The following is a 53,820-nucleotide window of genomic DNA, read 5'->3' on the forward strand; positions in this document are numbered from 1 at the left end:
AGGGGTACCCTAAGCTAAAAGTGAAACAAACATGGACAAATAAAGTATAATTGGTTTGCATTAAAGCACTTTCGCACATGGTCGGCGCGCCAGTTTTCACAACTCTATTACTAATAGACAAAATCTTTTTCTTCTTAGGGTATATTCACACTAAATATTTATATAATGTATTTTGTGTGTGTCTGTGTGTGTGTGTGTGTGTGTGTGTGTGTGTGTGAACACACCCTTCATTGAATAAATAGCTTCAACTCAGAAGTACATACATCAGATCACAAAGCTAAAACATGTATGAGCCATGTTCTAAAATAACACACAACACGGTCATCAATTCCTCGCCTAGTAATCACACAGCTGGAAAGCCTGCTGAGAAATCTGATATACAACTAGCGAAAGAAAGCTATGTATTATAGGTATTTGGAGTCCTTTTGTGTTCTTGAAGGTGGCTCAAAAACACTTTATACAGACGCAGAAAACTCTTTGAATCTCAATCGCTGCCTCATCTGACAGAACGAAGATGAGCACTCAAACTCACAGTTAGGATGATCAGGGTCTAACACACATCAAGCACACACCAGCCTGCTTTTTCTTACAAATAATGTCTGTTTTTAAAGCACTTCTCACAAAACCACACACCAACATTTTCTCATTAGAGGAACACACACCTGACCTCCACGTGGCTGCTGCAGCCGAGAGACATTCACCACCACACTCTCAACAGCCTTTAGCTCAAAACAAAACGCGCTTACTTAAAAAAAGCATATTGTGATGCCATATGCAGATATATATATATTAATAGATGATATCTTATACTAATATATATATATATATATAGTGAAATCCCTACCCCGGATCCCGTATATATAATAGAATATCCGTGCTGTGGCAAACAATGATTAATTGCGATTAATTGACATCCAGCCCAAATAAAAGTTTTTGTTTACATAATATATGATGTGTGTACTGTGTATATTTATTTGTTGTGATAAGCACAGTTTCTAAAGAAACTAGTCACTATGCAATTACTCATAATGGAAGAAATAATATAAGACATGCAATATCAAAGCCCTATATTGAGTATTATGCTTTAATATGTTAATTGTAAGGCCATAATGTGTAACGTATAAGGCCCAATTTTAACATAGTCACATAAGTTTATAATGTATGCACAATTTTACTTATGTGAATTTTATAGAATATATTTTATATAATTATGTACATACTTTTAGGTATTTTTGATGCATGCCGCCAACATATTTGTGCCAACAATATGTATTTTATATATGCAACTTTCAATTGAAAACAACATAGCAGTATATACAAAAATCTGTATGTTTATGCATATCATGATTCCTTTTTTGCACAGTCTATTAAATACATTTACAGATTGATCAAAATTCAAGACATGTGCAGGCAGAAAATGGGATATTTTTTATAGCATTTCAAATAGTTATTCAATTTCACACGAAGAGTGCCGGTTTTTTCTCCAAAAATGGCCCATGATTACAAATGTGATGGTCGATTTTTAAAGAAGTTAGTTAATTAAAGATAGGTAATTTAGACACTATATTGCGTTTGCTTGCACTATTTCGACTACAAAAATCAATCCAAACACAGTCACAAGCACTGTTTTGTGTCTCTCTGATCTTTGTAACATGACGCGTGACATTCGTTCATGAATGAATCAACTGTTTACAAATGAACTCGGTTCAATCGTCAATGAATCTCACTTCTTAACAGTGACTTGCTGCCACCTACTGGCGGTTTTAATTTCACATTTAAAGTATGCTATAGTGCAGTTGTTTTATTGTTGTAAACACGTATCTAAATGCCTCTTCAGACGCAGCTTCTGTGTTTCCTCTGCATTGTGAAGATGAATTTTGTTGATATTGATTTATTCAGTAACAGCCCGAATGTCATTATCTATTCTAATTCACAGATTAAATGTAAGAATTTCACTCAAAACAATGCACACCTTTAGAAAAAAAAGGCTTTATAAAAGTAAAAATGCCCATAAAAGATAAAAAATCAATTAAATCATTTCTAACAGTGTGAACTGAGCAGCACACAGAATATATAAAGAATATCAGAAACTGTAGGAGTTAGTTTAAGATACCAGCACACTAACACACTCAGCAAAATATCGTCTAATTACCATTATCGATAAAATCCCATTCATGTTTTTGGCAGTATGTCACACCGCGAGGTCTGTGCACGTACCAGTTTGTTCTCCTGCATGTAGATCCGCTGTAGTTTGCTGCGCATCCCTGCGCCAGCGCCACCAGACTGCCTCGTGTCACTGATGCTGTAGCACTGGCCAAAAATGCACATCCACTTCAGCTCTTTGCAGTGTTCACCCAGCTGCACAAAACACACAAACATGCATCCCATTGTCAGTACAGCCATGTGACTGCATACAGAAGAGATTCTCAAAGTTATTCTGTCAGCTGAACCCCTTCAAGCTTCAGGACTAGATAAAATAATTTAATAGATCAAACAAGTCCCCTCAAGATTCGAAACTAGTGCTGTCAATCCCTTCATCGCATTCCAAAATAAAAGTTTTTGTTTATATTATACGTGTACTGTGTATATTTATTATGTATATATAAATACACCACACATACAGAATATATTTTGCAAAATATTTACATGCATATATTTTTTATTTGTATAATTTTAATGGATATAACATTCTTCTTAAATATATACATGCATGTGTGTGCATTTATATATTCATAATACATATACACAGTACACACACACATGACCGTGGAGCACAAAACCAGTCTTAAGTGTCTGGTTTTTTGGAAATTGAGTTGGTAACATACACCTGAAAGCTGAATAAATAATCTCTGCATTGATGTAATGCTTTGTTAGGAGGACAATATTTGTCAGAGATACAACTATTTGAAAATCTGGGAATCTGAGGGAGTCAAAAAAATCTAAAATATGAGAAAATCAACATCTTTAAAGTTGTTCAAAAATGAAGTTTCTTAGCAATGCATATTACTAATCAACAATTAAGTGTTTTGATATATTTACAGTAGGAGATTTACTAAATATCTTCTATGAAAACATGATCTTTACTAACATCCTAATCTTCCTATAAGATGTTTTGGCATAAAAGAAAAATCTATAATTTTGACCCATACAATGTATTGTTGGCTTTTAACTTTATTTTAATAACTTAGCAACACATAGGTATGTTGATGGTTCTCTTACACCTTTGCCAAAGTCAAAAGTCAAATTCAAGCATTTTTACAGTGCACTTTCATGCAACTAACAGTTGTGTTGAATTAGGTATTAGCATGAATACATATTCTTGTCCACATTAAATCAGATGTTGCATATGCAGATCTGAACAGTTTTGCTCAGATATTTTTTTTAAATACAATTATGCCATATTAATTACTAATGCTATAACATAAGTAAAAATAATTAAAAGATCTAATCTGAGTAAGTCTATTGCAAGCTATTTCTGTAATTAGAGCCAAGCTATATAAAGATGCAAGAATCCTAACCCTATTATACCTATGTTATCTACTAACACACACTGTTTAGTCAGAGAATTGAACTTTTTAGTATGAAAGCAATGCAATCACTTTTCAACACCTTGAATATATGGAAATCCAAGCATTTTTCAGAAGAATTTCCAGCACCTGTATGCAACCCTGCAGTCAGGCAGTTAATAAGTACATGTGGGTAAAACAAAATAAAATATATTATTTTTGAGTGATTTATTTTGTTTTAGATTTTGTAATATTTGTAAACATATTTTTATAACTACTTTTTATATTTGAAAACTATCCATTTTATTTTAAATATTTTTGTATTTTATTTTCCATCTTGTACTCCATTTTAAAAATATTTTTTACTCTTATTTCAAATATTTTTATTTTCCTTCCATTTTGCAAATATTTTTAAATTTAATTTTTTATTATTTTTTAATTTTGTGTTTTTATTTTTTTTTTAAATAATTTAAAATATCTGTTAAATAAATAGAATTAATATATATATTTTTTTACAGTTATTAATTGAATTAAATTATACATACATGATTTGATATTGGTCATAAATCAAAAAAAACTTTGGAATGTTGATATAAAACATGGACGGAAGCGGTGGTGCTTTATTCGCAAATGTGTGTTCAGGAGAACAAAATCTCACTTCCTAGGAAAAGCAAAAATCAATAACTATAATAACATCAAAACAATTAAAAGTTGGCTGCAACCAAAGGAAGCATGTGACTCTTTTTCCCACATGTTAAGATTTAATTTGCATCTCAGCGTTTCCATCTAGTGCTTTTATCGCAATATCCCAAAATTTCCAATTGGGTCAAGTGATTTTTATATCCACAGAAAGCACATTAAATGTAAATATGCGAATTGTTCTACAAAATAAGTTTTTGCGCAGAATAAAATTTCAAAATTTGGGTTGAAATAATGTTATATTCATTGTCTTTATCAGTGTAACACAATATTTATGTGTAAAAATTCAAACAACATCGTTATTAATTATTGTAACATATCAAAATATTAATAAAAGAATAAGCGGAGCAGCTACATTTTAAAACATTTTAAAAATGTAAAATTACAAATAATTAGTATTTGGGGTGGTATTTTTTAGTATTTTATTATTTGATTTTTGTTTTTTTTTTGTATGTAAGGATTGAAATTTTTGTGTCTCTTCTGTAAATCAGGGAAAAATGTATCATATTTATTTTTTGCACGGAAAAACTAAAACAAAATTGCAATTAAATTAAAAGGAAAACTTTTTCATTTTGGGGGGGAAAACAACAAGAATTTAAAGCAGTATTTCACTTATTTTTTTATGCTTAAACCCACACATTTATCCCATGCATCCATCAAGTGAGTTTGGAGCAGCTCACCAGTTTGAGAGTATGTGGTCAGTGAGTTTGTCCTGGTTGCCGGCGTGCACTTTCTGCAGGAGCGGGCAGTGGATGGCCACGGTGCACAGAGACACGTCACTGAGCTGCTTACAGCGGTACGCCGTTTTTTTGATCAGACCGGGACAGTGAGACGCCAGAGAGCAAACACCCTGATCCTGAACGTTACGGCAGTCGGAGATGTTGATCTCAGTGACGTTCTGCCTCCGGGACGCGATCTTCACCAGGAGATCGTCTTTAACCTGACAACACATCAATCTCACTTTAATATTATTACACACTGTTCAATCCCACCAGTCACAAGGCTTTCACTTATAAAGCTCTGATATAAAATGTTACTGGCTGGTGTTTTAGAGCATTTTCTGCAAATATGAAGGGTCTCTATTTATTTTATGTTCAGTTTGTCATGTTTTGTGCAAACGGTGACCAGGGCAGTTTATTATATTCCTGTTTGCATCATGAGATGATGATGGATGCATCAAAGCTCCAAAACAAAAGGCTAGTAATATATGTTAAAGATTTTTGGTATGTTATCTTTAAGGTGCCATGTGAATCTACATATATTGAGTTTTGTTGAGTGTGGTCATAGAATGAGTAAACATGTTGATGGTCACAATAGTGACCGCTGGGATAATATTTATTTATTTTTTTGTGTCTTAGTATACCTATTCAGTGTCGTATAAGGTTTAATGTAGTGATAGTAACCTTAGAATGTTTTGAAACAGTTAACAATGGGTTAATAACTGGGCTGAGATATATAAAAATGTTGATGATTGCAGAAATAATTTAATTTCCGTATACACATTATCCCACCGGTCACAATTGTGACCAACCATAAAACACAACACTTTTCCATAAAAAATATAATAATACGGAATAAAATAATTGATTATTTCAACAGGTGGACAATATAAAATAAATAAATAATTGATTATTTCAAGGTGTTACTAATGAGTGATCATTTTTTATATTTTCAATTTTTGATTTTTTTTTAGTTTTTGTTTTGTTTTGTGATTGTGATGTTTAGTGATTTTTGCTTTTGTCATTTTTATTAGCTTTTTTATACATTTCTATTCAGCTTAGGTTTTTATTTCAGTTTTAGTAATATTTATACTTGCACTTACCGTAAATTTCAGTTAGCTGCCAAGGCAACATTAGTAATTTTTAGCTAATATTTTTTATTTTATTTCAGCTTTAATTAAAACCTGAAAATTATTGTATTCGTTTTAGCAAACAATAACTTAAAACTTAAAATAAAATTGCTGCCATTATACAAAAATGTATAAAAATGCAACAATATTTTCAGCTACAGTTCAGTTAAACAATACAAATAAAAAACATGCACAAGAAAAATTATTGGTAAAATCGTTATTAGGCTGCATGACTTGGTGGGGGGGGGGCGGTTGCTATCAATTGCATTAATTTCTGATGCAAGTTTCTTTCTCTTTTTTTGCGATTTTGTGAATTTTTGCGATTTAAATTGCTTTTTTCTTTCTTTTTTTTGGATCCAGGTTTGCTAAACTAGGGCTGCACAATTTGGCAAAAATTATAATTATTTCTTATAATAATAATATCTAAATAAACAAAACTAAAAAAATACTATTGTAATATTTCAGTGTAAAATACAAACTAATTGAGTATTTAAGAAATTATAATACTAATAAAAAATAATGGGTATTTACATTACAACTGTAAAATTACTACTTTCTAATATTTTTTCAAATATTAAACCACACTGGACCCTTTTAGGCGTTTGACTCTGAACACGGGCAGGGAAAGCCTATGAAACTTTTTTTTTTTTTGTTTTTTTTTTTTAATAAGTGCTTTGTTTTTTTAGTTTGGGGAACACGGTCGGACACAGGGTCGGGGGAACACGGTCGATTAGATGGCCGCTAACTTTACTGATCTGGGTCAGCAATCGGGTGGTGCCGATTTTGCCACAAGACCTCCTCTTTGATGTACCTCTGGCCTTTAGCTCTGCAAGCAGCCTAACAGTCACGCACAACAAATCACATAATTCTATAACTGAGAGTAGTTTTATAGATGAATTAGAATAAGCACAACCTGCTGGAGGCCGCCTGAGATCGATCTGTTTCCAGAACTGGAAGTCTAAGCAGAGATCGCAGCCAGTATTTTACAGACCAGAGACGCACCCAGACATCTCTCCTTCACCGACAGATGAGAAAACACCCTGAGAACACATGACACAATTTCACGCGTTCATCGACTCTTCATCACTTCAAATACGTGAATGAATCAAGAGCTGTACTGAAATTAGACAGTCATTTTAATTAAACAATATTTAATCTCAGTATTCAAGCTGCAGGTTTGATATGATGCTCAATGCAGATCATTTGGTATCGAGTTGGTCACCAGTCCATAATCCATAATAACACTTCCTCCAGTGAAAAAGAGCATCTCCTGTTGTCTCTCACATCAGAATTCACACATATATTTGTTTAGAGCTGTTTAAACGGTGCTTGATCTGTGCAGATTTCTCTCCTGATTCAGACCAGAACATTTTTTTTTCACTGGAGGAAGTGTTATTATGGATTATAGACTCTATGTATTTGAGTTAAAAAACATCTTAATGCTGGATGTGTTTCAGCTTTTGTCTTCTCCCGGATGTTCACTGATGGACTGGAGTGCTGTGGATTACTTGTGGATTATTGTGATGTTTTTATCAGCTGTTTGGACTCTCATTCTGACGGCACCCATTCACATCCATTGCTGAGACACTGATGCAGTGCTACATTTCTACAAACCTGATGAAGAAACACACTCATCCTAATGTTGGATGGCATGAGTTAAACAGACCTTGAGCAGTATAGAGGAGGGCAGCTGGTTAATGTCTGTATTTTTAGCGCTCTTCGTCTCCTCCGAGCTCTCGTTTTGAGACGGCTGACAGCAGCAGGAGGAGGAAGAAGTCGAGGCACTGCCTGCATCTGTATGCCGCCCCACGGCAGAGCCGTCCTCCTCCGAAGGAGAGGAAGAGGAGGAGGATGAAGGCAGCGAAGAGAGGAGGCACCGGCTGTCTCCTCGCTCCTCTCCGTTCTCCATGGCCTCCTGGAAGGCACAGCGAGGCTGCTTGCGGGGAGTACACCGCTGCAGCTCAGCACATTTACGCTTGCACACCATTTCCGAATAGTCAGGGACGACGGCAGAGAACAGCGCCGGGGGCCCGATCAGCTTGGAGAGCAGACTCCGACCCTGGCCCTCCCAAACGGCCAGCTCTCCCGGAGAGAGGAGGAACCTGGCGCACTCCTCGGGCGAGTTCAACGAAACGCAGCGCTCGGCGAGTTTGGACACCGCCGCGCTCTCGAAGGGCCAATCGTCCTCGACGCTCCCGCTGGGGCCGTGCACGATGAAGCACAGCATACAGGGACCCTGAAGGAAGCAGTTCCTCCTTTTCTTCTTCTTGCGCAGCTTCCGTGATTTCTTCTTCAGACCGTAACCATTTTTGGAGAGAAAATGGCCCATATAGATGATTCACGGTGACTCTGGGAACGAGAGAGCAGCAAAGGAAAATGAGACCGTATACAAGCATATTCACAAGTTTTCACTGCATTTTTGTTATGTAAAACAATTCAAATAGCAGCAGCTTTAACAGTAAAAGATCTGGTACTAGCGTAACATGACATGCAGACAAAAATCTGTGTCCCTGCAGCACAGAAGCAGTCATAAGTAGCACAGGTATATTTGTAGCAATAGACAACAACACATTGTATGAGTCACAATTATACATTTCTCTTTTATGACAAAAATCATTAGGATATTAAGATTAAGATCATGTTCCATGAAGATATTTAGTAAATGTCCTACAGTAAATATCAAAACCTAATTGTTGATTAGTAATATGCATTGCTAAGAACTTCATTTGAACAACTTTAAAGATGATTTTCTCAATATTTAGATTTTTTTTGCTCCCTCAGATTCAGATTTTCAAATAGTTGTATCTCAGACAAATATTTGTCCTCCTAACAAACCACATTCAATACATCAATGGACCTAACAAACCACACATCAATGGAGAGATTATTTATTCAGCTTTTAGACGATGCATAAATCTCAATTTTAAAAATATTGACCCTTATGACTGGTTTTGTGCTCCAAAGCCACATATTTATTGTTTTGTTGTATCGTTATAGTAAATCATGGCTAGGTTGCACTAATTTGATTTATTTGAAACATAGCCATAATTTACTAGAACAAGCGAACAAATTAGCATGATGAGGCCTCGATTTATTAAAATGAGTGAACAAATTAGCACAAACAAGGGAATTAATTAGTACAACACAACCTAAATTTACTAAAAACGAAGGAACAAATTAGTACAATGTCACTGCAATTTATTAAAAGTACAACAAGGCCATAATTTACTAAAAGAGGGAAGAAGTTAGTACAACGTGGCCACGGTTTACTGAAACAACATAAATTACTAAAGCAAGGGAACAAATCTGTATAACATACAATATTTAAAAACTTTCCTATAACGTTTAATGTTCAGAATCACTATAAGTGTTAATAGGTTCACAGAACGTAACATTGTAACATTTAAAACATTGATCAGCACAAAGTGTCAACTTCTGACTCGATCATCCAGTGGAGTGAGTTGGGGGCGGGGCTATCTGTTTGAGCGACCAATGGCAGACAGGAGGCGTGTTTGGGAAACATGTTTGACAACAGTCATTATTTTTGCAGATCAGTCTGATATATTTAGGGTATTACTATGTCATATGTATTCATATTATATGTAGGTAGCGCTGATAGTATTTGTTTCTTTTCTCTGTTTTGTTTGGCTCTGGTTTATTTTTTGTGTTGTTGTTTAAACTAACTAGACACTTGATCCAGTGGTGTCTTTCCAATTATTTTATAAACTGCACCAGCATGAGGCATAGCAAGATCAATACTATGGTCTATATATCTATACCATAACTGTGCCGTGTTTTCACCACAGCACTTTTTGCATTAGAAACTGAGTATTTAGGATAGCATGGCTGCATTATATGTCTCAGATATGATGTGTAATGTGTTAGTGAAGCTCTGTGCTACTGTTAAGTCTCAGCAGGAACCGTACAAACATCCACAAACACTGCTGTCACTGTTTACACACGAGCCGCTGAGTGTTGTTGTGTTTCATTGAGTGAGAGCGGCGGACGACGCCATTAAAGTCCCTCGTGAGAAAAGAAGCAACAGCGAATATCTGTCATAATAAAACCTGCCAATCCTCACCAGCTCACGCGACCCTCAGCACCTCCTTCTCGCGCTCGCATAATCCGCGCGACACACAAACAGAAGCGAACGCACCGCAAACGCGCGCTCGCCGTGTCAAGCTGCTACAATGTTTCAAAACACTTCCGGATTTCAAATAACAGCGGAAATCCCGCCCACGGCTCGAGATGAGAGCGGGCGTTCATTGGCCAGATTATCTGTCTGTGAGGACACGATAGCCAATTATTTGTGATTTAAAGGGAACTCTTTAAATAGGGCTTTAACAGGACGGACTGTAAACCACACGTTCCTTTTTAACATCAACACTTAAGAATTCTGAAAGCGGGTTTGTTTTGGACATCGGCAAACTTTCGTAAAAGAGTGTTTATGAATCTGTCCAAATCATCTACACCCCTTCCAGCCAAAAAAAAAAAAAAAAAAACACGCGTTCTTGAGCGTCGTGAGTTAAGATTCATTTTAGCGAGTCGGTTCGGATGATTCATTCCAATGAAGCGCGATACAATGTGCATGAAGTATCATATAAATTGTTCCTAATATTGTTATCACCCCTCAGTTGTACTTGTGAGAAATCCATCAGTTTACAAGTCAAATCAGAATTAATTCTATGGTGTTTTTTTTTTCTTGTGCGTTCAGCGAGTCGGTTCAGAAGCTTAATTTCAATGAATCACGATCCAATTATTTTATGACGTCAGTCAAGCGTAAAGATAACATTTTTTTTTCTTTTACAGGTGTAATAATTTTAATTATTCACAATATTGTTTTTACAAGTAAAGTTCATTTTTTGAATGGTGCTTTCTTTTCCTTTTTTATTTATTTATTGAACAGTAACATTAAAGCAAAAAGCAGAGACAAGAAAGAAAAGAAAGGGAAAAAATATAAAAATACATAGAGACAGATAGGCCTTTATTGCCGGGGTAACAAAAAACAACAACAAAGTAAAAAAATACATCTCAAAAGGACACAAATGTTGAATAAAGAGATACAGTTATTATTGCTTTTGGATTAATAGAATGTTGAATAGTTTTCATATATAAATCAACTTTGTATAAAGAAAAGAGAGGTTTGGAGAAAGGAATGGAGCTTTCTTGCGCGTTTCTTTTAGCGAGTCGGTTCGAATGATTCATTCCAATGAACTACGATACAGTTCTTTCAAGACGTCGCTCAAACATAAAGATTACATTTTATTATGTTACCAGTGTCAGTAATAATAAGCTTAATTAGTTCTCATTATTGTTACCACCTCGCAACTATACTTGTGGAAAAATCTTTAGCTGCCTAAAGTCAAGTCAAATTCGCTTTTTGTGTGTGTGCGCGGTCTTTTTAGAGTCGGTTCGTATGATTCATTCGTTCCAATAAACCGCGAAACAATTGTCATTATCCAAAAATAGCCTAATAATTGTTATTATTACCACCTAGCAATTTTACTTGCGAAAAAAGGAAATGATTCAGAAAGTCATAATTATTTATATAGCGTTCATTTTAACGAATCGGTTCGGATGATTCATTCCGGCAGTGAACCACGACATAATTATTTTTAAACGAATATACATAACAGATATGAGAATTTGTTATTACTATGTTCCCAGTGTCCAGGAATAATATTATTACCTATTCTCAAGCAGAAATAAAGTCATAAATCCCTGTCTATGGGCGGATCGGATCCAGCAGGAATGGGCGGAAACTTCCTAAAATAACTCTTGGAAGAGTGAACGCAATGGCTGCCGTTCTCCCGATAACGCGACAGATCGCGCGCTCCGTTCAGGAGAACAGACGCGCCTCACACGATCTCTGCATCGCTGAGGTCAGGGACTGTCTGATATTTGATCGACACGGTGTCTCTAAAACCTTCAGCAGTTTGTTTCAACACAACAAAGCCATCATTGTGTTCGTGAGGGTAAGAGAGGCTTTGAAACGCTTTCTGGTGCACACTACAGTTCCAGCAGATCATCTGGACTTTGCGTGACCTTTTGCCATAAAGTTTGCCTTTTCTTTTTATTATGTGATGTGATATGTTATTTTCTGTGTGTGATCTCATATTCAAGTTTGTGATCAGCATGCATGATTTTATTTTGACCTTTAGTGTAAAAAGTATCAAAAAGATTAAAAAAAAAAAAAAAAACAGACACTGTGACCTTTTTATATCTAATGCTTCATGATTTTTAATATGTTTTGGTTTAATTATGTTTTGTTTTTCATCCAGTGTTTGGTCAGCTATGCTTTTCTTGTACACTGCAAGCGATATTCTTCAAAACAAGACGCCTATATTATGTCTATTCCAGATAATAATATTGTTTTCTCTTCTTATACTTATTTTTTAGTTTTATTTTATTCTATTCCTATTCTATCGCATGCTGCATACAATATTTTGTGTGTGTGTGGTTTATTTATATTTATGCATGTGTATTTTCTTCACATCTTATTTTTATTATCTGTGTGTTGTTGTTGTTGTGCACAGGAAGCTTGTGACACTAAAACAAATTCCTTGTATGTGTAAACATACTTGGCAATAAAGCTCTTTCTAACTTATGATATTTCACAGAACTTCTTGTGCTACACATGCAAAGAATATGTGGAGGATTTGGGCAAAATACCTCGGCAAATGTTGCAGGTGAAGGGATGATATTAGGAAATGTTATTAAACAGTTTTGTCAGTAATATTTGGTTGAATATTTTAATATGAAGTCAGAATATGTTCAATGTATGTGAAAAGAACAACATCTTTTTTCCCCTTCTCTCACAAATGTAGGAATCGAATGTCAGATTAGTAGTGATTGGACAGTCCTCGTGGGGTCATATAGAGGTAGGATGGGTTTATTAATATACAGTTCAAATATGAAAGGCTTGAAAACTTCGTTTTTTTTAATTTTTTGTTTAAATGTTAATACTTTTTTTCCTCACAGTTATTGATTTTATTTTTTCTTACAGTTTTGTTTTTTTCTTGATGAATCAAAAATTGAAAAAAAAAAAGGTAACTGCAAATGTTTACACAAAGTTTCAGTGGTTCATAGTCTTTATATTTAATATAAGGTATATAATGTTTTTTTTTTTTTAAATGCATTTAATGTATAATTTCAAAAAGGCATTTGCAGTGGGTTTGTAAAAGCTTCTGTCATTGCATGTTTGAGCTGAGTTTGTGTTGTAGTAACACAGTTTTGACAGCAGGCGTTCCGAATGATTCAAAACAGTGAATCGTGTTGATTCAATTGATTCGAAGCTTCGAAAAGATTCATTTCTGCAATGTATCACTACTTTTTTATCTCGCAATTCCTGTTTTACATCTCACAAATTTTTGCTTTTTATTTCAGAATTCTGAGTTTGCACCTTGCATGGTCACATCTGTGAGATGTAAACTAAGAATTGCGAGGAAAAATCTCCATAATTGTGAGAAAAAAAATGCTATTACCTTTTCCATTTTTTGTAAATCTAATTGCAGAAATGAGCTTCCATAGTTAGCTTTTACCAGTTTGAAAGACATATGAGCAAGATAAATATAACATGCAATCAACAGTGAAGTCTGAGCAACTAAATTTGCGTTGTTCCAGACATTTTAGTAAAAGTGGTATTGCTTGGGGGGGAAAATTAGACAAATTTATATTTTAGGCCATGCATTTGACTCAGTTTTCTAATCCAGTCTAGCACTAGAATGAATTGGAGTTGCACTAAAGTTGAGTGAGAACATTTTCAATGTTTAATTTCAGTAATGATTGTTTAATGATACAAAACTACTCACGATTGTCTTGTACTTTGTGATCTCTTTATGTTGTAGGCTTTCTGCTCCCTGACAGGCTATTCTCACGAAATATATGTTGATCCCGAGAGACAAATCTACAAAAAACTTGGAATGAGAAGAGGAGAGACGTACATGGAGACACGTAAGCGGCTTGATTTTGTCAGTACTTGTGTTTTAAATGTCAACTATAGCTGCTCTGGAGCAAGAGTGCGATTTTTGTAGAATTCAGTAATGTTTTTAGACATTAAATGACAGCTTAAATTGACTGCTTTAAATAGATGCATGAAAATAAAAGCTTATTTTGTCATTGTATACACTTCTCCCTGCTTTTGTTTGGAAGTGAATGCCAAAGAATGGTGTGTTTGATTGAATGTGCGTTTGCAGCTTCCAGCAGTCCTCATGTGAAATCCGGAGTACTGGTCGGGAGTCTGAGGAGCATGTGGCGAGCCATGACCAGCCCTGCGTTTGACTTCCAGGGAGATCCGCTGCAGCAAGGCGGAGCTCTGATCGTAGGCCCAGGTCACACGCTTTCTGATTCTGCTTTCGTTTCTATATCCTCACTTGATCTAAACATTCTGTGTTTTATTCTTCAGCTCCACAGGTTCATTTTGCCCATTTTGACATGAACCGGCTGGACCACATGCCCATCAACTGGTTGCTTCAGTTAGCAGGCCTCCAAACGCTGGACTTCAGCGAGTCGCACAAAATCATTGATATCTGAAGGGAAAGGGAGCTGTTAAGACATGACGGAGCTGCGCTCGATGCTTGTAGCTGTTATAATGCAATGCTTTGTTTGAACTCTATAATAGCGAACTATTGTTGTTGTATATAGTTTTTATATATTATTTATTTTTAATAGGAGCAAGCCATTCCACTGCTAGGGACCATTGATTATATTTGTTACATTACAAAAAAAAAAAAAAAAGATATATTATAATGTTTTTTTTTTTTTTTTTTTTTTTTTAAATCCTCCAAAAACACATCATATTGAGTGGAGTATAAAACACTTGTTTTGGTGTAAATCTCATATAAACATGTCCAAGTTTTTTTTTTTTTACATTGTGCATTGTTTTAATTAGTCTCATTATCATAATAGTCTGCAAAACAGTAAAAAAAAGTTTTATAATAAATATTTATATAAATTAAAGACTATACAACAAGTGGTGTAAATACTTTACAATTATTTTTATATTTTATTTATTTATTATTTATTTATTGGTCTTTTTTTGCATTACAGCCATTAGAATTAGTGTTGAAAACATTATCATTGTTGAGATATACTAGTACACGTTTGGTTGTGAATCTTATATATTCATTTATATAATTTAATCAGTTAATTTAAATGATAGAATCATTTATTTATAAAAAAAATACACAAATAAATAAAAATAAATCAAGAAATAAGGCATTTCGCAAAGAAAATAAACAATATTTTAGCACCATTAAGTTTTCTTTTTACGTTGTTTAAATGATTCTTATTAATGAAATAGTTATTTTTACTGCAAAACAGTACATCTGCATAAATTATTACATTTAGTCATTAGCACTATTGCGATAATGCAGAAACACTTTACGATTTAAATTAATATATTTTACATCACAGTAAAGTAAAACAGATGTGTTTTAAACATGAAAACATGATGCAAATAATCTTAAAAACAATTAGTTTCTCGTTTTTTTGGATTTCGCGAGCATGATTAAAAAAATGTGCAGGTGCCCGGATGTAGTGGCGCAGTGACGTCACTCGCAAGGCTTTTAGAAACTTACGTCACTGGCAGGACAACTGGCTCAAAGATACTTTGGTCTGCAGCGCATGGAGCCGTTAAAAGCCGGACTATGCGAACTAAAGCGCAAATCCTTTTTCTATCGCACGTTCGCGTCTGAAACGCCATTTTTTCGTGCGTAAGGAAGCATGAAGCGCAAGAGCGAGCGACGGAGCGAGTCGAGGAAGAGACTCCGCGCGTCTCTGAGGGAGCAGACGGAGTCCAAGAGCGACATTTACCTTCGTGTCACAGGTAAACAAACTACAGACGCGTCCGGAACGAGCTTAACGAGTTGAACCGCCGTGAAGAACCGCCATACAAGTCCTGTCAGGGGGAGTTTGGCGGGTTATAGAGCACTGGACGGTCACTTTAACACGAAACATGAGATCACATCACAAACTAAGTGCTGTTTATGTCGAGATTAGACTCTTGAATGGTATTATTAACTACTAATGGTGATTGTGTCTGTGTGGAGACGGAACGGGTTTCTTTGTTCTGTTCGCTGGATGTAAATCACTGAAAATGGATCAAAGCGTTCAGTCAGAGCAAAAAGAGATTCTATTGGCTGATCGGCGCTTCTCTCTTAGCAACGGCTTGGGCAGCGTGCCAATAAGAGTCGAATACTGCCTGCTGCCCGATTTAAATCCTGAAGGGAGGGGCTTAGTGTGATTGACGTGTCAGTGTTGTGACCGTCAGCCAATCAGAGGGCGGGAAAGAGTTTAACGTCGCGTTGGATTTAAACTCCGCTGAACTTAAATCCTGAAGGGAGGGGCTTAGTGTGATTGACGTGTCAGTGTTGTGACCGTCAGCCAATCAGGCGGCGGGAAAGAGTTTAACGTCGCGTTTGATTTAAACTGTGCTGCTGAACTTTCTTCAGACTTCAGGCGAGAGAAACATCACCTGTGTCGTTATTTTATTTACGCAATTTAAACGGATGTATAGTTCTAATTTACATTTGTTTTTAAATACAGGTTTTATTGTATAAAACAGGTTCGGCAAACAAAAAATACTTTTATTATTATTATTATTTAGTAGTAGTTCGATGAATTTTTTGAACTTGATTTCTTCGTAAATTGTCGACGGAAGTTAAATAGTTTTGTGTTGACTTTAGATTAGTGTTAAGTCTTTTAATTATCAAGCTAACTTAAACCAAGATCAAATAATGCTCCGGAACAACGCTACAATAGAAACGTGCGATCTGTCGAACTGCATCGAGTTCATTAAAGGTGAGTGTCATATTTCTGCGTTTTCTTCTTAATAGTGCACATGTTTTGTTGTCTCGCGGTTGGTCGGAGCACTCACTTCCGGTGCGCGGATTCAAATGCATGCACTCATACGTGTTAACATTCATATGAAGTACGTTCATTGTGAGAGATCACCGTGTAGTGTGTCTTCTTGTGTTTTGCAGATCAGCTGTATTTTGCTCTTCTTCATCAGAAGGTGAAGAGCACTCCTGACAGACACTGTTTCTGCATCGATGAAGAGCTTTCCTATGAGAAGTGAGAGTCTAACTGTGCTTTACTTCTGAAATACTGTCATTATGGCTCATGATTGGGGACATTAATACACTAAACACTATAAAGTGTCATATATGATGTATGAAAGGCCTCTAAATGATCAACATCAAGCATCATTGGATTGCATTGCATTATATGTTTGGATCATTTCAATCTAGTCTTACTAAGTCACATTATTGGAGAGATAGAGTTGCATTTATATATATATATAGCCTAAATGTTCAGTATTAAGTGTTTTCTTCCCTATAGGACAGTCTTTTAAATATGCATATGTTTTTATGGATCGTTCCAGACCTTTATCAATAACCTCTTTGATTTTTATATTTGAACAGCTTCTATGCGGACTTCGGCCCGCTCAACCTGGCCATGTTTTATCGCTTCTGTTGCAAACTCAACAAGAAGCTGAAGGTAATGACGCTTCGTTACACTGTTTTAATAAATACAGTCTTTGCATGCAAGCGCCGTATGTTTATGTTTTTTATTATTTAACCCCTTAACTGTCACCGTCCCGTCTGTGGGACGCTTGGCACTCTTTTTTTGTCCTTTTTCTCTATAAAATCTTTTAGTAATCATCATAAATTATATATCATTTGAAAGCTTAGAAGCCCAAGATTCATTTTGAAATCGGACATTGCGTTACCATGGAAATGGTACTTTAAAATCTTATGGCGGTCTCCTCCCCCTTAGTGGGCGGAGTCAAGTGTCTTATTACAAAATGCATTACGGTCTTTTAGAATCAAAACTTTTTATAATCTTGGCAGCAAACATCATTGGAAAGGTCTGAGTCTCAGGATTCCATATTTGGTTGTTATTTTAAAGTATTGAAGTAAAATTGACAGAGAAATCTAGAGAAAAATTAATTAAGCAAAATTCAAAGGAGTTTTGGTGGCTGTTTGTGGTATGACGCCCTAAATACAATCTCACAGGAACCTCAGTTTTTTTTTTCATATCAACTTCAAATTTGGAAAATAACTTATTTAGACACAAGGCTTTAATTTTTTACCAATTTTTGAGTAAAACCTGTTATGTAAAATATTTATAATAAATAAATAAATATAGCACATTTTATTTACAGTACATTTAAACTTCTATAACTTTTTGGTACTTTAATTAAAAAAAATAAAAATCCACTTTTGCCAGAATCTGCTAATTTTCTTTTTTAAAAAGAGACCAACCTTAGGTTTATATTCCAAAGTGTTCATAAATTACAACAATTTAAGTTTGGATAGTGCACTTTAATGACTATTTTAAAAAAATGGGGGTGACACTTAAAGGGTTAAATGTTTGGTTTTGTATGCAAGATGTGTTTAATTGTTTGTGCTCTTCTTTCTTCTAACAGTCTTGTGCTCTTGCAAAGAAGACGATTGTGTTTTATACCTGCGGTGACAGAAAGAAACAAGCCAATGCTGCGTATTTGATCGGCTCTTATGCTGTGAGTTTTCCCCTCCAGCTTTTTTTTAGCCTAAAGACGTCGCTTTCATGAAAGTGCATGAACCATTTCTAATGGTTCTGCATGTATATGCATGAGCTTTGCATCTAGTTAGGTGTGAAAAGAGTCACTCTTGCTTGTCCTCTTTTGTAGGTAATGCATCTACAGAAAACGCCAGAAGAAGCGTACAGCCTTCTGGTCTCCCAAAATGCGTCGTATCTTCCTTTTCGGTAATTGAAATGTATCCCCTACATGCATTTAATTACTTTTTTAAATGTTTAAATCAGAAGCAATCTCATTTTCCTGTTCATCTTTGATTTAATCTGTCATTGCATTCAACAGAGATGCATCTTTTGGAGCATGCATGTTCAATCTGAATATCCTCGACTGTCTGCTGGCCGTCCACAAGGTACTCCGGAGTCTCTCTGAAGGTTTATCTGGTGTGTTTGCAGATCCACTATTGCTTCTGATCGCTTGTTGTGTGTTTCAGGCTCTTCAGTTCGGCTGGCTGGATTTCTCAAAGTTTAACGTGGAGGAATATGAACATTATGAGGTGAGTTTTCCATGATATATACTTTTTTCTTGCTATTAAATGGACGTGGCCATTTGTAAACTCTATATATTATATATTTTAAGATATGCCAGAGCAAGATATTTTCAGTTGAGACATGCATTTAAGTCTGGGACTAGCTTTAAGCCTTTTTTTTGAAACCGGGGGAAGAGTTTAGCCACACACTGACAGACCCGATACTTTAATATCGTTTCCAGCGGGCCGAAAATGGAGATTTCAACTGGATAATTCCAGGGAAGTTTTTGGCTTTCAGCGGCCCTCATCCAAAGAGCAAGATTGAGAACGGTGCGTATGGTTTGGCTTGTTCACCCAATGCTCTCCAAAGCTGGAATTAAGGACAGATTTATATACACTCCTCCTTTTTTTTCCATCAGGATACCCTCTTCATGCCCCTGAAGCGTATTTCCCCTACTTCAGGAAGCACAACATCACCACCATCATCCGGCTCAACAAGAAGATGTACGACGCCAAGCGTTTCACAGACATGGGCTTCAAGCACCACGACCTGTTCTTTGTAGATGGCAGTACGCCCAACGACGCCATCGTCACCAAGTTCCTGAACATCTGCGAGAATGCTGACGGAGGCATTGCTGTCCACTGCAAAGGTTCGGGTTTTTCAAGCCTAAAATACTCACGTGACGAGCACAAAACCAGTCATAAGGGTCAGTCTTTTGATATTGAGATTTATACATCATCAATAAATCATCTCTCCATTGATGTGTGGTTTGTTAGGAGGACAATATTTGTCTGAGATACAACTATTTGAAAATCTGGAATCTGAGGGAGCAAAAATACTAATTTTGAGAAAATCATCTTTAAAGTTGTTCAAATGAAGTTCTTAGCAATGCATATTACTAATCAAAAATTAAGTTTTGATATATTTACGGTAGGAAATTTACAAAATATCTTCATGGAACATGATCTTTACTTAATATCCTAATGATTTCTGGCATAAAAGAGAAATGTATAATTATGACCCATACAATGTATTGTTGTCTATTGCTACAAATATACCTGTGCTACTGACGACTGCTTTTGTGCTGCAGGGACACATTTATCCAGCAAGCGATTCATCTACATGTGTTCTTGTAATCAATACAAATAATACAAAGTGCAACTAATATGCTCTTAGCAGGGTTTCCGCGGGGTCATAAAAAGTCATAAATTTAACAATAAGAATTTAAGGCCATAAAAAGTCATAAAAACGTGCGGATTTTCCATACAAGGTCATAAAAAACATTTAGCCACGTCTTAAATTGATATGCTCGTCCATTAATTTGTTCTCCCATCAAAATGCGCTCGCGGCGGCAATGGCATTCATTTGTTTCGCTTGTTGTAGTTTTGTATGAGGAATCTGGGTGGTATCACAGCGTTCCAGAACTACAAGGTCCATGCGGCAGCATACAGACTTGTCAGAAGGACTTTCACAGAAACTCGCGCGAACTCCGAACATACTGTATCATACTGAGTCACTGCTTAGTTTAATTAAAATCATCCTGGCTATCACAATGGGAAAATGTACCTTTAACGATCTATGGCTCGATGACGGTGCGTTTAGTAGCCGGCTCAAGCCCGTCGCTAACAATCTGTATCACGCCTATTGCACTCTGTGTAAGACGTTGGAGCTGTCTAGTTTAGGCATAAAAGCCTTGAAGTCGCATGCAAAGTTGGAAAAGCATATCGTTGCTGTAAAAGGCCTGCAGCAATTGCAGGCGATCCGTCAGTTTTGTTCGGCTCCGTCACTAACGTTACCCGGTCCAAGTACAGCACAGGATTCTGTTCTGTCGCATCCAGTGCAACACACAGTGGTTTCGGATCAACCTCCACACTGAAAGCGAAGGTCGTGTGGGTGTTGAATACTGTGACCAAACACCAGTCGTACAACGGGAACGAAGATATTATTGCCGAACTTTTCCGAACAATGTTCCCAGACTCTGACATAAGCAAAATATTTACGTGCAGGAAAGATAAGACCTCATACATCACTCGGTTTGGCTTGGCAGATTATATTAAAAAAGTCCTCATCTCCAAGGTCTCGGGGCCTTATGTTCTCATGTTTGATGAAAGCTTAAATCACACAAGCAAGAAGAAACAGCTGGACATACACGTTCGGTTCTGGAATGACGACAAGGTGACTTGTTATTTTGGAAAGTAATGCCATAAAATAATTGTTAATTTACAATGTTACTTTACAATGTTACAATTGTTAAGTGTTCCTGTGTTCTTGATACTCAAGAAAAAGAAGGCGAAGGCTTCAGTTTCTTAATCTTAAGTAAGAAATAATAGAATTACTCTTTAAATAATAAAACTGGTTACTTTTAATGAAAGTCAATAATAAAAAAAGACTTTTGAAAGGAATTTTAATGACTAAAGTTATTTATCGTAATTCGTGTAGGTCATAAATTCAAATCATAATGGTCATAAAAAGGTCTTAAAAAGTCTTAAATTTAACTGATTAAACCCTGCAGAAACCCTGAAAGTCTTAAATTTAACTGACATGTTAATTCAAACTAGGGCTGTCAAGCAATTTAAATGTTTATTCTAATTAATTACATGATTAAGCTAATTAAACACACATCAATTTTGTCTGAGAAATTAATTACCGCCAAAAGATCGTTTAAAGTCATTGTGTTGGATGAGAAAACATTCAATAGACATTACAAAAGCGTCAGAAAGAAATATTTTGATTCTACATTGTGTATATATATAATATTAAATGGATTTTAACTAAGAGTACTGAAATATGAAAATAATATTTTAAAAAATAAAAAGCGTTGAATAATTAATTCAACAGATTCATTCAGAAGCAAATGACTCTTTATGAATGAGTCACTGAATCATTGACTCACTTGATTCATTCAGTTACAACTCACCGCTGTTTTGTTTTTTTGTTTGATCAGAGATGCTCAGCAGTTCTGCTGTTGCTTTGATTGAAACCATTTACGTTTGCAAAATTAAGCAGAAACGGACAATGTTGACTATTGTCTAAAATTTAACAGCATTAACTAATCACAGTATAATCACAACTGCATTCGTGCAGATATTGGGGATAAACGGCACTCTTGCTGGTGTGATATTGCTAAACTATATCATACGATATAAATATCAGAGGCTTATTTATGTTTTGCGCTCATATCTTGAATTTTAGGCTTATATAACTGCATTCTAATAGGCTTTATCCTGCATGATCAGAAACTGCATGACAGACATCCCCTTATAATTGTTGCATTAATTTTATTGCCTGATCCAGCAAATCCACCTCAGTTCATCAGTGGACGTGAGTCTTCCAGGTCTGGTTTTCGAGTGTCATGAAGTATTAACAGATCAAACCACGGTGTGTTTCAGCCGGTCTGGGCCGGACAGGGACACTGATTGGCTGTTACATGATGAAACACTTCAGACTGACTGCAGCCGAAGCCATCGCGTGGATCAGGATCTGCAGACCCGGTTCAGTCATCGGACCTCAGCAGAACTTCATCGACGAGTGAGTCTTATTCAGAGCGATGCTTCCGTGTGCAAATCTGCGTTAGTGACGGCCGATGTGGGCTTAAACATATATCACGATAAAATAATAAATGATATCGTAGGCTCGTACACATGCAAAAGTTGTTTCACACACGTGCTACTGTAGTGTATTTATTCAGACTGAGACCGTACAGTCCTAACCAAACCAGTTCCAGAGCGAAAACATCAGCATGGGATTTTCAGGTTTTTAGAAGCCCTGATGGTAATTAATGCATGCCTTGATGTAACAGAAAGCAGGCGAGTCTGTGGGAGGAAGGTGATGTGTACCGGCAACAAATAACTGAGCAGGAAAACGGCTCGAGTAAAGCGGCAGTGGCTGGGATCCTCTCTGGAGTGGAAGATATTTCCATTAATGGTACAAACAAGAACATTTCACAGAGGAAAACTCCTTCTGAAATGGTAAGTAAATCTATTTATTCTGGCACATCTTAGTTTGTGTGTCTGTTTTGCATAACAGTGTAAAGTTTAGTGCACTTTGCTGAATTATATGACCCAGTGAGATAAGAAAAGATGCAAAGCGGATGCTGTTGTTACGGTTGTTAACCAGGGTGTGTGTTTCATTGGTTAGCACACTGAGGAAGAGGAAGAGGAGTGCGGAGGACTCACACAAGGTGATAAACTAAGAGCGCTGAAGAGTAAGAGGCAGTCCAGAGCATCCACAGGCTCAATATCGTAAGTTCTTCTCCGTTTCCTGTCCATCTTTATACATGTAGCCATCGGTACAAGTGCACTAGTGTGGAAGAAATCTGCTCCTGACTCTTAATATCAGTCTGTGATTGATTTCAGGACACAGTCAATAAAGTCACATTTTTATCATGATTTCAGAATTTTATTTTTGCAATGATTTCAGAAAAATGCTTACTAACTTTTATTTCACCTTCCCAAGTTTAAATAGTAATTCATTAGACTTTTTAACCCAATTTTAAGCATATTAAAATAAACATTACAACAGTCTGCACCCCTGGTAGTAAAGTGCTGCAGTCTGCTGGGCTCGCTGTGGCCCGGCTGGTGTGTGTAATGGTAGCAGAATGACGGGGCGTGAGAGAGTCCTGTGACGCCATCGTGTGCGGATACGAGGCTGCCGCAATGCTTCTTTTCATCTCAAGCCTTTTGTTTTCAACTTTTAGACTCATTGTGCTTCCCCAGCCAAGCCAAGACTCTTTCTGGAAAGTGCATAGATTCAGACTCCTCACCTTTTAGTGTCAAATCACTTTTTGGAGATCTAAATAGGTCACCTGTGAGATTTGCTTGGATCCAATGAGAAGTTTTTATTTGGGAGGGTCTTACGAGGGTAAATAAAGAACTGGAGCCGGTCGCATAAGCGGTTTAGACTAGTATTAAAAAGTTAGTCATCTAATAATATAAAAATAATTTTTTTTTTTTTTTTTTTTTTTTTTCTTCGACTGGTCATAACTTTTTAAATTCAGTTATGAAAATTGTATTGGAAAAGTAAGACAGATTTTTCTCTTGGCAACTGCTAGTTGGTCAAACTAGTTCTTTACTTTAAAAATTACGTCTAAAAAGGGTTATATTTGATGTATTTGAGATCTGAGATGTGGGACCGGTGAAGAGAGAGAGAGAGGACAAACATTTTAGCTCAGCATTGCCGTCTAATCAGCTAATATTGTCTTAAACAGCCTGCATAGCACTTCATCTTTTATAACATGGGATTTTGACCAAATCTTGATTTTTGTGAAATGTTGCAACAAGATGGTAAATGTTGTGGGTAATTTTTTTTTTTTTTTTTTTTTTTTTTTAATGTGACCCTGGACCACAAACCAGTCTTAAGGGTTAAAGTGTTTGAAACTGAGATTTATGCATCATCTGAAAGCTGAATAAATAATCTCTCCATTGATGTGTGGTTTGTTAGGAGGACAATATTTGAAAATCTGGAATCTGAGGGAGCAAAAAAATCTAAATATTGAGAAAATCATCTTTAAAGTTGTTCAAATGAAGTTCTTAGCAATGCATATTACTTATCAAAAATTAAGTTTTGATATATTTATGGTAGGAAATTTACTAAATATCTTCATGGAACATGATCTTTACTTAATATCCTAATGATTTTTGGCATAAAAGAGAAATCGATAATTTTGACCCATACAAATTTTTGGCTTTTGCTACAAATATACCTGTGCGACTTAAGACTGCTTTTGTGCTGCAGGGTCACATATAAGATAAAAAATCTTTTTAAAAATACCTTGAAGTAGCTACAAATGAACGAGTAAAGCAAATATCAATTCCATGTGGGGCATGCTCCCAATCTGTGCAGTGTGTTCTGATTTTTTTTTTTTTCCTCCTCACCTGTTTGCATCTCTGAAGGTGTGTTTATAGGCTCACAACAAAAGTCTCACCAAAACTGTTTTTTTTTTCCAGTCAGATGCATGTAGAAATCCACCTTCATGTATGGTTTTCAGCCTTTTTTGTCTAAGAAACATGCATGATCTTGATCTCAAAGTAGATGTTCTTTTTTCACACAGTCTTTGCTTTGCACGGTGTTGTTGGGTGGTGTGTGTGCTTGATTTGTCATGCATGAAGTGTATTAACTGCTCTGTGTTGTTGTAACACACTGTGGTCATTTTGCTTTGATCGTCTTTTTCAGTTGCACCGCACACTGGATCTGATCTCAGACGGCGAATAGAGATTCAGTTTATAATTGGAAACCGTTTCTATCTAGTAGGCTTAAGCATTTACTCCCTATTTTGCACTATTGCAGCACAGAGTCATGATCAAAAACCTGAGAAAGGTCCTTGAACCCTTACAATGCATTCAAATCTGATTTGACCTGGAAAAAATATCTTTAAAAAAAAAAAAAAATTAAGAAGGAATGCAACTTTGCAGATACTTTAAGACGCTAAAAGTACACATGTATTTTTTTCTGATTTTTTACCATTATTTTGTATGGAGATATAACCTTTAAAATAAAAATAAAAAAGTTACATATTTCATGTTCAGGTCATTTTGATCTGGGTATGTATGGAGTACCATTAGGTGTCAAAAATTATTTATGATGTTATGTTTCTAACACTTTTGTAAAATATATTTAGCTTTTACCCTAATATCTCTAATACTTCTGGGACTGAATTTTGTTGATAAGCATGAATATATACCTCTGTTGACGAATCATTTGCAGCTTGAAAAACTGATCACTTTCTTTTTTATATATAAGTAAAAGTTTATGTAAAATTAATTAATTTTGTTTGAAAGCAAAGTTTGAGTACTATTTGTTGTTTTGATATTTTGTTAGTAAGGTTTAAAAAAAAAATAGACTGTTTTTGAGCAATCATGAGTTTTAAATTTTAAAGATTTAATTAAATTCCACTCTTAATAAAAATTTTTTTTATAATAATAATAATAATAAATTCCATTCTTTGCAGTGGTGTTAATTCTGGTAATTCTCAGATTATATGTTCTTATAAATTTCACACAATGATATATTTACATAAAATTTCTCATCAATACTGAAAAGATAATAGATAATAATCTCGGTGTGAACAGGCAGAAGTGGAGTGAATGTGGATTTACACGCGCTACAGATCCATCCAGTGTGCGGCGGGAAAAGACGAGTCTCCTGTCTTCTTTCTTTGTTTTTGTTCTGAATTTCGCCCCTGTGTCTAGACGGCCGCTGGCCATGCTGCTCTCTGCTCTCTGTAGCGTTGTCTTCTGCTGGATGTTGTTTGGCTTCCCTTCCGTCCGTTACTGTATAGACGGGGTGGGATTGTAAATGCTTTCTCTTAACCCCGTCTCTGGACTGGAACGCTGTAAGTGTCTCCACGGATCATCCTTTATAATTATCACAGGCTTCTGAGATCAAGCAGCGTTTGATTCGTTTAAGACAATTTCAGGAAAGATGTGCTCTATTTACAGCATGATGTTGATTACCACAGAAAATAATTGACCCATAGTTTTCACAATTATAATAAAAGACTTGAAATAGAAGTGAATGTGGCCTTGCACTTTAAGGGTTTAAAAGCAGAAATGTCAAACTGTTTTTGTTAAAGCACTTAATAATTCTTCAGTTTAATGTACATACAGATGAGCTAGTTGGATATTAGCAAATTAATAAATTAATAGTTGTTTTTCACTATATATATATATATATATATATATATATATATATATATATATTATATATATATATATATATATATATATATATATATATATATATATACACACACACACACATTTTCAATTTAAAAAATATATATTTTGTTTATATTGGTTTTGCTTGTTTTTTGTTACTTTGCATTTATACTTTTTCTTTTATATTTAGAAATTATAAAATAACAATTATAAAAGCACTATTATAAAATATAAAATCATTAAGAAATCCGTTTTAGTCAGTGTCGCCCTATTTTATTTATTTATTTATTTTATTTTTTTTATGAAGTAAAAAACACCATAAAGTGCTTTGCAAAAAAAAAAAAAAAAATGTTCTTCAATTTGCGACTAAATCAAACAATCACTGAAGCTGTTGGTCAGTTTCATATAAGAATAATCATACATTTAATAAGAGTGCAATATATATATATTTTCTAAATGCTGTAAAGATATATTGTTTGTTGTTAGTTTAATGCATTAACTGATGTTAAAAAATGAGATCTTATTGTGTTACCAAATATTTGCATAAAATGAATGAATATAAATTTAGTTTGTGTTGTGTCTTTTTTAATTTCTGCTTTAAAGTTTTGTCTTCAAGTAATCGGTGTTTGAGTCGATTGTTTCCTGTGGAGATGAACATTACGACTCACACGCAGCTGTTAATATAATGTGTATTAAACCCAGAATATCCTTTAACTTCAGATCAGATTCATTTGTGAAGCACTTCAGTTTGGATGTGTAGAGTTTAATCAGGGTGAACATGATTTGATCTCTCAGTCTCTCGGTGCATTAACCGCATTTTGCTCAAGCACTTGAGAATATGTTGTGTGTGTCATGCATTGATAATTGTATTTCGCTCTCCTTATCCGTCCTCGCTTTATAACACTGCACACAATCCAATTATTAATTCAGTAAACAGATGCAGAGTATCTTGCACGTTACGTAACTGGATGATTTTCGATGTATGTTCATGTGTTTGCTGTCAGAGGACGATGATCAAGCTTTTTCTCTCTCCATCCAATCGTCTTATAAAGTTTGTCTGCTTCGTGTGGCTCATTTGAGGCTTTAAAGGATGATTTTGAATCTAATGCTACGCGTGTGAACAGACGTGATTGTAGTATCATGTGTAACGGGAGGGATGGCGAATCATTCTGCAGCTTCATGTGTGACGCAGAGACACCAACGCATCTCATGCATCAAAGGTTTTTTTTGTCCTTTTGCATGTTTTCATCACACTGAACTTTTATTTTTTTCTTTATCTGCAGGTTAGAAGAAAATGCAATACACTCCAAATCAACATCAAGAGCGTTAAGGTAACTATTCTTTTTTTTTTTTATATATATATATATATATATAATATATAATATATTTTTTTTTTTTTTTTTTTAATGCACAAAGGTAACTTAAGAATTTTTTTTTTTCATGCACTTTTTTTTATTTTGTCATATTTTGTATATTTTTCATAAAATGCATTATTTATATAACGTGGTGTGTGTGTGTGCATATGTGTATATATACGGTATAATTGATATAGTAATGATTTTATTTTATCATGCATGTTTATTTTATATTATAATATATTGCTTACTCATTTTAGTATAAAATTTTGTATATTTTTCAAATAAATTTTGTAATTTTATTTTAAAATGTATTTAATATTTTATGTATAATGTATATTAATGTGATTTTTTTATGATTTTATCTACATTAAATATTTTTCATTAATAATTTATATATTTTTTATTACATTTAATTTGTTTGATACAAGATAGATAGATAAATATTAATGATTATCATTATTTTATTTTTTATTGTTTAACAGAATTATTCTGCAGTTATTTGTGTGGGATTGTAAGTCTATCAACAGTAAATCTGTCATATAATCTGTAAAATATCTTCTGTGTAGCTCAGACAAAAGGAAAAGAACTCGGGCTTCCCTCGGATCCATCAGGACCAGTAGGTAGGTGTTCCACAGAGTCTTTCAGCCTTTTGCATTAAAATCGCTAAAGCGACTTGAGCAAGTCTGACGTTCATGTTCACGGCTGACGTTTTCCTTTCACAGCCCTTTACATTCAAGGCTCGCTAAATCTTTAGGCAGCTTGCACGTAACGGCCTGTGAAAAGGATCAGGTGTTTTCTGGCTCAGTGGCCAACAGTAATTTCATCAAGCAGTTCGAACTTAAAGCATTAAGCCCAGTGAACAGTCAGCCGCACGCGGTCCCAGAGATCACTGCAGCTCTATGGCCTCGGCTCAGTAAGTGTACAGCGGCCCTCGTGACCCGGGCTCTTTCCTGCATGACTCTGACGGGGAGAGCGGGCGTCTCTCGTCTTTGCTTGCACACTGTCCTCTGCTGATGGATGATTCACGTTAAAGACTCTTACAAGATCCCAGTCGCTCTCGGTCTGTGAGCGCGACTCTGAGCCGTTTACACCTGGTTGTAACGTGCGTCTCGTATGCATCAGATTTATCTGTGAATATAGTTAGGATTTGCATAGAAGTTTGGAATGATGCATGTTCACCAAAGCTGCATTTATTTGATTAAAAATACTGTAAAAATGTGAAAAATTATTAGAATTTAAAATAAGTGTTTTATGTGTGAATCTCGGTTAAAGTGTAATTAAGTTGGCTTGAGAAAGCCAACTTACTGATCTACTATTTAAACTTATTATTATTATTATTTTTCTTTTTCTGAGACTAAAATTTCTGACTCTAACTCCTCCTAGAGCTTTAACTCTACAGACTTCAAACTCAGCCCCAGCTCTTCAGACTGATCTCGCGGGTGTGCTATATCTTTTCTAACTGATCAGACTTATGGTTTTCATAAAAATGAAGATTAAAAATCATAAAAAAAATCCCATAGACCTTTTTATTGACGGAATGTTCAGATGAGCCAAGCTCCCACTGTCAAAATTCAAAACTAAACAAACTAAACCCCATTAGACTCAATCAAGCTTCGCTTCTATGTACTATTTCTAATCCATTTAAACTCATTCAAACTCATCTATCTAATATTTCTAATCTATCTATCTATCTATCTATCTATCTATCTAGTCTATCTATCTATCTATCTATCTAGCTATCTATCTATCTATCTATCTATATATCATCTGACTCTATCTATCTATCTATCTATCTATCTATCTATCTAGCATTCTATCTATCTATCTATCTATCTATCTATCTATCTATCTATCTATCTATCTATCTATCTATCTATCTATCTATCTATCTCCAGACTGTTTCTTTCTATCTATCTATCTATCTATCTATCTATCTATCTATCTATCTATCTATCTATCTATCTATCTATCTATCTATCTATCTATCTATCTATCTATCTATCTATCTATCTATCTATCTATCTCCAGACTGTTTCTTTCTATCTATCTATCTATCTATCTATCTATCTATCTATCTATCTATCTTTTTTTTTATCTATCTATCTATCTATCTATCTATCTATCCTAGCAACATTCTAATAAATGTTAGAAACATGCTAGTCACGACGAACGCTATGCATGCAAAAACATGCTAGCGACATGCTAGTCACTCGCTAATCATACTAAAAACATGCTAGCGACATGCTAGTAACTCTAACGCTAATCATGCTAGAAACATGCTAGCGACATGCTTGTAACTCGCTAATCATGCTAGAAACATGCTAGCTACATGCTAGTCCTCGCTAATCATGCTTAAAACATGCTAGCGACATTCTAGTAAACTCGCTAATCATGCTACTAAAACATGCTAGCGACATGCTAGTCACTCGCTAATCATGCTAGAAACATGCTAGCGACATGCTAGTCACTCGCTAATCATGCTAGAAAACATTGCTAGCGACATGCTAGGCACTCGCTAATCATGCTAAAAACATGCTAGCGACATGCTAGTCACTCGCTAATCATTTGCTAGAAACATGCTATACGACATGCTAGTAACTCGCTAATCATGCTAGCAACATGCTAGTCACTTGCTAATCATGCTAGAAACATGCTAGCGACATGCTAGTCCCTCGCTAATCATGCTAAAAAAATGGTAGCGACATGCTAGTCACTTGCTAATCATGCTAAAAACATGCTAGCGACATGCTAGTCATTTGCTAATCATGCTAGAAACATGCTAGCGACATGCTAGTCACTCGCTAATCATGCTAAAAACATGCTAGTGAAATGCTAGTGACATGCTAGTCACATGCTAATCATGCTAGAAACATGCTAGTGACATGCTAGTAACTTGCTAATCATGCTACTGACATGCTAGTCACTTGCTAATCATGCTAGAAACATGCTAGCGACATGCTAGTAACTGGGTATCATGCTAGTGACATGCTAGTCACTTGCTAATCATGCTAGAAAAATGCTAACGACATGCTAGTCACCGCTCGCTAATCATGCTAAAACATATTAGTGACATGCTAGTCACTTGCTAATCATGCTAAAAACATGCTAGCAACATGCTAGTAATTGCTAATCATGCTAGAAACATGCTAGCGACATGCTACTGACATGCTAGTCACTTGCTAATCATGCTAGAAACATGCTAGCGACATGCTAGTCAATCGCTAATCATGCTTAAAACATGCTAGTCACTTGCTAATCATGCTAGAAACATGCTAGCAACATGCTAGTAACTTGCTAATTAAGTTAGCAACATGCAAGTAACTAGCTTATCATGCTAGAAACATGCTAGTAACTTGCTAATCATGCCAAAGACATGCTAGTCACTTGCTTAATTAAACTTCTTAAACTTTTCAAACTTCAAACTTCAAACTTTTCAACTTTTTAAACTTTTCAAACTTTCCAAACTTTTTAAACTTTCTGTTCAGGCTTTCTCAAGCCAACTTAAAGTTTGTCTTGACGAACTTTTTTATCTAGTTTATTTCTGTGATGCGCAGCTGTATTTTCAGCATCATTACTCCAGTCTTCAGTGTCACATGATCTTCAGAAATCATTCTAATATGATGATTTATTATCATTGTTGAAAACAGTTGTGCTGCACGATATTTATGCGGAAACCATGATACATTTTTATTTTTCAGGATGCTTTCAAAAATAGAAAGTTCAAAAGAACAGCATTTATTTGAAATCGAAATCTTTTGTAACATTATAAATGTCATGTTCGATTAAATTTAATGCATTCTTGATTTTTTTTTTTTTTTTTTTTAAGTATTTATCACGGTTTTCAACATTGATAATAATCAGAAATGTTTCTTGAGCAGTAAATCATCATATTAGAATGATTTCTGAAGATCATGTGACACTGAAGACTGGAGTAATGATGCTGAAAATTCAGCTGCGCATCACAGAAATAAATTAAACTTTAACACATATTCACATAGAAAAGTATTTTTTTAAATTGTAATAATATTTCACATTTGTATTTTTACTGTATTTTTAATCAAATAAATGCAGCCTAGATGAGCAGAAGAGACTTCTAACGAGACGTGTGAACATCAGCTGTGAACGTGCCTCTGTTCTGAAACAGTAACCGGATCAGAGACTAGTTTTAACAGGTTTTTATCTTTTGCACTGCCTTGCCAACCCGTATAGACCATCTCTGTCCCGAGAAGGAAAGTGCTTCACACAATGCCATCGGTGCGCTTTCACAGACCATGGTATCAGATTTCCTCCTTCAGCTTCTTTCTGCTTTGTATGTATGTATAAAGCGTTTCTCAGCATCTGTCTGAGTTTAGAGCATGTGCATGAGTGCTGCTCGTCGTTCTGCTCGTATGGCTTCGGTCTGTAATGTATTTTGTTGTTGTTTTACAGTAACTCGATGTCCAAAGCTCGGGCTCCTCTCCTCCGCTGAAACTGGATCCAGTACAGACCAGCATCACTCCAGTTTACTGCTTCATGGGTTTGTCTAAGTGATCTGCTACTATAAACCACATTCAGACTGTGTGTTGGGAAATCGGCAGATGTTAAGCATTTTTATTTGATCGAGAGAAAGCAATGCATTTTATTTTTTAAATCGGAGAGCTTTAAGCATAAGTGAAGTTTGACTTTTTATGCCATTGTAAATATCATGAGTGTCAGAAGCTGTCTTTGCCATTATGCATTGTTACTAAACCTGTAATATTGTTTGTTTGTTTTTTTAAATACTGTACCTAGTACTTTATTAATACTTACAGAAATGTGAATCACACTGTGCTAATCATGACTGAAAGCTGTATATAGGCTGGAGTTTGATTTTTTTTTTTTTATAATTTTTTTTTTTACTGTAAATAGTACTGCATACCTTTATTTTGATGACCAAATATAAATCATGATTATTTCACGTATATATATATATATGATAGGAAAGGTTTTGAGTCATATCCCTTTTAATAAATCCTTTCTGCTATTGCAAATGTTGAATGAATATCATTATATATTTGTTTATTCACATTTTGAAAGAAAATAATCATTTAACTTAAAATACCAAATCCTTTATTTTAATATTTATGAATTATGTGGGTTAACTTGGTGTGAGAGTTAATAAAACCATATATATGAGTAAGAAAACAATAGCATATGAACTACTAAAAAATTATAAACACTAAATTAGTAAAACTATAACTGAAATTGTAAAATAAAACTGAAAACGAAAAAACTGAGTCAAAATATTAATAAAAACAATCCTTTATTTAAATATTTATAAATTTCGCATTTGATTGATTTGAATTCTTACAGAAAATGTAAGCATGCACATTAAAAATTAAACAAGATGTGGAAATGATTCTGAAGTCTTGGGAAGAATTAGTTGTAATTTGAGCTCGAGGAGCTGAAAGAAGTGCAGCAGATGTGACTGAAACAGTGTTTCGCGCGGGAGGCTTTTATCTCGAAAAGAATGAAATAATGAGTGTTTTCATGCTTCGCTTTGCTCTATGGAGACAGCTGCTGAAACACAAGGAAAACAAAAGACGGTTTGATTACGTAAGTTTTCGCGCCACCGTCACCGCCCGCCTTTCCCTTTAATCGATGTAAATGTAAACAGTATGCGCGGGAGACGTTACACTGCAGGAAAGAACGCACGGCGGACCCGCCTTACAGCAGGTTGCCCGGTGCACACAACAAAACCCGCGCAAATGCGTTTCGTTGGGCTCCCCCGGTAAAGATAAATAAATAAATAAACTTGCAGGGGATAAAATGCATGTGTGTTATTTGTTTTGTTTTTGGCGGGGTTCCTCTTGTAAAATTCAGATTTAAGTGCTAAATATCACGTTATTGGTTGTCGGCAAGCAACAGTGTTAAAGTAGACTAGTTTCCCCGCGGGAAAACCGCAGACTTGGCAACAATGCTTTACAGTATACAACAAGCCATGTGATTGGACAACCGTTGCATCCGTCAAAAAAAAGCGCGCTCTGCTATATTTAAAAAAGTGTCGCGGCGTCAAGGCCGTTTCGCGATGTGTGTTGGCTGCGCGGAAGTTACGGCGAGCCGCCATTGGCTCGTTTCTCCGCGCACGGCGCCGAGCGCCGTAACGTCCTCTTCGCTGATTGGATGGGCGCCGCGCTCGGGCGCGATTTCCCAACGCGAGGGAAAACCACCGAGTGTGTTCGGCTCACTGTATCAGCTCCTGCCAGTGAGATCTCAGGACGAGAACGGAATCAAAGGCGCCGCGTTCTGGAACAGCGATACATGTAACATTCGGGAATGACTGAGTTTATGATACAGCGACGGAAACGGCGGCACGTTAACGGCGGGATACTCCTCCACCTGCACTTATCTTCCCAGATTTTTTAACTAAACGGTTTTAAGTTCTATTTTAAACTGAGCGTTATTTGCGATGGCTGACCAGCAAACTCAATTGATCTTCTGTAACGACTCGCCGAAGAGAGTTCTGGTGTCCGTGATCAAGACGAAACTCCCATCAAGCCGACAAGCAGCGGACTCTTCTGATGCCCACCAGCCCCGGATTCAGCGACTTCATGGTGTACCCGTGGCGCTGGGGCGAGAACGCGCACAATGTGACTCTGAGCCCCGGCTCGGGCAGCGGAACCGCCTCACCGGACACGAAACAGCGGCTCTCCCGCCGAGTCAGAGGTTTCCTGCCCGGAACACCTCAAGGTGAGCGACTGCACCAGTGATCATAAAACATGCTGTGATAAATCACACAAGTGCACTCTTATATTTTAATGAGCACGTATTCTCGCTAAGCGAAGTGGTTTTTTTTCGGTTTTAGCGGCGTATATAATCGTTACATGATCACGTCATGGTTTAAAAGGCGCGCTTTGAACGGGATTTTAAATTCTCCCTCCTTGAAGTTAGGCGTGACGTCAGACGTGGCTGCGGCCAAAATGTTAGCGATTACGCTTCTAGAAAAACTCCAGTTATGAGTGCTAATCCTAACTAACGATAATTTTACACGTACTCCTTCACTGTAAAACTTTTTTGTTAAGTGTCCTGCTTCAAATGATACGTTTTTTACCTGCAAACGTACATTTAATATACATTTTTAAACGTTTCCCATAGAAAATTTATATATTTTTTTTTAATCAAATATCAGTTTTTGAAACGCTTGCATGTAATTGATATTTTTTATTACTTTTGGTTAATGATTGTTGAAGTGTGGTATTCGAGTCCTGAACCTTCTTTCTATTGATCGTAGAGAGAGTTCTTATTTTAAAAGTTTTAGTTTTGAGTTGGGCCATTAAATAGGCGTAACAATTATTAATAACTTATAATATTTTACGTAATCATGACATGTCCCTATCCATATGACATTAGAATTTTGATATTACCTTTAAAATATTAATAACAACGTGGGGTTTTTTTTTAGTAATGCAACCTTTATTTTAAGCATGTGTCCTTGTGACATAGTATTTCCTATTGTAATAAATCAACAATTATGCATAATTACATGCAGTACCTACACCATATAGTAAGTACATGTATAAATTATAGTTACTCATTACTTAAATGTATAAATTACACTGTAGACAAGAACACGCTTAAAATAAAGTAACCAGTAATATTGTGGTGTTTTAGTAGGCTATTATTCTGTTAATTACAAGGTTTTATTTGTTTTATTACATATGGCACTTAATGAATAAAACATTTTTGGATTACTATTTATATTTAATATGTGCCACTGTTTTATATTAATACATATTACCCTTGTGTTCCCACCTGGTGTGTTTTTCCGTATTATTTTATTGAATTTGATTTGTATTTCAATGTATTTTTAGTTTTCTAGAATGCTTTGAGGTGCAACTTTAAATGTCGCTATAGCCAGATAGTTACACTACATGTTCCTGCGGTCTTATTTTTTTAATGACGGCATTCCGTCTCTGACGGCGCGCGGCAGACAAACGTCCGAGAGCTGATCAACAGAGGCGAGAACTTCTCCCGCAGCCGCCATACCGCTGCAACCATCTGCAACCCGCGTCTTTTCTCCCCGCGAGATAGTTCTCTACAGGCGCACAACGCACGCACACATGGTCCCGCGGCCGCCACAGTTAGCCGTATCTGTGTTGCACACCGCCATAACGAGAGCGCTAACTTTCCTTCTTCTCCGTCTCAGGTGAAAGACCGTACCTGTGTGATTATCCAGACTGCGGAACAAGCGTTCGTCCAGAGCGACGAGCTGAAGACCCATCGCGCCTCCACACCGGAGACAAAACCCTTCGTCTGTTCGGAGAAGGTGAGCGCTGGCTTACTTCCTGACACGATAACTACTTTTTTGTTGCCGTGGATTACCTTACTGCCCTAAAATTTATTTGCGATAATATTGCACATTTTAAGAACCATTTAATGCCACGAGTACTGACAGTGTGACATATACTAACAAATAATGCACATACACGCTTTCAAATAACACAAAATGTTATATAAATAAAGAACGTTTAAACATTGCATCAATAAGTGAAAAAATATTATCCTTAAAAAAAATAATAATAATAATAAATGTTAATAAAAACCAAAACAAAGAAAATTCTGAGTTTTTTTAAATCATTAAAATTATTAAATAATATATATTTATTATCGTTGTAGATGATACTATTATAAACTAATATAAAAAATTATAAAAATTATAACCTCTTGAAATACACTAGGGGGAAAAAATAAAAGTGAATAATGACTAAATTTTGGTAAAATGTTATGTTTCCCTTTTTATTTTAGTAAAAAAACTTCTAAAAAAAAGTAAAAATAGAAGTCATGTTTCTGCCTCCATTACTGGCTATCATTTAATTATTAAGCCCTTTTTTGTTCTTCCCACATGGGGGAAAGTATTATAATTAATGATTTAAAAATGTAGGGAGATTTAAAAATCCCCTCTCAGGTACTAAGAGGGGAATTTATCTTCAGAAATGAAATTCAGGGCCCGAGTAAATGTCAAAATCTTGATTGGGTATCACTTTAATAATTCTACATGATTAAAAGGAGCTTTAAAAAGTTATTGTTGTAAATGGGGGGCAGAGGGGGTGGAAAATTTGGTAATTTCTTTGGGGCTCTCGGGGAATATTGGAAAAATTCGAGTTTGAAACTTCTGGGAATTTAGGGGGAATTTAAATTTTGAATTTGGGAAATTTCTAAAAATTATATACAAAAATAAAAAAAAACGTCTTGCAAACTAAAACTAAAACAAAACTTTTTGGGGGGGGTCTGTGATGCTTTTTTTTTGATAATGAAAAAAATTTTAAAGTGTTTATTAAAATAGAAATCTTTTCAACAATACAAGTCTTTTTAAATTTCTCTTATTTAAATTTAAAAATGTTTGAATAAAAATTTAATTTTTGATACTGACCCCCAAACTTTTGAAGGTAGTGTGTTGTTGAAAAAGGATTTCTGTTTTAAAAAAACTTGGGTTTTTTTCTTAATTTTTTCATCAATGCCTCAGAGCTTGTCCTCTTCTTTGTGCCCGTCTGGAGACTAACATAACTGTAGTAATGGTGTCTGAAACCAGAATCAACAAAACAGAGACCGCTTGTATGAGTTACATATCAAAAAGTCATGTAATAATAATATAACGACAGGCGGAACTGACTAACAACTAACATGAGTCATGGTGGGGCGGGGCCTTCGGGTGGGCGGGGCTTGGTGGCGCGGTAAATGGTCTCTGATTGGTCAGCCTTTTGAATGTGTCCTAAATAATAATTGTTCTGTTGTACATTATCCACTTGCTATTACTCTATTTATTAAAAAATATTGTAATAATAATTAACCAGTCAACTGTTTCGCTTCCGTTTAACAAACTGGGTCCTTACCTATGGAGGCTTCACAAATGCTCACAGAAAGAGTAAAACATGGGAAACAAATAACAATCAATGAAAGAGTCACAAGGGCAAGTGAGAAACAGAAATTGGGTTTCATGGGGGTTTTCAGATGAGGCTATTAAAACTTTCACGCCCTTTACATTCAAGGCTCGCTAAATCTTTAGAGGCAGCGTTGCACGTACGACCATTAAAAATAGTCAAAAAGGACTTCAGTGTTTTTTCGTGGCTCCAGTGGCCAACATTAATTTCATCAAGCGTCGAACTTAAAAGCACTTTTAAGCCCATTTGAACAGTCCAGCCGCACGCGTCACCCAGAGATCACTGCATCTCTATGCCTCGGCTCATAGTGTACAGCGGCCCTCGTGACCCGGCTCTTTCCTGCATGGGGGTACTCTGACGGGGAGAGCGGGCTCGCTCGTCTTTGCTTTGGCACACTGTCCTCTGCTGATGGATGATTCACGTTAAAGACTCTTACAAAGACTCCCAGTCCGCCTCCGGTCTGTGAGCGCGACTCTGAGCCGTTACACCTGGTTGGACGTGCGTCTCGTATGCATCAGATTTATCTGTGAATAGATTTTAGGGTTTGCATAGAAGTTTGGAAGGATGCTTTCACCAAAGCTGCAATTTCTTGATTAAAAATACTGTAAAAATGTGAAAAATTATTAGAATTACAAAAAATAGTGTTTTATGTGTGAAATCGCGTTAAAGTGGTACTTAATTTGGCGTTAGAAAGCCAACTTACTGATTCTACTATGTAAACTTAGTCTTATTATTATTATTCTTTTTCTGAGACTAAATTTCTGACTCTAACGCCGCCTAGGAGCTTTAACTCTACAGACTTCAAACTCAGCCAGCTCTTCAGACTGATCTCGCCGGTGTGCTAATATCTTTTCTAACTGATCAGACTGATGGTTTCATAAAAAGAAGATAAAAATCATAAAATCCCTAGACTTTATTGTTACGGAATGTTCAGATGAGCAAGCTCCCAACTGGTCAAAATCAAACTAACAAAAACGAAACCCATTAGACTCATCCAAGCTTCAGCTTTCTAGGTACTATTTTCTAATCCATTTAAAACATTCAAACCATCTATCTAATATTTCGAATCTATCTATCTATCCTATCTATCTTCTATCTATCTATCTACTATCTAGCTATCGATCTATCTATCTATCTTCTATCGATCTATCATCGACTCTATCGATCTTATCTATCTATTATCTATCTATCTATCATCTGACTCTATCTATCTATCTATCTACTATCTAATCTATTCTATCGATCGATCTATCTATCTATCATCTAGCTATCTATCTAAGCTCCAACTGTTTCTTTCTATCTATCTATCTATCTATCTATCTATATTATCTATCTCTATCTATCTATCTATCTATCTATCTCTCTATTCTATCTATCTATCTATCTATCTACTACTATCTATCTACTATCTACCAACTGTTTTCTTTCTATCTAATCTATCTACATCTACTATCTTCTAGCGATCTACTTCTATCTATCTATCATCTATCTATCTATCTATCCTAGCAACATGCTATATGTTAGAAACCGCTAGTCCACTGCTAATCATGCTAAAAACTGCGAGGAACATGCAGTCTTCGCTAAATCATACTAAAACATGCGAGCGACATGCGAGTAACTCGCTATCATGCTGAACATGCTAGCGACATGCGTGTACTCGCTAAGCATGCTATGACACATCCTAGCGAGATGCTAGTCCTCGCTAATCATGAGTAGCGACTTCTATCCTAAGCAAGTAACCTCGCCTAAGCATGCTAATCTAAAGGTTCGCCAACATGCTAGTCACTCGCTAAATCATCAGTTATCTGCGAGCGACATGAGAAACCTCGCTAATCATGGCAAGAGACATGCTATCGACCATGCATCACTAGCGAATCTTGCTAATCACTGCTAGTAGACATGCTAAGTCACCTTTGCTAATCGTGCGAGAAACATGCTAGCTGACCTGATGCTAACTCAATAATCATGCTAGCAACATAATAATAACCGAACTTCGTCGGGCCTAGTAATATGCTAGCGACATGCTAGAAACGGCCTAATGCTACTAAAAACATGCTAGTGACATGCTAAACTTGGCCTACGCATCGCTAAAAACATGCTAGCGACATGCTAGTCAAAACTGCTAATCAGTTAGAAAACAATGATAGCGACATGCAGTCACTCCGCTAATCAGGCTAAAAACATGCTAGTGAAATGCTAGTGACATGCTAGTCACATGCTAATCATGCTAGAAACATGCTAGGCGACATGCTAGTAACTTGCAATCATGCTATTGACATGCTTAGTCACTTGCTAATCATGCTAGAAACATGCTAGCGACATGCTGGCACTCGCTTATAATGTTAGAAACATGCTAGCGACATGCCTCGTAACTTGCTAATCGGTAGTGACATGATAGTCACGTTCGCTAATCATTGCCTGAAACATGCTTAGCGACATGCTAGTCACTCGCTAATCATGCTAAAAACATGCATGCAATATGCTAGTCACTGCTAATCATGCTAAAATAACATGCTTAGCGACATGCTACTGACATCAGTCACTTTGATAACATCTAGAAACTTAGCGACTGCTAAACACTCGCTAATCATGCGACACTGCTAGCATCACTCGCTCATCATGCTTAAATACATGCTAGCGACATGCTAGTAATTGCTAATCCTGCTAGAAAATGTAGCGACATGATAAGTCACTCGATAATCATGCTAGAAACATGCTAGTAACCTTTGCAATCAATGCTAATGCATGCTAGTCCTTTGCTTACATTAAACTTCTTAAACCTTTTCAAACTTCAAAACTTAAAACTTCAAAACTTTTCAACCTTTTTAAACTTTCAACTTTCCAAACTTTTTAACTTCTGTTCAGGCTTTCTCAAGCAACTTAAGTTTGTCTTTGACTACTTTTTTATCTATTTATTTCTGTGATGCGCAGCTGTATTTTCCAAGCATCATTCTCCGCTTCAGTGTCACCTGATCGTCAGAAATCATTCTATAGGATGATTGTATTATCATTGTTGAAAACAGTGTGCTGCCGATATTTATGCGAAACCATGACTACATTTTATTTTTTTCAGTATCTTTCAAAAAGAAAGTTCAAAGAACAGAATTTATTTGAATCGAAATCTTTGTAACAGTATAATGTCATGTTTCGATTAAATTTAATGCATTCTAATTTTTTTTTTTTTTTTTTTTTTTTAAGTATTTTCCCCCTGTTTTCAACGATTGATTAATATCCGAAATGTTTCCTTGAGCAGTAATCATCATATGAGAATGATTTCTTGAAGATCATTTGACACTACGACTGGAGTAATTATGCTGAAATTCAGCTGCGCATCACAAAATTAATTACAGTTTAAACACATATTCACTTAGAAAACACTATTTCAAGTTCTAATAATATTTCACATTTTACTGTATTTTTATCAATAAAATGCAGCCTAGAGACGCAGAAGAGACTTCTACCGAGACGTGGACATCAGCCTGTGAACGTGGCCTCTGTTCTGAAACGTAACCGTATCAGAGACTAGTTTTTAACAGGTTTTTATCTTTTCACATTCCTTGCCAAACCCGTACATAACCATCTCTTCCCGAAGAAGAAAGTGCTTCCACAATGCCATCGGTGCGCTTTCAACAGACCATGGTATCATATTTTCCGCCTTCATCTTCTTTCTTCTTTTCTCTTTGATGTAGGTATAAGGCGTTTCTTCAGCCTCCTGTCCTGGTTTAGAGCAATGTGCATGAGTGCTGCTCGGCGTTCTGCTCGGATGGCTTCGTTCTGTAATGTATTTGTTGTTTTACAGTACGCGTGTCCAAGCTCGGGCTCCGTCTCGCCGCTGAACACCGGGCTCCGTAATACCAGCATCCCTCCAGTTTTACTGCTTCATGGGTTTTGTCTAAGTGATCTGCTACTATAAAACCACATTCGACCTGTGTGTTGGAAGATGGCAGATGTTAAGCCATTTTTAGTTTGATCGAGAGAAAGCATGCATTTTTATTTTAATCCGGAGAGCTTATAAAGCAAACACGTGAGTTGACTTTTTATGCCAACACCTAAAGTAAATATCAGGAGGTCAGAAGCTGTCTTTGCCATTAAAGCATTGTTACTAACCTGTAATATTTTTGTGGTTTGTTTTTTTAAATCCTGTACCTAGTATTTATAATACTTACAGAAAGGTGAAGCACACTGGCTAATCATGACTTAAGCTGTATTAGGCTGGAGTTTTGATTTTATTTTTTTTATAATTTTTTTTTTTACTGTAAATAGTACTGCATACAGTATTTTGAATGACCAAATATAAATCCTGATTATTTCCGTATATATAATATATATGAGAGTAAAGGTTTTGAGTTCATTCCCTTTTCATTAAATCCTTTCTTCTGCGATTGCAAATGTTGAATAATATCATTATATATTTGTTTCTTCCATTTTTGAAAGAAAATAATATTTAACTTAAAATACCAAATTCGACTTATTTTGATATATTATATTCTGTGGGTTAACTTGTTGAGATTAATAAACCATATAATGAGTAAGAAAACAATAGGCATAGGAACTCTAAAAATTATAAACACTAAATTAGTAAAACTATAACGGAAATTGTAAAATAAACACGAAAACGAAAAAACACTTAGTCGAAAAATATTACTAAAAAAGCAATCCTTTATTTAATATTTATAAATTTCGCATGTTGATTGATTGTGATTCTCAGAAATGTAAGGGGCATGCACATAGAAAAAATAACAAGATGTGGAGAATGAGTCTGAATTCTTGCGGCAGAATTAGTTGTAATTTGAGGCATGCGAGGAGCTGAAAGAATGCGCAATGTGACTGAAGACAGTGTTTTGCCGCGGAGGCTTTTATCTCGAAAAGAATGAAGATAAGTGAGTGTTTTCTACATGGCTGTCGCCTTTGGCTGTATGGAGACAGCTGCTGAAACACAAGGAAACAAAAGACGGTTTGATTACGTAAGTTTCGCAGCCACCGTCAACCGCCCGCCTTTCCCTTTAAAATCGATGTAAATGTAAACAGTATGCGCGGGAGACGTACACACTGCAGGAAAGAACGCACGCGGACGCGCGCCTTACAGTCAGGGTTGCCAGGTGGCACAGCAACAAAACTACCGCCAGCAAATTCGTTTCGTTGGGGCTCTGCCCCCGTTAAAGATAAATAAATAAATAAACTGGCAGGGGATAAAATGCATGTGTGTTATTTGTTTTTGATTTTATGGCGGGTTCCTCTTGTAAAATTCAGATTTAATGTGCTAAATCCTCACGTTATTGGGGTCGGCAAGCAACAGTGTTAAAGTATGACTAGTTCAGTTCCCGCCGCGGGAAAACGCGCAGACTTGGCTAATCAATGCGCTTTACAGTATACACCAAGGCGACGATGTGATTGGATGCAACCGTTGCTTCCCGTCAAAAAAAAGCGCGCTCTGCTATTTTAAAAAGTGTCGCGGCGTCAGGCCGTTTCGCGGAGGTGTGATTAGTGGCTGGGCGCGGAAGTTACTGGTGCGAACCGCCATTGGCTCGTTCTCTCGCCGCGCACGGCGCCATCGCCGTATACTCCATTCTGCGTCTGCTGGATGGGCGGCCGGGGGGGGGGGGGCGCTCAGGGCGCAGACATTTCGCAACGCGGAAACCCCCGAGTGTGTTTCTCGGGCTCGAGCTGTATCAGCTCCCTGCCAGTGAGATCTCAGGACGAGACGGAATCAAAAGGCGCCGCGTTCTGGAACAGGCGATATCATGTAACATTCGGGATGACTGAGTTTATGATAGCAGCGTTCGAGCGAACGGCGGCACGTTTAACGGCGGGGATACTCATGCCACCTGCACATTATCTCCACAGATTTTTTTACTAAACGTTTTAGTTCTATTTTAACTGAGCTTTATTTGCGATGGCTGACATGCAAACATCAAGTTATCTTCTGTAACGACTCGCCGAAGAGAGTTTTCTGGTGTCCGTGATCAGACGCTCCCACAAGCGCGACAGGTCAGCGGACTCTCTGATGCCCACCAGGCCCCGGATTCAGCGACTTATGTGTACCCGTGGCGCTGGGGCGAGAACGCGCACATGTGAGCTCTGAGCCCTGCGGCTCGGCTAGCGGGGGGGCGGAACCGCCTCGACGACTACGAAACGCGGCCCTCACCCGAGTCAGAGGTTTCCTGGCCCGAACACTCAAGGTGAGCGACTGCAGCCGAGTGATCATAAACATGCTGTGATAAATCACATGCAAGTGCGATCTTATATTTTAATGAGCACGTATCTCTCTAAGGCGAAGTGTTTTTCGGTTGTTATGGCGCGTGATATAATCGTTACATGATCACTTCAATGTGTAAAAGGGTGGGGCAGCGCTTTGTGAATCGGGATTTTAAATCTCCTCCTTGAAGTTAGGTGCGTGACGTCAGACGTGGTCGTCGCCAAAATGTTGAGCGATTACGCTTCTATAAAACATCAGTTTATGAGTGGCTATACCTAACACGATAATATTTACACGTATGCCTTTTCACTGTAAACTTTATTTTTGTTTAAGTGTCCTGCTTCAAATGATACGTTTTTACTGCACAACGTACATTAATATACATTTTTAAACTGTATCCTCATGAGAAAATTTATATATTTTTTTTTGGGGATGCAAATATCAGTTTGAACGATTGCATGTAATATTGCTATTTTATATTTACTTTTGTTAAGATTGTTGAAAGTGTGGTATTCTAGTCATTGAAATATTACTATTGATATCTATTTTAAAGTTTTAGTAGGGGGGTGAGTTGGGCATGAATATGCGTACAATTAATATAAATTATCTATAATATTTACGTAATCATGACATGTTCACACTATCGCGATATGACTTAGAATTTGTATTACATTAAAATATTTACTACCAACGTGTGGTTTTATTTTAGCTATCGGCAAACTTTATTTTAAGTGCATGTGTCCTTGTTAGCTTTCATTTACTAGGTAATAATAACAAATTATGCCTAATTACATGGCAAGTAACCTAACCATATAGTAAGTACATGTAGTAAATTAATATTACTACAGTACTTAAATGTATAATCCACTGTACAAGGACACCTTAAAATAAAGTCAGGGCGATGTAATATGTGGTGTTTTAGTATGCTATTATTATGTATTATCAATGTTTTATTGTGTTTATTACATAGGGCACTTAATGACTAACTTTTTGGATTACTATTTATATTTAATATGTGCTACTGGTTTTATATTAATACAATATTACTGTGTTTTGGTGTGTTTTGCAGTATTATTTTATTGATTTATTTTGTATTTCAATGTATTTTTACTTTTTCTGAGAATGCGTTGAGGTGCAACGTTTACTGTCCTATTATGCATATGTTAACATCACATGTTCCTGCTGTCTTATTTTTTTAGAGAGCGGCATTTCGTCTGCAGGACTGCCCGCGGGCGAGACGAACGGGTCCGGAGAGGCTTGTATCACGAGGGCGCTGAACGTCCAGGCAGACGCCGCATCCGCTGTCAGAACATCATGCAACGGCAGCGTCTTCTCCGCGGTCAGAGAATTCTCTACAGCGCTACAAACAGCACGCACACCACCGGCGTACCCAACGGTCGAGCGGTGCTTCGCCACTGTGAGGGCCCGTGATCTGTGTGGGGGCACACAACATCCAGAACGAGAGCGCTAAAGTCGCTCTTTCTCGTCTCAGGTGAAAGACCGTAGCTCTGTGTGCTTATCCTATTGCCTAAGACTGGCGGAAAAGGCGTTCGTCCAGACGGACTAGCTGAAGACGCCCTCACAGCTGGCGTCTCCATCACGCCCGGAGAAAAACCCTTCGTCTGTTCGGGAGAAAGGTGATGGCGTCCTGGCTACTTCTTTCTGACACAGGATAACTACTTTTTGTTGGGCTGATGTATCTTCACTAAAATTATTTGCGATCATGATTGTCACATTTTAATGGACGGGCATTGTTATGGCCAGGCTGAGTACCGGGACATGGGACATATACTAACATAATAACTGGCAGCATAACACGCTCCTTGCAATAACAAAAAATGTTATATAAAATAAAGAACGTTTAAACATGGAATCATAAGAATGTGAAAAATATATCTCTAAAAAATACAAGAGATAATATTAATAAGATGTTAATAAAAACCAAAAACAAAGAAAATTCTAGTTTTTTTAAATCTTAGAGAAAAATTAAAAATATATAATCATAAGAATCTCGATAAAACAATACTATGATACAACTAATATTAATAATTTATTAAAATTATAAACTTCTTGAAGATAAACACTAGTGGGGGAAACAAAATAAAAAAAAAAGCAATCAAAAAGTGAATAAGTGACTAATTCTGTATAAAAAAATGTTATGTTGCTCTTTGTATTGTAGTAGAAATACATCAATGAACAAACAGAGTAATATATAGAAGTCATGTTGTTTTCTGCCAGTCGCATTCCTGTGTCTATAGCATTGAAAATTATTAATGGGCCTTTCTTTTCTGTCCTATGCATGGGCGACAGTATTATAATATAAATTAGATTAAACATGTAGTTAGATTAAACAAAATCCTCTTCTCAGCTAGACTCACCTAAGAGAGAATTCATCTTCAGAATGAAATTAGGGCCCTGAGTAAATAGTCTGAAAATCTTGATTGGAGTATCATCGATTATAATTCTACATGATTAACAGAGAGCTTTAAAAGATTAGGCTTAGATTAATGATAAATATAGGGGTGGGCAGAGGGGTTGAAAACTTCTGGTAAGTTTCTGTCTGTGGGAACTTCAGTCTGGGAATATTGGATAATATTCTAGAGTTTGAAACGTACTGGGAATTTACGGAATTAATTGTTAATTTGTGGAATTTCTAAAACTATTCATATACAAACATAAATCTAAACGTCTTGGCAAACTAATACTAATATACGAAGCACATTTTTGGGGGAGGTCTGTGATGCTTTTTATTGATGGAATGAATAACTTGTGAACAGTGTTATTAAAAAGAGAATCTTTTTGAGACACATCAAGTCTTTACTATTAGCTACTTATTAACTTTAGCATCCAATGTTAGTCGAATAATAAGCATTAATTTAAGATACTACCCCAAGTGAACTTTGAATGGTAGTGTGTTGTTAAAAAAGGATTTCTGTTTTAATAAACTGTGTCTTTGCTTAACTTTATTATCAAGAATCCTTTAAAACGATAAAGCACACGTAAATGTAGTCAGTGATGCTCAGTACCACTGGTGTGGTGTGTTGATGTGTGTGTGTGTGTGTGTGTGTGTGGTGTTGTGTGTGTGTGTGTGTGTGTGTGTGTGTGTTTTTTTCAGGTTGCAGCAGCCAGATTCAGCAGGCATCGCCTACCGTCCACTCTGTCCCAAACACCCTTAGCGCGTCTCGGCGGAAGTGGACGCGAGGAGCCCACGGGTGCCGCTCCGAAATCAGCTAAGGAGCCGACACCACGGCTTGGCCGAGAATGGCTGGCGAAGTGACGTAGCAAACATCGACAGCACACTCGAAAGGCTGGCGAATATTGGATCGACTTAACCAGAGTGGCATGAAAATAGCCAAAATGAGGTGTCATTAGGTAACTCCTTGAAATAACAATAATTATTTTGTTAAAAAAAAAGTGTGTTGAAAATATCCCTACAGCCAGGAAAAAAATGTGTGTAGCTGAATTAACATATTTCTGGCAGCAAAAATTGTTAATTGACCCTTGCTCACAAAACCAAAGGGGTCGTTTTTTTTTTTTTAACTTTGGGGTTGGCGATTTTTTTTTTTTTTTTGGGAATATATTTTATGTTTCAGTTTGTTTGAAATAGGTTAGGCCTTTTATATTTTTATTTTTTTAACTGAAATCCAACTATAGGAGGAGGATTTTTTGTACTAAAGAAATTTTTTTGTTTTCAGTAAACTTTTGCTGATTTGTGTGTTGGTATATTATATATATCATGTATTTGTATATATATATATAATATAATATATATACTAACCTATAAAGAAATTTAATCCATTTTTGTTTTTGCCTCTTTAAATATTTAAGCATACCTAATTAGCTGCTAAATAAGAAAAATGTGAAATGTGTGTGTGTTGTGGGTAGTCTATATCTATATAGATATAGTATAATATATAGTCTATAATATATATATATATATATCTAATATAGTATATATATTATAATATAATCATGTTTTCTTAAATTCTGTGTAAATTTCTGTGTATTTATATATACATAATAATACTAAACGTACACGACACACACATAGTAAAACTTAATATTTATTTGGATTCGTGATTGATCGAGTCTACTTCATTCATGCATTATAAAACAGATAGTTCCCGGTCTTGAGTCGGATTGGTTGAGCTAGCGTTTGAAGTTGTTGTTAAATGAGTCTACAAAGGTAGGAAAAAGGCAAACACCTTTGTTTACTGTTTGTGTGTTGCTCGGGCAACGCACTTTTGTTAGCAACCACAAGCTGTTTCTTCTGAGGAACTACAGGTTGTTGGTGGAAGAATACTGGTTGTTATAATATGTGCATTACACTTTATTTGCTCTGTTTTTTATTTGTGGAAACCTTACTAGGTAGAAGTGGAACAACCAGTTTAATAAAAGCAATAATCCTTGCCCCTTGAAGTCCCCGCCGTGTTTAGCAGTGAATTTATAACAGTTAAAGGGGCTTTTTACTAAGCAACGGCCCTCAGCTGTTATAAACTGCACTGTAAACCAGCGGCTTTCACCAAAAAAAAAAAAAGGGGATATGTTTATTTGATGATTTAGTTTTGTCAGTAATGAAGTGAAGGTCCGTTCGAGAGTGACAGTGTTTGTGTGTGTTGGTCAGATACTGGCAGATATGAGGATAGGCGGACGCCCCGTCGCGACTAACGCAAAGACTCTGAGGAGACCCACTATAGAGGACGCAGGAGCATGGCAGGACCCTCGGACTTCGCTCCCATCCACGAAGTTGTGAAGAAAGAGGAGGCAGGACTAAGAGACAGTAGCGGGCGCGGCAGGTCGTCTTCAAGAGCAGGCGCGAGCGTCTTCACTGCGCACTAGCGCTCATCGACTGGCCAAACAATCTCTCCGCATGAGGGGCGACTTACTCCCCTCGCCTCTGAGACCCTCGCGAGCCCGTCTTAATAAGTCTATTACAAGCTCGCTTATTTGCTTCCTGTTGTATCCTTTAGGGTCTGCTATGATTGGTAGTGATTATCATTATATGAAGAATGTTGTCGTTTTGCCTCAGCATTGTTAAGTAGTATGATGAGACGTCTCGTGTTTGTTTCGTCGTGCACTTTTGTTGGAAAGAGTGTTTGATTCTCTGGGGTTTGAGTGTGTGAGACGTGATTTGGGTGTGTGTGTGTGTGTGTGAGAGAGAGTGTGTTTGAAACAGGGTGCGGTGACCGACCTGCTAAAGATGAAGACTTACTGGACCGGGTTAGCAGATGGCAAGGCTTTTATACATTAGTCGGTTGGCTTCGTCGTGCATCACATTGGTCAATGTGTAATCATGTATTTATTCTCTATTTAAAGCCACGGCGGATCTCAGTGCTATCGCAATAACGTCGAAACACTAACCAGGCTTTAAGATGCCAGCATTGGTACACGCTTCTAAACCGAAAAAAGCACTTACGATATTACATCACGACTGTACGTTCGCGAAAGATCACAATGAGATTCTGGATCTCAGAAAGCACTCGGTGTCTCATCCTTAACACTCACATTTGTCTGTTTCATGTGCGTGATTTCCCGCCTGGTTCGTGTCGGATTACGATATTTCATAGATTCGTCTGGAAACTGGAAATGTTTGTCATTGAATTCATTTTATATCTGAAATATATATATCCTCCCGCTCCATACGCCGGCCTCCCCTCGAAATCCTTCGAAATCCGTGCACGAGCAGGCAGAATTAACGAAGCGTTTTTTTCTGGAATGTTGTTCTCTGTCCTCAAGGACTTGTGGCGGCAAATGTGTAATGGATTCCGGGCTTTTCCTCATTATTGTTAGCACTTACAGGCTTCATTGAAATGACTGATTCTTCCTGGTTGATGCATTTGGGTTTATTATTTTAAACTGGCTGAGCGTCACTCTCTTCTCTGTGATGTGCGGGCTGCGAGGTTGTCTTCCCGGCGTTTCCGGCTGGCCGCGCGGTTGTAGACGCTGGATTCTGAAGAGAACAGCTGCTGTGAAACGTGATGTAGAAGTAAATCAGAGGGCCGCCGGATGCTGAAACATGAGCGTACGGCACGCATAGAACCGGCGGGGAAATTTTCTAATTTAAAACAAAGCATTAGAGCAAGTTTGCGTCTAACCATAATATTCAGGCCTATGAGTTTGTCCATGAGAAGATATAGTTCTCCCGCCGATGACATGGCCAATATACATCACTGTGCACATTCTGAGAGAAAACGCCAAACACGAACAAATGCTAAATATTCATAACGGTTAATACACTGTTATTTTATGATGGAGTATGTATAGACTAATATAATATATATACAGGGTTTCTGGCAGTTTTAGACGGCAGGAAGAAGAGCAAGTAGGCAGAAAATGGCAAATGGATACATCGATATGGTCTCTAAATGTCATGATGTCTTGTACCATGTAAGGCTTAAGTTGTAAACATCTCTTATAACCTCGTATTGCTTTTTTAATGTCATTTTACAAAAAAAAGACTTAGATCACTCTCGCAAAAATGTTTTTCGCTCTATTTTTGTCGTTTTCTAGTGATGTCTGCAGGATCCTTAAATTACAATATTTAGCTTTTTTTTTTGGTTGTACTTTTTTTTGTTTTTCTTTTTTTGAGTTTATTGATATAGTTTCAGCTTTATTTTTTTGGTATTTTATATTTTGTAGCTAAAGTGTTTTTTTTTTTTTTTATTTTGTTTTGGGGGTGTTTTTGGAAATTTTGTAGTGTTTTAATAGCTTAAATTAAAACATACACTGGAGAAATCAAAATGGACTAAGATATGAGTGCTAGTTTTCTGAGAATGTCAGAAATAAATTGATTTATGATTAAACAAGAACAAATACTCGTGGAGCGCAGTCGGAGTCTGAGAGAATCACTTAATTCAAAATGATAATCTCAGTGTTTATTCCTCACGTGCCAAATATAATGAACTTCAATACTCTAGATTTTAGATTTGGGCATTCTCATAAGTAAATGTTGCTGGCATTTGCAGGATGTTGAGATAATTTGTTGCTGGAGACTCATAAGACGAGAATACTTGAGGAGGAGATTGCATTTTTTTGCAGTGCATATTTAAGGCCTTCGTTTGTAGAACATAAAGACTTTACGGGTCCATTCAGAAACATCTTTATATACTAAATATTATTATTATAGTACAATAAATAATAATTTTAGATACTTTAACTTTTGCCGCCAACGATCTGTTGTAGTTAGGCCGTGTTTAGAAGCTGGGCAGTAGAGATGATGCGAATACATCAAAATAAACGGCTAAAAGATAATACTGGATTTAAAAACCCATCTATATTAATAATAAAAGATACTAAAATAAGACATGATTAGATCTCACCACCATGACTACAAGGACAATCACAATGAAATATGAACGTAACAGAATGGCGCTATGCCTTCATGATGTGAGAGGGCCTGAAAATAAGAAAATATTATAACTGTTGAAATTCTCTCATTTCACAGTTCATTTTCTTCGTTCTTGATGTCTCGCTCTACCTTCTGTAGCTCTCCAGTGTAAGCGCACTCAGCGCCAGGCCGGTTGGGATAATGAATGATAAAAGTCGTTATAAACAAAACCCCGTATTTACCAAGGACCTGAAACAACGAGCGAGAAGGGCATGAGTTCATAAGTCACATCCGTCAGCCGAGAACTCGACGCGTCTGTCAGTACCTCCATCCCCAGTTCTTCTTGGGGTAAACTCCACTGGCGGGCTGTGAATACGTCGTTTAGCAGAACATGAACGTGTATCTTCTGCATTTTTGAAGGACAGGTTCCGAGCTGAAGCGGTCGGGTCAAGAGAGTTAATAACACACCTGTGTCTGTGTATATATTTATTATTATGAGTGATCTGGCTCATGTAGCTGGCTTGGTTGCCACCAAGCGCCCGTCGGCCACAATCTATAGCCAAAACTACTGGCACAACGCAGGGGCGGCGGAGCGAAGGGCTTTTCGCTGAAGGATAGAAACATCACACACTCTATTATGCCGCACTTAGACGGTCTGCTAGTAGTAAAATGTAAAACTACACGCTTGGGGCCTGCGAGGAACAGCTGAGTTCGACGACACTAAGAACCAAAACAAAGACGGATATCTGAAAACCATCTTTCTGAGCAGGTAAGACCTGATCCGACACTTCAGATAATGACTGATGATATTCATATCAGTATAACGGCTGTAGGGCTGTTTAGTAAGCAGGGACGACCAAAAGAATGAAATGTTTCAGAGATTGCCAGTTATGAGGGCTAGCGAAATGCTGTGCAGACATATGTTGTTTCGTGTTTTATTACAGCATACTGGTGTGCTTTCAAATTGTAAACATCTTTCCGTTTGAGTGCTTCATTTGTTGTGACTTTAAGCCTGAGCTTCCCACACTTTATTTCCAGCAGCAGCCTGACCCGTGCTTTATTTATGGATATGACACAACGTACAGATGAATTATGAAATATATGCCCTGCGACAAACCACTGCCACACACACACACACCAGCTGGCATATGTGTGTGTGTGTGACCCCCTGTCAGCAGCAGAAGGTCAGAGTCGTCAGTAGCACAGGTATATTTTGTAGCAATAGTACAAACAATATATTGTATGAGTCACAATTATAGGATTTCTCTCTTTATGACAAAAAATCATTAGGATATTAAGTAAAAGAGACTATGTTCCATGAAGATATTTTGTATAATCTCCCTATCCATAAATATACACACACACCATATATATATATTAATGTATTTCCAAATTATTAAAATGTTCAAATGATGAAAAAAAATGCTTTAAAAATATAATTTTCGGCAACCAACATATTTTTAGGCCACTTTTTGTATATTTTTGAAAAATGTTTTTTATATATTTTTGAAATTAAATCAAGCCCTCCGCTAATAATACTGCGAATAAAAAATAAATAATGAATAATACTATATAAGTTATAAGTGTATTTTCCTGCTTCTGAATACCAACAATGATATGCTTTGCTTGGGGGGAGTTTAAGGATTTAAGGGAAGGGGGCGGGGTTATGGTCTACTTGCTCATTATTTAAATATTATTCGAACGAAAAGGATACATTGTAGCTTTAAGACTTATAAAAAAAAAAATTCACTAAAAGAATATATATACCCTCAGTATCCTGAATCTTAAGGATCATTGTGGGATTAAAATGGTGAATTTTCTGAGCACAGTGAATACATGGGTAAGCTGAAAAACAACAAAACACAAAGTTCATATGAGTTTCGTTCTTTATGCAAAAGCTCTTGTGTTTGTATTTATTTACCTGAGTTTCTTAGTTCCGGCCCAGATCCGGTCACGTGGTTCCGTCATATACAGCAAATGGTAAAGGAAATATCATCTACAGGGATCGAGGAAAATAACACAAGGCATGACAACGCGGATTTAAAAAAAAAAAAATGCACATAATATCATTATTAATCACCTTTCTCAGGAATATTTCTTTGTCAAAGTCCTGAAAATGGATGGTTTTGCTCATTTTGGCAACATATAGAATGATGATGGTGTCATCTGTGAATAAACACAATAATATCAGTGAGATTCTTCGTAGATTGGGGCATAGGATTATTAAAAACATGCGTTAAAAAACTACTCACCTTGCCTTGGTCACCTGAGTGAACATGAACGAGAG

The 53,820-nt window shown here is 36.4% G+C and overlaps 2 protein-coding genes and 2 pseudogenes across 5 annotated transcripts; 3 read left to right on the top strand and 1 right to left on the bottom strand.

Moving 5' to 3' along the window:
• Window positions 1–4,881: 4,881 nt before the first annotated feature.
• On the bottom strand, window positions 4,882–10,293 carry LOC122138302 (annotated as a pseudogene).
• A 1,501-nt stretch (window positions 10,294–11,794) lies between these two features.
• On the top strand, window positions 11,795–14,588 carry prxl2c (peroxiredoxin like 2C). 2 transcript variants are annotated; one of them, XM_042729205.1, is made up of 7 exons: window positions 11,795–12,029; window positions 12,675–12,743; window positions 12,882–12,935; window positions 13,061–13,100; window positions 13,900–14,007; window positions 14,250–14,384; window positions 14,459–14,588. In XM_042729205.1, exons 1-7 carry the CDS (start codon window positions 11,850–11,852, stop codon window positions 14,584–14,586), a joined length of 714 nt encoding a protein of 237 aa, XP_042585139.1. In that variant the 5' UTR covers window positions 11,795–11,849; the 3' UTR covers window positions 14,587–14,588. The 2 variants fall into 2 exon arrangements, with proteins under 2 accessions (XP_042585139.1, XP_018927047.1); XM_019071502.2 differs by lacking the exon at window positions 13,061–13,100 and having other exon boundaries at window positions 11,800–12,029; window positions 13,902–14,007.
• Window positions 14,589–15,607: 1,019 nt separating this feature from the next.
• On the top strand, window positions 15,608–33,122 carry LOC109054208 (dual specificity protein phosphatase CDC14A-like). Of its 3 annotated transcripts, none has more exons than XM_042729206.1 (16): window positions 15,608–15,880; window positions 17,037–17,127; window positions 17,478–17,553; window positions 18,485–18,577; window positions 18,728–18,804; window positions 18,917–18,983; window positions 19,065–19,127; window positions 19,343–19,430; window positions 19,520–19,750; window positions 22,491–22,629; window positions 22,901–23,069; window positions 23,239–23,342; window positions 28,040–28,087; window positions 28,681–28,734; window positions 32,324–32,388; window positions 32,543–33,122. In XM_042729206.1, exons 1-16 carry the CDS (start codon window positions 15,778–15,780, stop codon window positions 32,638–32,640), a joined length of 1,566 nt encoding a protein of 521 aa, XP_042585140.1. In that variant the 5' UTR covers window positions 15,608–15,777; the 3' UTR covers window positions 32,641–33,122. The 3 variants fall into 3 exon arrangements, with proteins under 3 accessions (XP_042585140.1, XP_042585142.1, XP_042585141.1); XM_042729207.1 differs by lacking the exon at window positions 15,608–15,880 and adding an exon at window positions 16,465–16,854; XM_042729208.1 differs by lacking the exon at window positions 32,324–32,388 and having other exon boundaries at window positions 15,610–15,880.
• A 1,419-nt stretch (window positions 33,123–34,541) lies between these two features.
• Window positions 34,542–45,847, top strand: LOC122138303 (annotated as a pseudogene).
• Window positions 45,848–53,820: the final 7,973 nt, after the last annotated feature.

Source organism: Cyprinus carpio, chromosome B8, assembly GCF_018340385.1.
Source record: "Cyprinus carpio isolate SPL01 chromosome B8, ASM1834038v1, whole genome shotgun sequence".
Classification (NCBI taxonomy): Eukaryota; Metazoa; Chordata; class Actinopteri; order Cypriniformes; family Cyprinidae; genus Cyprinus; species Cyprinus carpio.

Bases quoted from the DNA above. Each gene is read 5' to 3' on its own strand.
- prxl2c (XM_042729205.1), top strand. From the start codon at position 11,850: ATGGCTGCCGTTCTCCCGATAACGCGACAGATCGCGCGCTCCGTTCAG. The intron at 12,744-12,881 runs GTGAAGGGATGA...TCACAAATGTAG, and splicing joins TACCTCGGCAAATGTTGCAG to GAATCGAATGTCAGATTAGT. The intron at 14,008-14,249 runs GTAAGCGGCTTG...GTGCGTTTGCAG, and splicing joins AGAGACGTACATGGAGACAC to CTTCCAGCAGTCCTCATGTG.
- LOC109054208 (XM_042729206.1), top strand. From the start codon at position 15,778: ATGAAGCGCAAGAGCGAGCGACGGAGCGAGTCGAGGAAGAGACTCCGC. The intron at 17,554-18,484 runs GTAATGACGCTT...TTCTTCTAACAG, and splicing joins AACTCAACAAGAAGCTGAAG to TCTTGTGCTCTTGCAAAGAA. The intron at 28,088-28,680 runs GTAACTATTCTT...TCTTCTGTGTAG, and splicing joins TCAACATCAAGAGCGTTAAG to CTCAGACAAAAGGAAAAGAA.